This window comes from Cucurbita pepo, chromosome 9, assembly GCF_057944985.1.
Source record: "Cucurbita pepo subsp. pepo isolate OVF chromosome 9, ASM5794498v1, whole genome shotgun sequence".
NCBI classification, from domain to species: domain Eukaryota; kingdom Viridiplantae; phylum Streptophyta; class Magnoliopsida; order Cucurbitales; family Cucurbitaceae; genus Cucurbita; species Cucurbita pepo.
The window spans coordinates 3879425-3947625 of NC_141806.1; the positions used below are offsets into that span (position 1 = coordinate 3879425).

The 68201-nt window shown below is 37.5% G+C and overlaps 11 protein-coding genes across 23 annotated transcripts in view; 4 read left to right on the forward strand and 7 right to left on the reverse strand.

Moving 5' to 3' along the window:
- The first annotated feature begins 569 nt into the window (after positions 1-569).
- LOC111802208 (uncharacterized) lies at positions 570-1606 on the forward strand. The gene has a single exon (XM_023686490.2). It carries the CDS (start codon positions 696-698, stop codon positions 1455-1457), a length of 762 nt encoding a protein of 253 aa, XP_023542258.2. The 5' UTR covers positions 570-695; the 3' UTR covers positions 1458-1606.
- Positions 1607-1970: 364 nt separating this feature from the next.
- Positions 1971-8851, reverse strand: LOC111802206 (very-long-chain 3-oxoacyl-CoA reductase-like protein At1g24470). 5 transcript variants are annotated; one of them, XM_087127015.1, is made up of 9 exons: positions 8546-8851; positions 7674-7734; positions 7485-7569; positions 7100-7225; positions 6247-6417; positions 6088-6174; positions 4069-5654; positions 2518-2587; positions 1971-2444 (listed from the first exon to the last, which is right to left on the reverse strand). In XM_087127015.1, the coding sequence occupies exons 7-9, from the start codon at positions 4707-4709 to the stop codon at positions 2166-2168; spliced, it is 990 nt and encodes a 329-aa protein (XP_086983141.1). In that variant the 5' UTR covers positions 4710-5654; positions 6088-6174; positions 6247-6417; positions 7100-7225; positions 7485-7569; positions 7674-7734; positions 8546-8851; the 3' UTR covers positions 1971-2165. The 5 variants fall into 5 exon arrangements, with proteins under 5 accessions (XP_086983141.1, XP_023542253.2, XP_086983142.1 ...); XM_023686485.2 differs by having other exon boundaries at positions 4069-4870; positions 5610-5654; positions 6088-6417; XM_087127016.1 differs by having other exon boundaries at positions 6088-6417; positions 8556-8851.
- Positions 8852-9900: 1049 nt separating this feature from the next.
- LOC147791028 (uncharacterized) lies at positions 9901-11123 on the reverse strand. Its single transcript, XM_087126897.1, has 3 exons — positions 11066-11123; positions 10692-10922; positions 9901-10198 (listed from the first exon to the last, which is right to left on the reverse strand). Exons 1-3 carry the CDS (start codon positions 11072-11074, stop codon positions 10166-10168), a joined length of 273 nt encoding a protein of 90 aa, XP_086983023.1. The 5' UTR covers positions 11075-11123; the 3' UTR covers positions 9901-10165.
- Positions 11066-19650, reverse strand: LOC111802205 (trans-Golgi network-localized SYP41-interacting protein 1). Of its 7 annotated transcripts, none has more exons than XR_015422440.1 (10): positions 19444-19649; positions 18969-19205; positions 18515-18841; positions 15250-18435; positions 13964-14825; positions 13225-13865; positions 12825-12981; positions 12673-12754; positions 12276-12439; positions 11066-11189 (listed from the first exon to the last, which is right to left on the reverse strand). XR_015422440.1 is itself a non-coding variant. In XM_087126896.1 (10 exons), the coding sequence occupies exons 2-10, from the start codon at positions 19179-19181 to the stop codon at positions 12337-12339; spliced, it is 5487 nt and encodes a 1828-aa protein (XP_086983022.1). In that variant the 5' UTR covers positions 19182-19205; positions 19444-19650; the 3' UTR covers positions 12069-12336. The 7 variants fall into 7 exon arrangements, 4 of the variants coding, with proteins under 4 accessions (XP_086983022.1, XP_023542252.2, XP_023542250.2 ...); XR_015422441.1 differs by having other exon boundaries at positions 11153-11292; XR_015422442.1 differs by having other exon boundaries at positions 11173-11288.
- A 2088-nt stretch (positions 19651-21738) lies between these two features.
- On the reverse strand, positions 21739-23427 carry LOC111802419 (RING/U-box superfamily protein). Its single transcript, XM_023686770.2, has 5 exons — positions 23014-23427; positions 22736-22898; positions 22583-22655; positions 22261-22495; positions 21739-22159 (listed from the first exon to the last, which is right to left on the reverse strand). The coding sequence occupies exons 1-5, from the start codon at positions 23091-23093 to the stop codon at positions 21949-21951; spliced, it is 762 nt and encodes a 253-aa protein (XP_023542538.2). The 5' UTR covers positions 23094-23427; the 3' UTR covers positions 21739-21948.
- A 1239-nt stretch (positions 23428-24666) lies between these two features.
- Positions 24667-32933, reverse strand: LOC111801759 (putative LRR receptor-like serine/threonine-protein kinase At1g67720). 3 transcript variants are annotated; one of them, XM_023685903.2, is made up of 16 exons: positions 32716-32933; positions 31994-32531; positions 30104-30615; positions 29014-29143; positions 28848-28919; positions 28694-28762; positions 28525-28596; positions 28347-28415; positions 27109-27275; positions 26783-27024; positions 26575-26701; positions 26445-26510; positions 26169-26355; positions 25956-26088; positions 25530-25873; positions 24667-25044 (listed from the first exon to the last, which is right to left on the reverse strand). In XM_023685903.2, exons 1-15 carry the CDS (start codon positions 32834-32836, stop codon positions 25559-25561), a joined length of 2820 nt encoding a protein of 939 aa, XP_023541671.2. In that variant the 5' UTR covers positions 32837-32933; the 3' UTR covers positions 24667-25044; positions 25530-25558. The 3 variants fall into 3 exon arrangements, with proteins under 3 accessions (XP_023541671.2, XP_023541670.2, XP_023541669.2); XM_023685902.2 differs by having other exon boundaries at positions 25039-25178; XM_023685901.2 differs by lacking the exon at positions 24667-25044 and having other exon boundaries at positions 25234-25873; positions 32716-32932.
- Positions 32934-39286: 6353 nt separating this feature from the next.
- LOC111801902 (uncharacterized) lies at positions 39287-42970 on the forward strand. Its single transcript, XM_087127022.1, has 2 exons — positions 39287-42145; positions 42221-42970. Exons 1-2 carry the CDS (start codon positions 39953-39955, stop codon positions 42719-42721), a joined length of 2694 nt encoding a protein of 897 aa, XP_086983148.1. The 5' UTR covers positions 39287-39952; the 3' UTR covers positions 42722-42970.
- Positions 42971-43810: 840 nt separating this feature from the next.
- On the reverse strand, positions 43811-44637 carry LOC147791029 (uncharacterized). Its single transcript, XM_087127023.1, has one exon. The coding sequence runs from the start codon at positions 44634-44636 to the stop codon at positions 44409-44411; it is 228 nt and encodes a 75-aa protein (XP_086983149.1). The 5' UTR covers position 44637; the 3' UTR covers positions 43811-44408.
- LOC111802177 (mitotic spindle checkpoint protein MAD2) lies at positions 44554-47187 on the reverse strand. The gene is made up of 7 exons (XM_023686443.2): positions 46980-47187; positions 46844-46859; positions 46612-46742; positions 46371-46491; positions 46189-46292; positions 45284-45405; positions 44554-45202 (listed from the first exon to the last, which is right to left on the reverse strand). Exons 1-7 carry the CDS (start codon positions 47050-47052, stop codon positions 45146-45148), a joined length of 624 nt encoding a protein of 207 aa, XP_023542211.2. The 5' UTR covers positions 47053-47187; the 3' UTR covers positions 44554-45145.
- A 10331-nt stretch (positions 47188-57518) lies between these two features.
- On the forward strand, positions 57519-65018 carry LOC111801725 (putative ABC transporter C family member 15). The gene is made up of 10 exons (XM_023685843.2): positions 57519-58676; positions 58752-60178; positions 60269-60355; positions 61002-61589; positions 61687-61851; positions 62567-62861; positions 62948-63468; positions 63538-63601; positions 63687-63926; positions 64711-65018. Exons 1-10 carry the CDS (start codon positions 57863-57865, stop codon positions 64839-64841), a joined length of 4332 nt encoding a protein of 1443 aa, XP_023541611.2. The 5' UTR covers positions 57519-57862; the 3' UTR covers positions 64842-65018.
- A 1462-nt stretch (positions 65019-66480) lies between these two features.
- Positions 66481-68201, forward strand: part of LOC111801727 (pentatricopeptide repeat-containing protein At3g04130, mitochondrial) — a 2915-nt gene continuing 1194 nt past the window's right edge. Inside the window, exon 1 of the mRNA XM_087126692.1 lies at positions 66481-68201. This exon is cut by the window's right edge and continues 1194 nt beyond it. Within this exon, the coding sequence (XP_086982818.1) occupies positions 67006-68201 (1196 nt within the window). The 5' untranslated portion in view covers positions 66481-67005.

Here is a 68201-nt window from a genome sequence, read left to right on the forward strand (position 1 = left end):
TAGAAGGAACAAGGATAATTTTTTCTTTGTTGGCTAAATGGGACGGGTTTGGGATTTATAATCTCCATTTTCTACTAGAGAAAAGTTTCTACACTCTTATATAAGTTAAGTTTCTTTTCCCTCTTCGACCGAGGCAGGATCTTACGATCCACCCCCTTCTTGGGGGTCACCACCTGGTATCTCTTGTAGCATTTGTAAAGCTCAAATTCACTGTCAGTAAATATTGTCCACTTTGACTCATTATGTATCGTCATCAATCTCACAGTTTTTAAATGCGTTTGCTAATGAGAGATTTTCACATCCTTATAAGAAATGTCTCATTTCCCTTTCCAACTGATACCCGATATCACAAAAAGTATGTTACTATCACTACATCGTTCGAGATATGCATTGGATGTCAACAATATTTTAGTTAAATATTGAGAATTATCAAATATTAGTAGTGGAATAATCATAATTAATATCCTACAAACCAACCGTACCCCATTCATTATTTTATTTTTATAAGGTATGAAATCAAAACATGTGAAGACATTATTTGTCAAAAATTCCCATGCAAAATGTCTAACAAAAAAAACGACCAAATTTAAGCTCCTTTGAAGAACAGAGCAAGAACAGAGACAAGAACAGAGATAAGAACAGAGCAAGAACAGAGACAAGCTCTGTTTTAGAGAGAGAGAAAAAGACAGAGAGAAATGAAAGGAACTCAAACAAAACCTCTTGTGATATCCAAATACTTCGTCTTATCTCTGTTTTTCTCTCTCCCTTTCCTTCTTCTCTTATCTCTCCGCCCTCACTACCACCGTCTCTCCACGGCGGCGACGGACAATCCCCAGCCGGAATCGGGCGATTTAAAGATCCGACCTGGGTACACCTCCTACGACCGGTACATAAAGAAGCAGCTAAACAAAACCCTCGACCCGAAGCTCCGAAAGATCTGGACGACCCGAGATTGGGACCGGAAAATCCAGGTTTTTTCCAGATTCTTCGAGGGGTTGAAAGGGGAAGGGCTAATCTCGCCGGAATCGAAAGCTCTGTGCATCGGAGCTCGGGTCGGGCAGGAAGTGGAGGCATTGAGGCGGGTCGGAGTTTTGGATTCGATCGGAATGGATCTGGTTCCGTATCCGCCGTTGGTGATTCACGGCGATTTTCATAATCAGCCGTTTGGGAATGAGACTTTCGATTTTGAATTCTCGAATGTGTTCGATCATGCTCTGTTTCCGGAGCGGTTCGCGGCGGAGATCGAACGGACGTTGAAGTCCGGCGGGGTCTGTGTTTTACACGTGGCGTTATCGCGACAGACGGATAAGTACTCCGCTAATGATCTGTATAGTGTGACGGCGTTGGAGGCTCTGTTTCGGAGATCGGCGGTGGTACGCGTCGGGAAGATCGACGGCTTTGGATTGGACACGGAGGTTGTCTTCCGGAAAACGACGAACAGGATCCGACGGTCCTGATTCGGTAATTTTTTTGTGTTTGTTTTAATTAAATTGAATTAAGAATTTTAAAAAGGAAATAAAATTGTAGAAAGGAAAAAGGAATACAGCTTGGATTGAATGAATCCAATGGGAATTATTGAATTATATTTTGGTTTAATTATTGCTGATTGGACCTCAAATTTCTGACGTGGCGTGGTTCGGACACGGTTTTGAATATCTGACGTGGCGTGGATCATTGGGTCCTTACATGCCCACATGGATTCGTACCAACTTGATTGATTTAGGTTGGATCAAGTCGGTAGCCCGAGCTAGGTTTATATGTTGTTCGATTTTAGTTGCCTTCTGTCCTATTGGGTTTGGCAGCGGACTTTGCAATTGTACAGTACTCACCTCAACAAGTGAGTCAAGTCAAATTGTATTGACATCGTCTATGATTAAACAGCGTATGCTGAAGCCTCTGATCCTGTTTGAGAAGAAGATTTTAGAAAATCGAGGTAGAGAGATGTTTAAAAACGAGTTTGAAAGTAAGAATGAGAGAAGATTTAAAAGCATCGTTATATAACTATAAGCAAAAGACAACACAACAGCTTAAATAAAGTAACTTTTCCAAGTTGAACAAACCATATCCTATCACCTTATTGAACAATTCATCACATCATGGATGAGTAAGATAGTTTAATATTTCACCATATCATATGCTTTTATCTCCAAGTCTAAGCCCGCCCTTCATTCTTGTTTGCAACCTTCAATCCCTTTCATGGCGTCCGATTCCTTCCTCCTCCGCTGCAACCCGATGGACAGTCGCCAGGCGTCGAGAACTGCCTCCGGGAGCAGACAAGCAAAGCACCATTGAAGAGAGTGAGACCAGTAAGGGGTGCACCGTGGCTCATATCCAATTCTGCGAATTGCAGCTCTTACATAGTCATAGGACGATGGGATGAACAGCGATGCTCTGCTCACTGATGCCACTCTTGATGCCATTTCAGTTGCTACATACAATGGCACCTGGTTTTTTGAATTCACACAAAAATTTCAGCTCTAAACATAGTTGTAAGAAGAGGGGGTGAGCTTTACTAACCTGACACTGAACATCAATTCCCCTGTCTTTGTATTCCACATGGAGAGATCTTGAGAATTGGTCCACGTACCTGCAAAACAACCACAGATTCTGTCATCAACAAGGTCAAATGGAAGATTTCGTTTCAGCTTTTCAATTATCTCACAAATAGAAAAGTTAAGGCTTTTACTGAACAGCCCGAGCCCGAGCACACCGCTACTTTGGACTTTTCATTTCGGGCTTCCCCTCAATACTATTAAAACGCGTCTACTAGGAAGAGGTTTCCACACCCTTTTAAAGAATGTTTTGTTCTCCTCCCCAATTGATGCGAGATCTTATAATCCACTCCCTTTCAGCGCCCAACGTCCTCGCTAGCACTCATTCTCTTTTCCAATCGATGTGGGACCCCCTATCCACCCCTTTGAGACCCAGTGTTGTTGCTGGCACACCCCCTCGTGTCCACCCCCTACGAAGCTCAATCTCCTCGCCGGCACATCGCCCGATGTTTAACGCTGATACCATTTGTAGCAACCCAAACCCACAGCTAGCAGATATTGTCCTCTTTAGACTTTCTCTTTCGAGCTTTCCAAGTTTTTAAAACGTGTCTGCTAGGGAGAGGTTTCCACATTCTTATAAAGAATGATTTGTTGTCCTCCCCATTCGACGTGGGATCTCAAACATGTGCCAACAAGGAGACGTGGTAGTTGCCAAGTAACTGTACTCTTTCATCTGCCATTACCTGTAACAGTACTCTTTCATCTCAAAATCAGGGAAGAATTTAATAGTTTCTCAAAAGTTGGTTAAGGCGAAACAAGAAGACATGGCCATTTCTGAAGCAATTGGGTGGTGAGGGAGGCTCATGCCAGTAACAGTTCTTCACACAGGAAGAGAGAGAAAGAGATGAAGTTTTCTTCTTCATTCTCTTGATTTTCTTTTCCATTTTCTTCGCTCCATGATCACGAATTCCTGATAACATATTGTGAAATCCTACATCGAGAGGAGAACGAAACATTCCTTATAAGGGTATGAAAACCTCTCCCTAGTAGACCCGCCCAAAGAGGACAATATTTGCTAGCAGTGGGCTTGGGCTGTTACAAATGATATTAGAGTCAGGCACCGAGCGGTGCGCTAGCGAGGACGTTAGGCTCCAAAGGGGGTGGATTGTGAAATCCCACATTGATCGGAGAGGAGAAAGAAACATTTCTTATAAGGGTATGGAAACCTCTCCCTAGTAGAAGCATTTTAAAAACCTTAAGGGGAAGTCTAAAGAGGACAATATCGGCTAACAGTGGGCTTGAGTTGTTACAAATGGTATTGGAGCCAGACACCGAGCGGTGTGCCAGCGAGGACGATGGGCCCCTAAGGGAGGTGGATTGTGAGATCCCACATCAGTCGAAGAGGAGAACAAAACATTTATTACAAGGGTATGAAAACCTCTCTTTAGTAGACGCGTTTTAAAAACCTTGAGGGAAGCCCAGAAGGGAAAGCCCAAAGAAGACAATATCGGCTACCAATGGACTTGGCAATTACCAAAATAAATTGAAGAAGAAAGTTGGGTAGTTGATTACATACGCTTTTGTAGCAGCATAGATAGCGTAGAGAGGATGAGAAGGTACAATAACAGCAGCGCCGGAGCCAATATTCACAATAGCTCCTCTGTTCTTCTTAATCATCTTTGGCAAAACAGCTTTGGTAACCCAAGTAGTGCCTTTCACGTTCACTTTAAAAACATCCATCCAAACTTTCTCATCCACTTCATGGAAAAAGTTAGCGTTTGGATATGTAATTCCCACGTTGTTTATCAGAATCCCCACGTCCAAATCTTCAATCATCTCCTTAATCTCAGCAATACCAGCACCAATATCATCTTCTGTGAAGTCCAATTCAATGATCTTTATGTTTGTATCAGGAAACTGAGATTGGATATCCTTGGAAACTGCCTTCAGCTTGGCTGAGCTTCTGCTAATGAGTATAAGGTTAAGACCTGCACTGGCCAGCTGATAGGCAAAGGACTTTCCGATGCCGTCAGTGGCGCCAGTGACTATGCCCCAAGAGCCATAGCGTCCTAGATCCTTGGGGGGTCTGAGAAAAGCTCGGTAAACCCATCGGACCACGGTGGTGGAGCGTTGGAGAATGATTAAGAAGCCAAGCAAGGAGAGGGCAAGAAGCCAAATTGGCTGAGAGGAAACTAACAGAGAGCATGTTACAATCATGGTGTGAATAATCTGTTACATTAACTGGTTCCTTAATAAGGAGGGCGAGAGAGAGTAGAGACAAAGTAGAGAGAGAGTAGAGAGAGGAAACTCTGTTTTATTACCTACTTCATGTGAATGGTCATTTTCATCCATTCGTTATTGGAAGCTCATGCATGTCCCTTCAACCAAAACAAGGCATGAAGTGGGAGTTACAAATGTCAAATAAAAACCAAGTGTTTTCACTATGGCTGTGAGTATGCCTCCAAAGATTAAATGAAACTCAGAAGATGAATATGGCCACCAACCATACGACATTAATGGAGAAATCAGAGAGACAACTGACACAGAGCTTCATTCCTTTAAGGAAAACAATTGAAATATACTGTACTGTTATAGTAACTTCAGTGGAGGGCAGTAAGAAAAGGAATTACAAGACAACTCTATGAAATTTTGCCTCCAATGTTTTACCGAGAAGTTGGATGGTTCTTGAAAAACGGAGAGTGTGAGATCCCACATCGATTGGGTAGGAGAACGAAGGATTCTTTATAAGGGTGTGGAAATCTCTCCCTAGCAGACGCATTTAAATGAGTCAAAGCGGACAATATCGGTTAGCGGTGGGCTTGAGCTATTATGAATGGTATCAGAGCCAGACAATAGGCAATGTGTCATCGAGGAGGCTGAACCCCGAAGGGAGGTAGACACGATGCGGCGTGCTAGTCAGGATAGTGGACCCCAAAGGGAGGTGGATTGTGAGATCCCACATCGGTTGGGGGGGAGAACGAAGCATTCTTATAAGGGTGTGGAAACCTATCCTAGCAAACGCGTTTTAAAAACCATGAAGGGAAGCCCGAAAGGGAAAGTCCAAAGAGGACAATATCTGCTAGCAGTGGACTCTAGTTTGTGATTTAGACCGCTCACCGGTCCAATTTTAGTACTTTAATTCATCAAAAGCTACCATCTCTCCTGCAAGATGAAAGCACCGATGCAATTACTCCTTACAGGAAGGACCATTAGATTATTGAGCAAAAGATGATAACTCTGCTACTTCCAAGACATTAATTGCTAAAAGTGCATCCCCACAGTACCGTTGAAATCATGGATGCTCAAAACAAGACAAACTTTCGTTTTAGATCTTTAAAAGATGAAGACAATCACATGATCTATTTGCACCTTCACTCTGCCTTCAACTTTGAACTTGCCTTGCTGTTGACGTTGAGAGATTAATGACTTTTAGTTCTCCGTCAACTTCATTCCCTTTCTTTTTCTTTGAACCCATTTGAGTGAGGCTAAAAGAAAGAAATAATTTGCTCGCTAGGGGCAACCTGGAGGAGTCCCCCCCTACTCCACCCCCCCACACTACCCCCGCCCGCAATAATAAGCAGCACACACGTCATACCTTGAGTAATAACAGAAATCTAGAAGCAACCTGGAGTCCTAGATCTCTTCATGGATTTCATTCGTAGTAAAGGCAGAAGCCAAACTCCTGGAAGAACAAAGAACAAAAAAATTAATGAGGTTTGTAGTATATCACTTCAGATTAGGGAAAAGAAGAGACCTTTCTCGCTCGGTGCCTAAAGCGCACTATGCTTCCCTTCAACAAATGAGAGTTTTCAGTGGAACCGGTGAACGACACGAGCAGGTTAGATCTATGGGACAGAGGGCTTGTGGTACCTGCTAGCGCAGCTATGTAGTGGAAGGGAGGAGCCTAAATCGACCCCCTTTTTTCCTTGATTAAAAAAAAAAAAACAGTACTAAGAGATTAGACTCTCGGATGAGAGTAAGCAGCCACCGACCGTTCCGACGCACCCCTGACCTATCTTGAGCTTTACCAGTTAGTGAAATAGACAAGTTCATTTTTCTTTCCATTAATTAGCTTTTGATGATAAAAGGACAGAGATATTGAGAAAATACAAGGTAAATATGAACATAATGCCACTAAAAAATTCAAAGATGTAGCAAAAGCCCTTTTAAAATGCGAGACAGAAAGAAACAATCCTCTTGATCCAGAGCTAATCTGCAACTTTTTTGTTAAAAAAGAAAAGGGAAGTATTTTTAGGTGCACAATTAAAACATGAAACGAATAGTATTATGATAATAACATACTGAATTTTACTTTTTTGTAAGATATCGTTTTAAAAAATGATTTCAATTCAATCTCGTCGCAGCAAATAGTCATGTTACCTTGACCAAAGACCTTAGTTTCAAGCTTCAGCATGATACTCATTTATTGGATACTTTTTGTTTGAAAATTATTGAATTGCCAAAACCATGAAGTATTTGAAAAAAATACTCACTTTGATCCTATTTTACTGTCACCTTCGTATTCCATTAACCGAGGTATGGGATACAATCAATTTATCAGCATCATAAACTATGCTAATCAAAGAAAAAAATCAGAGGCCCCATACCAATTGAAGATGCTGAGACAATTATCCCTTTCCACAGCCGATATAGGATATGCAGAGACATGATTGGAACAATCCACTGCGGCCTCATGTGGCACCTGTTATTCAGAAGCATCCTGACATTGATAACTGCGGCCAGAAATAAAATATTATTGTTTAGAACAAGTCTCTGAAACTCTCTCATCAGGATTTAAACGGCCCAAACCCACTACTAGCAGATATTGTCCTATTTAGGCTTTCCCTTTTGGGCTTTCCCTCAAGGTTTTTAAAACGCGTCTACTAGGGGAAGGTTTCCATACTCTTATAAAGAATGGTTCGTTCTCCTCCTTAAACGATGTAGGATCTCGCATACATCATATACAAAATAAACTATTGGTTTACTACTAACCTTACAAAAATGTCATATAGTTGGAAGGTCTGTGTTTTGCGAGTACTCAACGGCAAACCAAATCCGAGGGGACCTTCAGCCCACACTGAAGCAAGAAACGGAAAATAAAATTTGGGAAGGAAAGTAATGAGAAATATTTAAAACTCTATCTGATAGGAAGTTAATAATGATGAAAAAAAGTATTGAAACCTGCCCAAATATAGCAAGGCCGCCTCCTTTGCCTCTTGAATTTGAGGAAACTAACAGATATCTGAACAGAGATACAGTAAAGTGGGATAAATTGCACCTCGAACCATAAAATGAGAAAAAGAACGAAGAGTGATAGTGTAACTGCTCAAGCCTACCGCTAGCAGATATTGCTCGTTTTGGCCATTACATATCGGGCCAAATTGGACAATACCCGTTAGCGGTGGGCTTGAGCTATTATAAATGGTGTTAGAGCTAGACGCTAGGCGGTGTGCCAGCGAGGACAGTGGACCCCAAAAAAGGTGAATTGTGATATCCCACATCTATTGGAGAGGAAAACGAAACATTCTTTGTAAGGGTGCAGATACATCTCCTTGAAGATGCATTTTAAAAACCGTGAGACAGACGGCGATACATAACAAGCCAAAGCGAACAATATTCCCTAGCGGTGTTCCATGGCAAACCACAATTGATAGCAGGAGATTGAGGTTAACAAAAACTTGAATTACTAGAATCCAAAGCGGCTGAAAGCAAGAAAGAGGGATGACTTAATCCCCCATTTGAACATACAAATCAGCCATAAATCAACAGGAGAAAATGTGAGAAGAGCTTAACCTTCAAGAGCAACTAGCTCAATTCGAAAGGATAATACTGAAAAAGAAAATGCAGATAGTTCCATGTAAATGAATTAAAAATAAATTGATTCAAGAAAACAAAGAAGTTGATACAATGTGCGAAATGGTTGGATCGTTTCAAGCTAAAGAAGACCAGCAAACAAAATTTGCGCATTAGGGCAAAGAATCTACAAGTAATCACTTCGAAAAGGCACAAACGCGAATAAAGAATCAATCAAAGAACAGAAGAAAGAAACTCACAAAGCCATACAATGTGCAGCAAAATCTATCGCAATGTAATCGCTGGGGTAGCCACCGTCGACGGCACAGAGCGCCATTTTGCATCCGTTAAGATGTGTATCTTTCTTCCTTTGATTCGACGAAGCAATAGCTTGAAGAAATCGCCTGATTCGTCGGAAAATTTTGACATAATCAGATGATTTTGATTCCATTGTTCTCCCTGCAATAATCGATTGATTATTGTTCGATTCTTATTCAGTGTCAAAAAGTTAAATCATATGGTCCATTGGTAGGACATATATTAGAGGTGCTTCCTTTCCCTCCTCTCATAGGAAAAGATCCTCTCAATACTCTGAGATCCAAATCGGACATCGATTTAATGTTTTCACGACGTTCTTAAACTAGCTCATGTATCATTTTAATGTACAATCCAACCCTTAAAACATACTTTTTTAGGTGGCGAAGAGATAACTTCGAGATTTCAAACTTTCTTGTCGATGTGTGTTCTTGGGAAGATCGGTCTGTTATCCCTAGAATAACTTTTATCGGTTAAGCGACGAACTTTCGACTCAGTATGTAAAAGCCTAAGTCCACTACTAGCAGATATTGTCCGCTTTAGCCCATTACATATTGCCGTCAGTCTCACGATTTTGAAACATGTTTGTTAGAGAGAGGTTTCCACACCCTTATAAGGAATGTTTCATTCCCCTCTCCAACCGACGTGGGATCTCAAAATTCACCCTCTTTGGAGTCTCAACGTCCTCGCGGATAGCTCTAATACCATTTGTAATAGACCAAGCCCACCGTTAGTAGATATTGTCCGCTTTTGCCTGTTACGTATCGTCGTTAACTTCAAAGTTTTAAAATGCGTCTCAATTTGGGTGACGATAATTTGGAGTTATATATTTCATTAATGTTTTTCTTAAGACTTTATATTTATTTTGAAGTTACACTTACATAATGACCACATATACATCGTGACTAATTATGATTATAAAAGATAAATTATGATTATAAAAGATAAAAATTACATTTTTTGAAATGTCAGTCATGTATGTTGTTTTTCTAAAGTAGATTTGAAAAATGTAGTAAAACGAGCATTCCTGCTTTTTTTTTTTAGTCAATGACTAAGTTTGTGCTGTTCAGATATAAACATAATTTAGATAGTTAAACATGCAAAATCACACATCACAAGTTTAAATCTTCACTCCATTCGTGATATAATATTCAAAGTAAAATACAGTATCCCGACAACTTTACACGGCTTTACGAAACTCTAGAAGCCAAATTGACGAGTTGTAAAGATAGGTTAGATGATCAAAATATGACCCTTTCAAGCTAATTAGTCCTAATCTAGCTGATCAAATAAGACCATGTCAAAAGAATCATGTATTAGCATTGACAAAAGAAGCTCCAAATTCAAAACTTATTTCACAATAAAATAATATAACTCAACTTTTTCTTTCTATAAACAATGGATTAAGTACAGAAGGAGGTAACCCAAGAAGCCTAATGTAATGAACTGAAAGAAAACCCCATGAAAATTTACCAAAAATAAGACACCAAAAGGAAAACTGTATACACAACCAATTGAATCAACAAAGCATCAATCTCTGCAGTTAAAAACCCACCACAAGAAGCCTACCAGAAGCACAAGCAGCTATGCGATGCTTTCTGCAAGAAAGAAACAAAATGGTTTGGCAAAATGTAAGAACACAGCTGCAATGAGGCATACTTACTTGACATACCACAACACAACAAAACATAACCAAACTAGGGAAAATTTCAGGTAATAAGGTGATAGGAGAGTATGAATACTCCCTCCATTTAATGTCCGTCTCAATTTGTATTTAAATGTAACAGCCCAAGTTCACCGTTAGAAGATATTGTCCTTTTTGGACTTTTCTTTGCGGGCTTCCCCTCACGATTTTTAAAACGCGTCTATTAGGGAAAGGTTTTCATACCCGTTATAAAGAATGTTTGGTTGAAGTTCTAAAATTATTTATGTAATAGTCCAAGCCCAACGCTATTGGGCTTTTCCTTGGGCTTCCCCTCAAGGTTTTAATGCCCTTATAAGGAATGTTTTGGGATCTCACACAAAATCATACTAAAAACAAAGGAAGTATGATAATTCCAAGTAGTACTAGAAATTTATGACATAACATACCTCCTTTCTTGGATACTTTTGCTTGTGATTCTTCTTAGCAGCTTCATGATTTTTACTTCGGTATTGGTTTTGGTTTTGGTTTTGGTTTTCCTGTGGTATCACATTATTTGGAGTTCCTCCGTTCTTCTTAGTGTCTCGAGCCCTATCGAAAATCACTGTGAACCCTTCAGCTGCAGCAGGATCTTTTTCATCCCACTCACCAAACTTGGGCAGAGATGAACCCCTATGAGCCTGCAAGAAAGAACAACTCAGAAATGGAAAGCAATGGCAGCTTCAACACCAACTTCATCCCACCAAGAAACCAGCAAAAGCAATGAAGAAAACAAGGCAACCAAGCATTAGAAAGCACAGAAATGGACGAAACAGAATCTTACTGATGTCATATCTGAAGATTGCAGATTGTTTTGAGCAAATGGAAAATGGCAAGAAGAGGAAGAGCTGTGGTTGAAGAAGAAGAGGAAGTATGGGTTTCTTCTTATAGAGTATTTGGTTTGGTGGCTGACAAAAAGTTCAATTTATCAAACGCGTAAGAGAGTTTTACCATTGAGATGAAGAAAAGAAGACTTTGAGAGGCTCAAAATAGGCGGCTCACTGCAACTGCCTAGTAAAGATGGCCCAATGTGAACAGAATTTATAAATGCAACAAGCAAGAGAATGTATTAACTAATGACAACTATACTATAAACAATCATATGGTTGCTCTTTTTCTAATAATGTAAAAGGTTAATGCCTATATAACCATAATGCACTAGAAAATTTTAAATTTAATTTGAGTCTGTATTAATCTTTGGCCAATAACAAAATTGATAGGGTTGTTTTATTTATTAAATGAGATTATATTTTTGTTTAATAACAAATTGTCGGTCAAGAAAAATAATATTCAAAGAATTGACAGAATTAGAAAAAGTAAACTGAAAAAGCTATAAAAGTATACCATATATTGCCTTGACTTGACTATTATATGGCTGCGTTAAGTCATAAATGGAATTTCCAACATTAACAAAATTGAAGTTTTTTTTTTTATATAATCATTAATACAAAAAGTATCATCTTATTTTAAAAGAAAAAAACTGTATTTAAAATAACTAGCAAAAGCTAATATTATAGGATATGTTAAAATCACTAAAAATATATATTATAAGTTGAAACTACCACCAACAATTTCAGAAGAAGCATCTATAAGAAAAACGAGAAAAAAACAAAGTAGTTCAAACATATTTTTGTTATAAAAAATGGAAAATATTTTTAAAATAGTGCCCAAACAACACGTTGAACTTGAGTCTATATATATTTAAACAGCAAGCTACTAGAAATGAGGTGGAGCATTGGTAACAATTAGGAAGTTACGTAATAGACCATATCAACAAAAGAAAAGACTGAATGAAAAAGAAAATATGAAGGCCTATGTTCCACTAATGATATATAACTCAATCTATCATCTAACAAGTACAAAAGAAGATATGGGTTCTCCGAACTCCTAAAAGTTGAGTCCCGAGAATCAATATAGGCATGACAACAGGCATAATCTAATGTAATTAATAAATGAACCAAGAAAAAACAGAGAAAAGGATGGTTGTTATATACATGATACAATTTACCGACACATGAAGGAAATCCCTTTGTTGGTGGAGGATCATATATTTGGTCACAAAATGGCTCCCAGTAACCATATGTGTATCAAGAACCAGTAGGTAATGAGACCAAGCCTTGCGCCTGGACGACTCATTAGAATTCGACCGCCGGAGACCCTGCAAAGGGTTTAGGATCAGGGATACTTGTATCGTATCAAAATGTAGAAATTTGAGTATATGGTGTCGTTTGACAGTTCAGTGAAAATGGATGTGTAACCAAATAGAGTTGCCATTGTCTTGTAATCATTTTTCCTATATGGCCATATTATGATAATTCAAACAGGAGTTTGGGTGAAGCAAGCGTTTCTGTCAAAAAAATTAGTGTGGCCTCATGAAAAATTAGAACTTACCAAACTCCATCAATTCGATCTGCAACAAGTTTTCCATGTCTTGGGATGAGACCTGATGAATTGAGAGATTTGAACGCATGACCTGAAAAAGGACGTGTAAGTTCTTTAGGTTTTGAAACTAATCAAACAAGTAGGCAAAACTTATAACAAACCTTTGTCTTTATCAATTTCCATGGCATTTCCTATTAAACGATCGGATTCTGTTTCTACGTCAATCGCAAGATGATCAGTTGAACCTTTTCGCAACATTCGAGCATGGGCAGCTGAGACTGGTGGAACAGGCGGTATTGTACTTTTCCCGACTGGTCCCTGCAAAATACCAAACAGTAGAAGATGTGATCCATGGAATTTCCTGCCAAGAGACCATTTATATGAAATGCACATCTAACAAAACAGATCCTACTTGTACTTCTTACGGATAATATAGTAGGTACCTATCTCGACAGACCCAAGCAAGCAATTTATATTCCATATCTTAAAATTCAAGTTTTTTTTTTTTTCTCTGTTGTAATTTGTGACAACTAAATTCAAACTTAGTATATGGATATGTACCGCTTCTTCAATTTCTGATATCTCTGATCCAGAAGGAAATGGTGCTTCAAAGATGCCCCTTTCTTTTATGATCTCTGATTGAGATGTCCGGCCATGAAGTGACTCTTCAAGTAGCTTATTCTTGGTAGTTAGTTCATCCACAACCTTTTGGCTACCTATTAACTTCTTACTCAGTTCCTCAACTTTGGTTTTTGAATTTTCAGACTCTGAAAGCAAATCCAGGATCTGCCTTCCTATGGTTCTTACTAGTTCCTTCAACCCATCGGACTCAGAATCTCCACTATATTTACTACCCAACAAACTATTTTGTTGTTCCAAAGAATAAGAAAGCTCTGAGAGATCTTTCTTCAACTCCTCTAAATCGAGATGATCCCTCAATGCTCTATCAACCTCCTCTTTTAGCTGTTCAATTGCAAGTGTTTGTGTAGTCACTGTAGACTGCAGCTTTTGATTGTCATGAGATAATAACTTTAGCTGATTTTGTAACTCAAAAACATAATCAGGTAGGTAAAAGAGCTTCTTTACATCAGGTGAATCATATTGTTCCAGATCTTGATATTCTGATTCTTGAAAAAGGAACTCGATTCTTCCAACTTTCTCAAAGAGGGCTTTCATTTGCATTGCTGACAAAACGCAGTCTTCTGCGACAACGAAAAATATAAATAAAGAATCAAAATATATTAAAAAGGTCGTGGAAAACTTCTCCAAATATTTGAAGGAAGAAGAAAAAAGGGTTTACCTTGTTCTTTCACCAAACTACTATACAATGATGAAACTTCAGCCTCTCTTTCTTTCAACTCTTCTTTATTTGCCTGACAGACCTCCAGTTGACGCTTCAGATCATCACAGGAATTCTGTAATAGTTGTAAATCAGCCTCCAACTTAACTATCATATTTTTGTTCAAGTCCCTTTCCTCTCTAACTTTCTCAGTAGTTACCTCAGTTATTTCTAATATATGCTGCGTATCTTGAATTCTAGCAGCTGCACCCTTAATGACGCTCTCAAACTGTTTAACCATAGATTGAACGTTTCTACTTGCAGCCAATAATTTTTCTGCAGCAGCAGCTGACTTGCTTCTAGTAGAATTTGCTGGAGACTCTGCAGCTGAAGCTCCATTAGTTTCACTACTTTCCATGGGTATGCTATCCTTCAAGTCATCAAGTTCGGGAATAGAGTCGAGTAAAAGTAGATGGTTGGTCATTTCAAACTGAAGTTCTTTTGTTGCTTCAACACAGGCAGACAATAAAAGTGAAACATCATCTTCCAGCATCACTTTGGTATTTTCTTGTTCCTGTTTATACATTTCAAGATTCTTCACCATCTCTTTCAAGGATTCAACGTGCCCACACACAAAAACTACTTCCTCCCTTGTTGCTTCTACTCTTTTTAACAGATCAGCCATAAACCCGTCCATTGAAGAGGAGAAACCTTCAAAATGATCTGTGAATCTTTTGTTCTTTAACCAGATTCCTTCCATAATCTTTCTAAAAGATGAAGAAATGTTGCCAGCATCACCTTCAACAACCACCTTACCACTTTCAATTTCAGCAGCAAAATCAAGGAGCTTTTCATGAGAGAGGGACTCCATAGCATGCGGATCCTGGATTAAATTAGAAAAAAAAACATAATCATTAAAATGAAACCACATGGAATATTTGAAAATAGTTAATTAAATACTTCACATATTTCTACTGTTAATAGGTTCAAAAGAGCATCAAATGGCTGGCATTCAGAAAGCAAAAAGAAAAGAAGTAAAATGCAGAATTTTTTCCAATGAGAAAGCTGCATTTTATAAAGAAGAATAAAATTACAATAGAAAAACAGGCCATAAAAAGCTCGGCCAAAGGAGGCACCAAAACACACAAACATTAAAGACACAGACCGGCATAAACGGATCAGCATGCTGAATAATTTCTGTATGGACTTGTCGAAAGCTATAAAAGTGAGTCATTTACCGATCTTTGATATCCAGAAAAAAAAAAAAAAAAAAAAAAAAAAAAAAAAAAAAAGAGAGAGAGAAATACCTTAACAGCATGATGGTTATGAGAACCTATTAGACCGCTGTTAACAAAACAATCACTAGTGTTCTTCAGAACGATATCCATCTCTCTTAGTCTCTCAAATTTCTTCTCAAAGCATCCTGTCACCACAGTCAACAATGTCTCATCTGCAATAAACTTATGAAGATCATTGAGGTAGCCCGCAAACTCTATAGATCTGCTCTCTAAGCTGCCACTAGTCCCGGCCAACTCTTCCATGCATGCATTTAATTTGGAATTTAGAGCAAATATTTCATTTTCAGAATCTTTCCTCTCACCTTCAATTATAGAAATTTTACTTTCTGCCTTACGTAATGCATTTTCCAAAGATGTTATTGATTCAACTGCCTCAACAACTTTGCTCTCTTGAGATCTGACTTCCTCTTGCAATATCTTTCGCTCAATTTCTAGCTTCTCTATAGCACTTTGTGCTTCAGCATTCCGTTCATTCAGCAAAGCAACATTTGTCTCAAGCTCGATTAATGTCTTTTCTAACGTGTTTATAGTTCTCTGGGCCTCTGCCAATTTATCTGTCTGAATAGCCACTTCCTCCTTTACTTTTTTAGACTCCATCTCTACAGTGACTTTACAAACTTCAGCTTCTTCTTTCTCTTTGACAAGCGCAAGTATTTTATTTTCTGCCTGTGATAACGATTCTTGAAGTAGGTTCATGGATGAATAAGTCTCTGCAGACTTGCTGGACTGTGAATAGGCTTCATCTAATGCTTTCTGTAATTCATGTTCAATGTGCATCTTACTAGATTCTATTTCCTTTTTCTCCTCAGAAAGTTGAAAAATGTTTTTCTCAGCAGATGATAATGCAATTTCCAATGAGTTCATAGCAGCTAAAGCATCTCTTAATTTACTTTCCATAGTACTTAATTCCTCTTTAATACTCTCCAATTCTTGTTCTTTACATATCTTAGCATCATGTGATTCCCTAATGTAGTCTGCAATCCACTTCACCTTAGCTATAGGCTCTTCAAAAACTATATTAATGGGAAGAACAATTCCATCAATTGATTCAATTACTTTCTGTAACATACTATTGCTCTCTAATAAGAACTGCTCATATTGATTGCATTTTCCCTTCAAGATATCAAGATCAGCCTCCAACTCTGGAATGCGCTGTGCATTAATAGACAACAAATTGATTTGATTTCTGCAATCATCAACTGTTGATTCTAGACTATCTAATTGCAATTTCAACTTCTCTATTTCTATGTTCTTTTCATCTAAGACACTTTTCATATTTTCCCTGTCCTGAACAAGTCCTTTGCCTTTCTTGACTGCCAAGGACAACTTTTCCCTTAGCATGGCGTATTTCTCCTCTGATCTTTGGATATCTCTCTGCAAAGAGTCATTTTCCTCTTTCACTTCTCTAAGTTCTTGAGATACTGATCTTAATCTAGTTGAGTAATTACTGATATTAGAAGACTCCTCTTCTAGGAGTATATCATGGAGCATCAAATCCTGATGACTAACATACAAAAGAGTTTGAACCTTTGCAAAAGATTCTACGTATTCACTAGAAACTTCAGCAGCAACACTGGCCTGCTCTTTTATCCTCTGAAAGCATCTGTAAGCAAGCAAGTTTAAGTCCAACGAAATTTCACTGACCCCTCCGTCATCTGTTATCATTCCAGATTCTTCTTGTAACATTTTTATGATTTGAGCCTTCTCCAACGAAGCCTGATGCTCTTTTATCATGACCTCTTCGTGTTTTCTTAACAGATCTTCGTGTTTTCTTAACAGATCATCCAACTCCTCCTGGATATAGTCCTTTTCCTGTAATTCAATTGAAAGTAATGCACTTATGCGGTCAATCTCTCCACATGCTGCTTCTTTTGTTTTAACAAGTTCATCTCGCAAGATCATTATTTCATCTTTAGCCTGAAAAAATGATTCCTTAAGCCAACTGACGGAAGATTTCAGGTCATAAGGTGCAATCAAATCTGGAAAATCAGATAAGTTTTGAGTATCTTTTAATTTATGAAACTCCAATAAAATAGCCTCCAGGACTTTCTTCTCATCCACAAGCCACTTGATTCTTTCTATACTATCCATTGACGTGAGTTCACGAGGAACTTCAACTTGAGATATGATATCCTCAAAAGTTTCAAGGACCGTATTCCTTTGCGACAAATTTTCCTGAAGTGATGCAACTAAATTTTCATTTTTAGCCAAGTCGACCTTAATTAGTTCTGCAGCCTCCAAGGCATTTGATTTCTCTTGTAATTCGATAGAATATTTTTCAAGCTCAAGACCTTTGTCAGCTAGAGACTGTTTTAATGCATCACGTTGCTGTACTAATGCCTTGCCTTTTGTCACAGCCATTTTTAGCTTCTCTTTGGTACTAGCACCCCTCATCATTTCCTGTTCCAGCTCACTTTTTGCTTTTTCGAGTTCTGCATTAACAGTCTCCACTGTCAATCTGTAATTGTCTAGCTCAACAGCCAATCTTCTATTTTCATCTTCCAGTTGATGCATTTTTGCAACATTGCTTACCTCTTTAGCCTTGAGCTCAATTAACTCATCACAAGCAGAGCCCAAAATTGTTTCCAATCCTGCAAAGACGGTGTCGGACTCGGCCCCAGATAAACATTTTTGGAGTTGATTGATTTCCAGAAGGATTTTTTTATAATTATCAACCAACAGAGAAGCGCTTCTTTCAACAAGAACTGTTTTCTCAGATGTAGAATCGCCAGGAAGATCTTGCTGATTCAATACCGAGTTGACAGAAGCTAGCACTCTGTCTAATGTGGCATTCATATCCCTCTCCTTCTCTAACGAAATTTTCATAGAATCTTCAATTGAATTTGCATAAGAGCGAACAACTTCATCAGTCACCGAAACTTCGACAACCTTTGCATTAAGATATTCAATCTCTTGATCCTTCATTAAGAGGCTATTATGCAGTTCTCCTATAGTAGCCTTGTACTGCAACCGTTCATCTAAAGTCCTATTAACCAATTGTGAGCATTCATTCATTAGGTCTTTCAACGTGGTATTAGTAACCAAAGTGTTCTCTTCAACCTGCTCGATTCCATACAAATGAACACTCTCGTTCAACTGACTGCCAGTAATATTGAACAATGACTGTTGATTAGTAGCAGTCTTTAATTGGCGACGAATGCTAAGAAGTTCTTGCACAAAAGCTTCTCTTTCTTCCTGCAAATCAAGCACCAAAAAAAAAGTTTAATGCCACAACAAAAGCGTTGTATCCACAACTGGAAGAGGGATTATGAACCTCAAAATCTTGTATGACATTTTCTTTCTCAAAAATGGTCTCATTCAGAGTGGCCCTCGTATTTTCGACCTCGTTAATCAAAGAAACTTTTTCTACCTCATACTGTAATTCCTGCGTATCAGAAGGCGCTTCCTCCGTCAAACTACCTTGAGTTTCAGAAGCTGCTACTGCTTCTCTGATATCAGCATTGCCAACCAACTCGTCCGGGCAGTCCACAAACATATCTTCTTTCCCAACATCTTCGACTATTACAATATCATCGGAGTCATCTTGTGGCGAGTCCTCTGCACCTTCGGTTCGAGGACTCTCTGGCAATATCGCCGATCCCTAAACTCCATGTTAAAAACCATATTATCTTCAAAGTATTAACTTCCATTTTCTTCTCAAATTAACAAGGAAAATTCATGCTAAGAAATTTCTGCAGCTTGTGCATGCAAATCAATGCTACACTAACCTGGTTCGGTTCGGACGGGACAAATCCACTGGATATCTCAGAGGACTGCAAAACAGAGTCATTCTCCGAAACAATGTCCGCGGACGTCTCAGAGGATGACTCCACAACACCATCATTGACCGTAATTTCCACAATTTCCACCCCATTATTTCCATCTTCAGCTCCAGTTCCTGAACTCAGCAGCGCCTGCTCTGGATCATGATTCTCAGACATGTCGATATCTCATAACCCACCGCCCTAACCTCAAGAAGAATTAGATCTCATACAAAACAAAATAACCCTAGCAAATCAATTACCTCAAAAGAATTCCAAAATGAGATCTAAATTGAATCAAATAACCATTAAACCCTCAAAATCCAAGATTCCACTCCCAATTCGTAGAATTACAAATTCAAAAAAGAGAAAAACAATAAATAAATCCAAATGGCGCGTAAAAGAAATGGAAACCAGCAAACTCACTATCGGAATTGCTTACAATGATGAAGGAAGCAACTGTCAGATATCGATACTGGATCAACGACTCGATAACCTTCTCCACATGAATCTGTAGAGAGTTGAAGCAATTAATTTCGCAAATCAATTGACCTGATTTAGCGTCACCGTTGGTCTGAATCGCAGGCTCAACTTCATCAACGGGCCTCTACCAAAATGTCGGTTCAGGCCCATCCTCTTCTCGATCTAAGTGTCCTAAAAGTCAAAATTTATCAATTTGATCTAAATTTGATCTAAAGCCAATCCATTCCTTAGTTAAATTGGAAACAAATCGGTCTTTTACAGAGCATACTAACTTTGAGTTAAATGTTGAGTTAAATGTTGTTCAGATATCATCATTTACCGTGCTACGTAGGACCCGTTCTAGATATGGTAGAGAATACATGTCCTAGATAGGATAGAGAGATAGGGTAGAGAATACCCGTCCTACATACAAATAAGGTAGAGAATTTCTGTTTAAACAGGGAAGTATCCCGCTTTTTCAATTTAAAAATAAATGTATATTTTTTTCTATTACAAACTAAAAAAAAATAATTATGTTTTCTTTGTTTTGATCGTTTTATTGTTTTTTATAATAGTCAAACAATGAATTTTATGTTTCTTTTAAATATTATTAATTATATATAACAATATCTAACGTTTTCTAAATTATTATAAGTTAAAAACTTTTTTCGTGTGGAAGGATGATGTAATATCAAATTTTGATTTTTTAGAAATTATGTTGGTAAAATATTATATTATATTTCTCAATCCTCGTCGTAGATACGACGTTTCTTCATATTTGATTCCACCTTGTGAGGTTATAAAAATACCACTAAATTTTGTATTTTGTCTGAAAAACACCTATTGTTTCAAAAATATTCTAGATACATTATTTGGGTTGGTTCAAAATACTTTTCCAACCCAACCTGCATTACCCTATATGACACATTAACTTGGGTCGAGAAAGCAACATATCTCTCGAAGAACAAACGATATACGAAAAGAAAAGAACCAAACCACCAAGCAAAGGAGAAGAAACTTTTGTATTGAAGTCCAAATTCACCTTCCATATGCGTTTCAATGCAAATTATCAATTCCCCACACGATCTCTTTAAACACTTGTAAAAGAGACGTCATAATAAAACTATGTTCATTATACAAAACTTCTTCAAAGGCCTCTCTTTTGTGAATGTAACGGCCCAAGTTCAAGCCCACCGCTTGCGGATATTGTCTTCTTTGGACTCTCCCTTCCAATCTTCCCCTGCATCAACTAAATAGAGGTTTCCATACAATAATGTTTCGTTCCCCTCTCTAACCGACCCTTATAAATACCATTTGTAACAACTCAAGCCCACCGCTCGCAGATAGTGTCCTTTTTGGGCTTTCGCTTCTAGACTTCCCGATAAGAAATCAGCCCAAGGGCTCTGATACCAAATGATATAAAATCATTACAAGGGGAGTAAGATTCAAATATCTCGGCAAGAACACATGTTGGAGATTCGAATCACTCCATCTGATCATATTTAACCTGAATGATTCTAAACATGCCATCTAAACTTAGCCCTAATGATAGGGAAAGTAAAATTCAAATTACCTTATTGATCAAATATCTCAAAACAAGAACACTTATTTGGAATTCGAATCACGCCACAAGCAAAATTGATCATGACGACCTTGAATGATTCTACATGCAACCTAAACTCCATAAAATTGCAAAGAAACTTAGTCATTGGCTAAATAAAAGCACGAATGCTTCTTTTATTTATATTTTCACAGTCTCCTTACAATGATAACATACATAGTTTTGTATAGCCTCAAAATAAAACCCTTAACCTTCCCGGAGTCATTTCAAGAGTTAGTAACATAAACTATAATTATCCACCAGGTAAATTAGCCTTAAAATACATTAAAGAAACATAACTCTAAATTCCTATAAATTAGGATCCACCCAAAATTCATAACAATGAAGAATATTCTTCTTGAATGGAAATATCTTTCGATAATTTCAACAACGTTTTCTTCGCATCTTCATTGAAGTATATTGTATGATTGATGTCTTTTGGTTCATATCACTTCCTCTCAATGTTTTAAAACGCGCCCACGAAGGAGAGGTTTCCACACTCTTATAAAAAATGCTTCGTTCCCCTCTCAAACCGACGTGGGATCTCACAATACCTTTAATCTATGTCTTAAATGACTCAAATGCTCTATTTTTTTCGTCGTCTCGGCAGGACAGAAACCCAAAGTCGAAAAACACGTACGAGCAAACCTTACTATCATACGATACACTCCATCAGAGACCAAATTCATCTTTATTGACAATTAGTGCATTAGAAATGAAATGGCACTTTCAAGTTCATAAGATACACTAGTAATGACATGAGCCCAAATGCGTTATTAGTTCTAACTAAGCATGCCATTTGATCAATTATTATTCTATATAAAGCAGAGAGGACAGACCTTTACATGTCGAGTCGGGATTTCCCTCTATACACTTTACTCGAACCTAGAATAGATATTCAGAATATACTATGAACAGCGCGTCCGGATAGTCTTTTGGCAAGCTGTTTATATAGCGATGGAAGCGCAACGTGTCCTCCTTCGAAACGGTTTCGGCATCAACCACATCATCACTACAAGTGAGCACCCATAAGTCCTCCGAGTTGACTCTCTTCAAGCTGCCACGACAAAACGGGCAGGACTCCGACCTCGTGTTCCTGTAATGTAGGAGACGAACAAGCATGTGAACACACACAAACAACACACTTCAAAATGCTTCATACACAACGAAGATGCATGATAAGACTCGTTTTTTTACCAATTTCGATAGCATTTGATGCACATTGCATGACAACAATTCGGTAAAACCATCTTCGTGCACGGCTCCAAGCAAATACCACATTCGTCTTCTCGCTTCGTATCGACGTTCGTGAGTCTAACATCTTTATCGCCTCTCTTCTTGCTAGGCATCTCAATCCAATGGCACTCTTCCTTACAATCATCCAGCTTATCCAAGCTACCGTGGATTCGCTGAAGCGATGGCAATATTATAGCTGATATTCGAAACAAGATCAGAACACTCAGAACTACTCACAATTGAAAGAACAGCAGCTAATTAGCTAAACTAAACAATTCAGTACCATAGAATTCCCTAATGGTTGCCTTCCTTCCATGTCTAGATATACTTCGTTTTTGTTTTCCCTCTGGATATACCTGAATTAGATAGCAAGCTCAAGAACAAGATAGCTTCCTATAATCATCTAATGGCTAACAATTACAAGAACCCTACAAACCTTGTACACAAGTATGTGGAAGAGGCTTAAATATCTGGGAAACAAGCATGAGCAAGAACAATCCATCCATTGAAGCAAGAACAAAACAATGGGAGCTAAATGATTATAAACCAATTTCATTTGAAGATAGGCGCCTTCTTTAGCCATGGGGATCGCCGCCGCCCTAAAAACCCAAAAATCAAACGAAGAACAGAATCAAAAACCTAAAAATCCGTAAACCCTTTTATAAGAAATCGTCGATCATCATGATTCAAAGTTAAAAAATGAACAAATCTTACAGAGAATTTGCATATTGAATATCGGCTTCCAAAACTTGTAAAGAATCGTGATGAGAGAATTTCTCGAGCTGATAATACATAATCCGAGAAATTCCGTTTCGTCTTCTACAAGAAACCGATGAAAACAGGGGAAAAACCAGAGCGTAAAGCTCTTGTTCTTCGTGGCTATGGCGGAAGAACAACAATCTCTCGTTTAGAAATCGATCACCCAAAATCCCCAATCAAAAAAGAATCAAGGAAAACCCCAACAAACCCAGTTTCGAAACCCTAAAAGAAGCTTTTAGGGCGCTTTGTCCTCCTTTAGTCAATGGCGGGTGGAAGTGAAATGACCTTTACTCTCCACCTCTGTGGACAGAGAAGCTTTCATAAACGATGAAGATGAAGATTGAATGGTTGGATCAATTAAGGGTTTGCTGGAAATATATAAATATATATTATATATTTCTAATTAAAGCTTGAATTTTCGTTCTTATCCATCCAAAACAGAATCCTTTCAAGCTGTTTGCTTTGAATATTTAATTTTGTGAAAATCATAATTAATTATTTTTTTTATTAATATTATATATTTTCTACCTTCCATTATTGGAAATAGAATTATTATTTTAATTTTGATGTAAATGACGTATGCCACTTAATTAATTTGGGATTATTTGGGCTAATTAATTATGCTTTACTAATAATTTCATGGCCTATATTGGTTATTAATAAATAAATAAAAACCTAATTGTATAATTTAAATCTTATTTAATAATTATTTAATTTTAAAAAATATATATTTAAAAGTTCATATATTTTCTTTAAAATAAAAAATAAAAACTAGAAAGTGATTTTGATAGAAACTTAAATGATAATCGTGTTCGTGGATTGAGTTGGGTCGAGTCGAGTTGAGACATTAACGGTAAATTTTTTTACCCTTATAAAAAAATGAGTCCAGCTTAACCCAACAGTAATTTTTTTTTTTTATTGGATTGGTTTGAGTTGTTCGGGTCATTTATTCATAAAATATTAATTATTAAAATAAAAAATTTGTTTGTATGAACAACGAATAATTATGAAATTAAATATAAATAAATAATTGTCATAACAATAAATTTGGATCGATTTAGTTCAACTCGAGCAGTTTTAAGGGAGCCTATGAACCAACTCAATACATTTGTGCATAATCTAATCCAAACAGTACAAATTAGCTTGATCGAGTTTTTCGGGTCATCAAATTTTTTTAAACCGTTACATTTCTCACTTTCCTATTCATTGTCAAACTGTCTGCTCAATTTATTTTAAAATATCATATTAACACGTGTTCAATAACGGGAAACACTAAACACTAAATCGTTTAAAACCAATGAAATTTTAACTTTTAATTTATATTGGAATAATCTTTAATTAATAATATAATAATCTCCGCTCTTTTATTATTATTTTAAAATATTATTATTAAACTTTATTACAAAAATACAAAATTTAGAACATATTTTTTTTTATGATCATAAAAAAATATGTATATATAATTAAGCAATCAATATGATTATTATTTTTATAATCATTTAATTTATTTTAATATTGATTGATTTAGAAGACATAAAGATTCCTTTATAGCCATTGAAATCTTTTAAGAGAATCTTTGGAGAGAGACAAAATTAAAAGTCCACTAAATTCTAAAAATCTTATAATATTATTTTAATGAAAGTTTTAAACCATGGTTAAAAAGTTGACTTATTCAACGGTCAAACTATCAAGTCACACATCTTGAATCAGCCTCACACGTAGTTTAACCGTACTGTTCCGAAGTGGAAAAAGATGTGGAAGCTTCGTAGACACTGTGCAAGCTGTTATCTTATCTGCCTAAGAGGCTACCATTTTGTTTTTCCAGGGTTGTCGGGGTGGTTTTCTAAGTCTCTAGGGTGGTCTGATGGAGCTGACACGTATAGGGGTAGCACCTCCAACCTTGAGCGACTACACAACCTTAGAATGAGTTCGCTAGCTACATCCCATGGATGACACGCAGGTTAGCACTCACCATGATGTCCTCACCTGTTTAAGAGAGTTCGTTGAGATAGTACCACTACATCAGACACAAGTGATTGCTGTGTAGCCTAAGCTAGCTACTCAAGACTGTGAACTGCAAGAGCAATACACCCAGAGCCTCGAGTAAAGTTCGTGATCTTCTGCGAGGTCAAGGATGGAATGAGAGACTAACCAATGTATTAAAAAGTACATCAATTCAAGAAATGGATATCATTCATAAACCAATGTATATCTATAATAATGTCGATAACTGATTAAGACGTATATCTTCAACCAAAGGATGGAAGTTCAACTCTTCACCTCCACGTGTTGAACGAAGAACGTATATCTATAATTCTATGTTGAACGAAGAACGTATTTCTGTCATTGTGTTTTCTATGTCATGTTTAGACTGAACAATAAAGGAATAGTGAAAGGTAAAGATTGTGTTTGTCAGTGATCCTACCAACCAACATTTAGTCAAGGTATCTACTTGTTTTATCGTACATTACCCGAAAATCGTAGCGGAATTGTCGAGGCCTTATCTTGCAGACGGAAGGAGCGAACCGTCGGGGCTCTCGATCTCGAGAAACGTCGTCAGCAATGTTTTTCGACACGATTGTGTTCTTGAACTGCTTGAAGATAGTTTCTGGTTTCCTTCTATGCCTTGTTCAATCTTGATTGCATCTTGTATAGCCACAATGACTTCCTGCATCCTTGGCCTGGAAACTCCATGCTGCTGCACACACTGAATGGCGACTTCGGCGATTCTCCATACCGATTCTATTTTGACTTTTCCGTTTAGAAACGGATCGATGATGCTCGTCACATCCCCTTTATGGACCAACGACCTCGCCTGTAGAAACCGATCAATCGTGTAAAGACTCGAGAATTACAATGATGCAGTGAAAGCGAAGATGAGCGAAGATCTTACATACCCAATGAACGATATTCAATTCACTGCCATAGTCCTCCGGTGAGACGGGTTTCTTCCCGGAGATCAGTTCGAGCAAAACGACTCCAAAACTATACACGTCGCTCTTTTCGGTCAGTTGTTGACTAGCGTAGTACCTGTTAGATTCACGTGTTCAGTTTCACCAATGGTTTAGGGAGGAGTGATATGTCTAGGAAAAACAATAAACGACGCATACTCAGGATCCAGGTAGCCTACTGTTCCTCGAGCGACGCTCGAGACATGGGTCAAGTCTTCCTCGGCTTGCCTCGAGAGGCCAAAGTCGGAAACTTTCGCTCTCATATTGATGTCGAGGAGGATGTTGCTCGTTTTTACATCTCGATGGATGATACTTGGACTGCATCCCGTGTGCAAATACTCGAGCCCTGAAAAGAATCGATTCGAATACAAAAAGGATTGATGATGGAAACTTGAAATTCAGTGGCAAATATCATAGTTTCTAACTAGGATGAACCTTTAGCTGCATCTTCAGCAATGCGCAGACGAGGCAGCCAGTCCAAGTGCTTCGGTTCGGTACTACCTGTCGATAAATGATTAGCGGAGAAACACGGGAAAATAAACTTAAGCCTAGCAGAAGAACCGACCATATAAGTGATCTCGTAACGTTCCATTATGCATATATTCATAAACGAGAATCCGTTGATGCTCTTCTTCACAGTACCCGATCAAAGGGACCAAATTTCGGTGATGAATTCGTGATAATAAGGCAACCTGTCAATACTCGACACGGTCAGCAAATCGAGCTTAATTTCGTCATGATGAGATCGATCCAATAACAGGTTGATGACCTACCTCGGTCGTAAACTGCTGATTCCCATGTGCCGATGACTCGGCCATGATTTTAACCGCTACTTCTTTTCCATCCGCCATCTTCCCATAATAGACTGATCCGAAGCTGCCTTTACCGACTTTCTTAGAAAAGTTATTAGTTGCTTCTTCCAGCTCGGCGAGAGATAAGTAGTAGGCAATGCCTTCGTCCCCCTTGCCGATCGAGTAGCCAGAAGAGCGTTTTGTGCTGGCTTTCAGAGAACCACCTAAGATCCACACGACACGATGAGATACGTCGGAAGAAAGTGGTGCTATACGAGAAGTATTAAGCAGGTTTGTCGAGTAGAGACCTTTTTTATGATAAGGCGTCGTCCGTCTTCGAAGCTTGTGGAGTAATAGAAAACTTCCTACAAGTAGAAGTATCAGAAGTACAAGCACTCCCAATGAAACTCCTATTATAACTTTAGAATGCATGTTGTATCGTTTACTTGCATGCAGCCCGAGGTTACCGTCGTACCTGCACGATAAGATTATAACAATAAAATAGATGGGAACACCTGGTAGCGTTGAGTTTGGGCTGTTACAAATGGTATTAGAGCCAGACACTAGGCAGTGTGTCAGTGAGGACGCTGGGCCCTAAGGGGGTGGATTTCGGTTGGAGAGGAGAACGAAACATTCCTTATAAGGGTGTGGAAATCTCTCCCTAGCAAACCCATTTTAAAACCTCGAGGGGAAACCTGAAAGAGAAAGCCCAAAGAGGATAATATCTACTAGTGGTGGGCTTGAGCTATTACAAATGGTATCAGAGCTAGACACCGAGCGGTGTGCCAGCGAGGACACTGAGCCCCTAAGGAGGGTGGATTGTGAGATCCGACATCGGTTGAAGAAGAGAACGAAACATTCCTTATAAGGGTATAGAAATCTCTCCCTAGCAAACCCGTTTTAAAACCTCGAGGGGAAACCTGAAAGAGAAAGCCCAAAGAGGACAATATCTACTAGCGGTGGGCTTGAGCTATTACAAATGGTATCAGAGCCAGACACCGAGCGGTGTGCCAGCGAGGACACTGAGCCCTTAAGGGTGTGGAAATCTCTCCCTAGCAAACACGTTTTAAAACCTCGAGGGGAAACCTGAAAGGGAAAGCCCAAAGAGAACAATATCTACTAACGGTGGACTTGAGCTATTACAAATGGTATCAGAGCCAGACACCGAGCGGTGTGCTACCGAGGACACTAAGCCCCTAAGGGGGTGGATTGTGAGATCCCACATCGGTTGAAGAGGAGAACGAAACATTGCTTTGAAAATCTCTCCCTGTAGACGCGTTTACAGGAAAGCCTGAAAGGGAAACCCCAAAGAGGACAATATCTACTAGCGGTGGGCTTGGGCTATTACAAATAAGGACTAGTCGATTTCATTTCTAACCAGACAAACATGTTCATGCATCGAGCCAGGACTCCCTCGAGACGAGTCCTACCTCTTAAGGTCGAAACTCGTTTACAACGTTTGTCATTTTGATGATTTATCCCTAGAAAGCCACATTCTCAAAGACAGTTCAAACCACGTGGTAAAATAACAGTTTCGAGTACTTACTTAAACACGAGTTTCTTTGCCAATAACTCCGACGGTATTTCGCCCGAGAAAGCGTTGTTTTGAATATATCTGCCACATACGATTCACAGTCGATCAATATAACAAAAACGTTCTCTACTAAAACTTCGACCAAACCCGTTCGATACAAAACGCTTAAGAGTTAGAAAGTGCTACATACAGTTCCTGTAAGTTGGGCAAAGTACCCAAGTAGGAAGGCAATGTCCCTGTCAATTTGTTGTTCTCTAGATGTCTGCATATTCACCAAAAAAGATCACACAATTAAATCACAACGACGTACGCTCATTCGGTTCGAGAACGGAAAGTTGTAGATAACCTCGAGAGCTTACAAAATCTTCAAATTTACTAGATTACTCATGTCGGGCAGTGATCCTGCAAGGAAATTACCATCTAACCACCTGAAGATCGAAACGAGGACATGATAGTGAATTGCATAGGGATAACTTACGAAAACCGAGCTTCTTTACAGCAAGTTGAACTTACAATTCCGTTAATCCGTCCATAGTATTGATCTCGGGAGGAATATCGCCCTTGACATTCTTTCTAGAGAGCTCACTGCAAGAAAAGCGGACGGATAGATAGATATATATGTCGAGGTAAAATGCTTATTTTCCTTGAATGTAGATTCAGAAGAGTTGAAGAACGTTACATTTTCGATATTCTCGGCGGTTTCGTGGCAGTACATGTCACCCATTCCCAGCTCGTTGGAACACAGGGATCGCCTTGATTTGTCTGAACGCTCTCCGCTGACATGGTACGTAAGGCATTTACAACAGCCTCTACAAATTGGAACAGAAAACACTAGTCAATCCATTTCAGTAGAGAATTTATGATCGATCACAGACAAAACACAAAAGTGTAACAGCCCAAGCCCCCCGCTAGCAGATATTGTCCGCTTTGGCTCGTTACGTATCGTCGTCGGCCTTACGGTTTTAAAACGCGTCTACTAGGGAGAGGTTTCCACACCCTTATAAGGAATGTTTCGTTTTCCTCCCCAACCGATGTGGGATCTCACAATCTGGGGTGCTAGTGTCCTTGCTGACACACCGCCCAGTGTTTGGCTTTGGTACCATTTGTAACAGCCTAAGCCCACTAGCAAATAGTGTCCGCTTTGGTCCGTTACGTATCGTCGTCAGCCTCACGGTTTTAAAACACGTCTGCTAGGGAGAGGTTTCCACACCCTTATAAGGAATGTTTCGTTCCCCTCTCCAACCAACGTGGGATCTTACAATCCACCCCCTTGGGGGCCAGTGTTCTCGCTGACACATCGCCCAGTGTCTGGCTCTAGTACCATTTGTAACTGCCCAAGCCCCACTAGCAGATATTGTCCGCTTTGGCCCATTACGTATCGCCGTCAGTCTCACGGTTTTAAAATGCAACTGCTAGGGAGAGGTTTCCACACCCTTATAAGGAATGGAATGTTTCGTTTCCCTCTCCAACCGATATGGGATCTCACAATCCACCCCCCTTGGGGGCCAGTGTCCTCGCTGGCACACAACCTAGTATCTGGCTTTGGTACCATTTGTAACAGCCCAAGCCCCACTAGAAGATATTATCCGCTTTGGCCCGTTACATATCGCCATCAGCCTCACGGTTTTAAAACGTGTCTGCTAGGGAGAGGTTTCTACACCCTTATAAAGAATGCTTCGTTCCCCTCTCCAACCGATATGGGATCTCACAAAAAAGTTTCAGGATATCACTAATCTTCATAAGAAGATATGGTGATGAAGAGAACCTACCATCTCGCCCATCGGTCTTGGCATTAATCTCGACATATCTGCTAATTTCCAATGCATTCAAAAGCGGTCCTCGTGTTGAATCTCGAGTCTTGACGAAGGAGAACGAAAGCACAAAACTCAGAGAGACATTCATATAACTCGGTTCATAAAGAGTATAGGTCCCATTGGCATTCTCAGCAATATTCACCACTGCATTACTCGAGTCGGGAATGTTCGGTTCCTCCAATTTGAACTTCCGAGTCTCGTTCCGACCCAATTCTTCAATTTCAGCAAAATATGCATAAGCTCTGGCATTGGCAGGAAAATCATCCAAGTTCAACCTGTAGCTGAGCACTCCCTTTGTGCCAAGAACTGCTGTTTGCATCACCTTAACAGGCGGATATTCTCTTGTCATTACATTGATGTTGTTCATAGTACTGATTCTCTCTGTCCCAGGAGCTACTCCCACAAGATAATTTTGCCTCTTCTCAAGATCTGAATCCCAAATTCTGTCATATGGATCATCTGGGTACCTATAAAAACAAACTACGTATCAAAAAAGCAGTTCCCCGAGTCCCGTTCGAAAACCATTACGTTTTTCGTTTTTGTTTTTTTGAAAACTAAGCTGTGAGATCCCACATCGGTTGAAGAGGGTAACGAAACATTCTTTATAAGGGTGTGGAAACCTCTCCCTAACAGACACGTTTTAAAATCGTGAGGCTGACAACAATACGTAACGGTCCAAAGCGGACAATATCTACTAGTGGTGGGTTTAAGTTGTTACAAATGGTATTAGAGCCAGACACTGAGCGGTGTGACAGCGAGGACGTTGAGCTCTCAAGGGGGGTGGATTGTGAGATCCTACGTCGGTTGGAGAGGGGAATGAAGCATTCCTTTTAAGGGTGTGAAAACCTCTCCCTAGTAGACGTGTTTTAAAACCATGAGGCTGATGGCGATACGTAACTGGTCAATACGGACAATATCTGCTAGCGGTGGGTTTAGGTTGTTATAAATGGTATCAGAGCTAGACACCGAGCGGTGTGGTAGCGAGGACGTTGAGCTCTCAAGGGGGGTGGATTGTGAGATCCTACATCGGTTGGAGAGGAGAACGAAGCATTCCATAACTTATAAGGGTATGGAAACTTCTCCCTAGCAGATGCGTTATAAAACCGTGAGGCTGATGACGATACGTAACTGGTCAATACGGACAATATCTGCTAGGGGTGGGTTTGAGTTGTTACAAATAGTATCAGAGCCAGACACCAGTCAGTATGCCAACGAGGACTCTGGGCTCCCAATGGGGGGTGGATTGTGAGATCCCACATCGATGGGAGAAGAGAACGAAGCATTCCATAACTTATAAGGGTGTGGAAACTTCTCCCTAGCAGACGCATTTTAAAACCATGAGGCTAACGACAATACGTAACTAGCTAAAGAGGACAATATCTAACTAGCGGTGGGTTTGGTTGTAACAAATGGTATCAGAGCCAGACACCAGGAGGTGTACCAGCAAGGACACTGGGCTCCCAATAGGGAGTGGATTGTGAGATCCCACATCAGTTGGAGAGGAAAACGAAGCATTCCATTCCTTACAAGAATGTGGAAACTTCTCCCTAGCAGACACGTTTTAAAACCATGATGCTAACGACAATATCTACTAGCAGTGGGTCTAGGTTGTTACAAATGGTATCAAAGCCAAACACCAGGCGGTATACCAGCAAAGACGCTAAGCTCTCAAGGAGAGTGGATTGTGAGATCCCACATCAATCAAAGAGGGGGAGAACGAAACATTCTATTCCTTATAAGGGTGTGGAAACCTCTCCCTAGCAAACACGTTTGAGGCTAACAACAATATGTAACAGGTCAAAGCAGACAATATCAACCCATCAAACCCTCATCAAAGAAGCTTACCTAATCACATCCTTGCTCAAAGCACCAAAATTCACTCTAGCAGCAACTTCCAAGAAGAAATCATCTTCAAAATCAGTAGCATACATCGAAAGGTTAAAAGGGCGTAGCTCAAGAGTTGATATGAACGGATAGCCAGTAGTAGCACAGCATATGCACACATCAAATGAACTTGAAGGTGCTCTAATGATCATCTCCTTCACATAAACCCTCGAAGCATCAAAAATAGTAACAGTCGACCACTTAGTTGCATCCAAATAAAGCTCAAATTTAGGGTAAGTTTCTTCATTCTTCAAACTCCCATACTGAAAAGTTGCTCGAACCAAATACCTTCTCCGTTCCTCTGTTTCCAAAGTGTAGCAGTATTTCTTGTCGTCGATCGGAAAATCCCGCCGTGTTCCATATTGCATCAAGTTCCCATGTGGGTTTTCCACCGGCGATGAGCCACCGGCAGCCATGACTCCGGCGTCGGATATCCATGCTAGACCTGTAACTGGGTCGGTGTAGTTCTTGGAGCCACCACAGTCTATACTGATGAACTCTGTTTATGAGTTTGGTATTACACAAATCAGCGATGTGGGTATCATTTTAAATGAAATGGGTATGCATTTCTAAGCGTGAATTGATTTGAAAGTGAGAAAAACAAAGATTCATTTGGAAAATTCGTTGTTTGCTTCAAATAAAACAAGAACAGCACCAGAAAGCAAGAAGGAAAGAACACATACCTTTAACCTGACAATCGACTGAAGAAACGACGAGAAGAATCAAAACCAAAAAACGAGGAAAACCCATTTGAAGATCAAAGAAAATGAACAAAACCCACTGATTTTTATCACTGATTTGCATTACAGTGATAGCTATCACGACATAAACAGTGTTCTAAGCTCCACTGTCACATGGCGGTCCACCTTTGTCCTTTGTCTATTCCATGTTGACAATAGTTGGAGAGGAGCTCACGTTAATGCAATTGGAGAAAATGAAAAGCATGTCATAAAGAGTTTTATGTTCGAAATGTGGATCATACAATTCTAAAGAGTCGTGGTTCCTTACAAATTGTATACACCGGATGTACCAGTGAGAAGGCTGAACATCGAGCGGTGCGCCAAAAAAGACGTTGAACCTCAAAGGGGGTGAACACTAGGAGTTTTCCAACGAGGACGCTAGGCTACAAATAGGGATGCTGAACTCCAAAGGAGGTGAACATTGGGGTGGGACAACGAAGACACTACCCACGAAGGTAGGTACTAAACCCTGAAGAGGGTGAACACCGGGGTGTGACAACGAGGATGCTGGGACACGAAGGGAGGTACTAAACCTCGAAGAGGGTGAACACCGGGCGGTGTGTCAACAAGGATGCTAGGGCACGAAGAGCGGTATTGAATCCTGAAGGGGGGTGTGCCAACAAGGACGTTGGCCCACGAAGGGAGATACTAAACCCCGAAGAGGGTGAACACCGAGCGGTGTGTCAACAAGGATGCTAGGGCACGAAGAGTGGTGTTGAACCCTGAAGGGGGGGTGTGCCAACAAGGACGTTGGCCCACGAAGGGAGATACTAAACCCCGACGAGGGTGAACACCGGGCGGTGTGTCAACAAGGATGCTAGGGCACGAAGAGCGGTGTTGAACCCTGAAGGGGGGGTGTGCCAACAAGGACGTTGGCCCACGAAGGGAGATACTAAACCCCGAAGAGGGTGAACACCGGGCGGTGTGTCAACAAGGATGCTAGGGCACGAAGAGTGGTGTTGAACCCTGAAGGGGGGTGTGCCAACAAGGACGTTGGCCCACGAAGGGAGATACTAAACCCCGAAGAGGGTGAACACCGGGTGGTGTGTCAACAAGGATGCTAGGGCACGAAGAGTGATGCTAAACCCTAAAGGGGGGTGTGCCAACGAGGACGTTGGGCCACGAAGGGAGGTACTAAACCCCGAAAAAGGGAAACACCGAACAGTGTACCAGTGAGGACTCTAGGCCACGAAGGGGGGTGGATTGTGAAATCTCACTAGAAGAACAAAGCACCTCTCCCTAACAAACACATTTTAAAAACCTTAAGGGAAAGGACATCCAACCAAATCCTCAGCGTTGATTTCGGTACTCGGATAAGTCTTTTTCCAACCCGAAACCATATCACGGGCAACCCCGTTATCTTTTCTTTTTGGAAAGGAGTGCCATTCGAGCTCTAGCGTAATATTTATCGAAAAAGAACCAAATTTTAAGAAATCATTTTACTTTCATTACAAAATATCTCAAAATTCATTAAAATGTCTGAAAAAGCATATACTTTTATAAAGAAAAACGATAAAAAGAAGCGACAAATGCATTAATGAAGGTAGGCCATGCAAGAAGTTGAGAAAATAATTAAAAACAATAATAAAGCTATAAACTTTAGTCTTTGTGGTTCAATATATATTCTCTGGCTATGCTTTAAATCAACTTTTGCTTTTAGTTTTAAACAAAATGCTTCCTTTTTCTCCACTTGGGACAGCTTGTCTGCACCACTTTTTAAGCTTTGAAAAAAATTGCATACACGGATTTGTTATGGTCCCTCGTTGTTCGTGACGAAATCTTGTTCGTGTTCGCCTTTGAAATGGCCAACGAATCAAATCAAACACCGTGATTTTATGAGATTGAATTGTTTCAAGTTATGTTAGAAGTGTTCGTGGAATTTTGTATATCTATTTGTAAGATCCCACATTGTTTAGGGGAGAATGAAAAGTCGTTTATAAGGGTGTGGAAATTTCTTCCTAACATACGCATTTTAAAAATCTTGAGGGGAAGCTCGAAAGGGGAAGGCCAAAAAGAACAATATTTGTTAACGGTGGGCCTAGGCCACTACAAATGGTATCAGAGTTAAACACTAAGCGATGTGTTAGTGAGGAGGCTAAGCTTCGAAGAGAGTGGACTCGAGACGGTGTGCCAATAAGGACACTAGGCCCCAAAGGAGGTGGATTGCAGGGGTCCCACATCGATTGGAGAATGAAACGAGTGCCAGCAAGGACGTTGGGCCCCGAAGGGGGTGGATTGTAAGATCCCACATTGGTTGGGGGAGAACGAAACACACTTATAAGGGTGTGAAAACCTCTCCTAGCAGACGCGTTTTAAAAACCTATATCTACTAGCGGTGGGCCTAGGTCGTTACACTATTTAATCAAAGCATGGGTATGCAGATTATCAATCTCAATTGCACGATGTTCGTGGGCGAGGTCGAAGAATTTGCAGGATCAATTTTCCCGTGATTTTTTTTTTTTTTTTTTGTAACGATTCATACTCAGAGTTTCGATCAAGATTCACACCTAATGCCTTAGAATTCTCTTGAATCCCATGCCATAGTGTGCGACACTCATTCTAAACTGATAAACAAGTCAGTCATATGAAATTTGTGAGTTCTAGAGAATTTGAACGTATGATCGAACCTCGGTCATGTTTTAGAGAAAGTGTTTTAAAAGATGTGAGTAAGGAAATGCGTTAAAAACGATGTGTAAGAAAGCAATGTTATAGGCTAAAAGCAAATAAGTAACAACTACAGTTTTAAGAGCATATAACCGAGTATAAATAATTGACAGCTAGTCATATCTCCTACCGTATATTTTGGGGCATCTTAGCCCTGATGAGACATTTTAGAGCATCTTAACCATGATGGGACATTTTGGGGCATCTTAGCCTTAATGGGGGTAGACATGATTTTGGTAAACAGTCATACGCTCAGTGTGAACACAAAAATAGTAAAGACCTAAGCATATATGAAAGCAAGGGTTTGGAACAGGCATGTGGCTATGGACAAGCATGACTATGACATCTGACACACGGTCATAGGCAACACGCCTTGGACAAGCATGACCGTGACACCATGTGGTCACGTTACTTACTCCTCTATCCCCACATACCAACACAAGTTTTTTCAGTATGTTTTGTACTCACAAACGTGCTTTAACTTTAACATAGAATTGATCCAAACACGCTTAAGTTTGAAGTTCATATGACTGATCCACCAAAAACAAACATGCACCTTGTTACGCTTGCAGCACTCCTATGTTGGGTGATTGGTGGAATAGTCTTCACACGTGACCATTTGTCGCAAGGAATGTCAGAGCTATCAGCTGTCGAATCTGAATCCTACACCTGAGTCATTACATTTAATCTATATATATTCTTTCGAATAATTCTATTAAAAAACATAATAATAATAATAATAATAAATAAATAAATAAAACATTCGGATAAATCTAATAATATTTATATTTTTTTTATTTTATATTTATAAAATCGGGACTAGAATAAAGAATATAATCCTTCCTCGGCCCTGGTTAAAAAAAATAAATAAATTATATATAAACCCTTACCTTTATTTTTAAAAATAATGGAATAATTATAAATAAATTGTATATTCTCTTTCATTGTCTGTAATATTTATATAAATCCTATGAATCTTAATTTAAAGTAAATTGGTGGGCCTCTAAATAAAATGGGCTCGGGCTGACGAGTGACCCGGCCCAATTCCTACAGTGACCCGGCCCAATTCCTTCCATTTTTTTTCTTCCCACGCCAACTTACTATACAAAAATGACATTTTAATTACCAAAGATATTGTTATGTTATGTTATTTATTTTAATTTATTAGAAATAATTTTATTAATTATACATATTTCGTTCCCGTTAAAGTCCTAAGGTCGATAAACGAATCTAAAGAAGATCAATCGACTACAACGAGTGTCTACCAAGGTCGAGGCCCTTGAAAGCTGACCCTACGAGAGTTAACCGAGAGCTTTATTGAAGGGAATGAATTATTTACTCTCGGACGAAAGCTAGTGAGAACTTATTTGATTTTATTACGGGTCAAACTAAAAAAGTAAATAAATATTTTTTAAAAAAATACTGTTTCGATCGTGTAGAAATTCATCCGCAAGATCTTTTTCATTATGTGAGAGTTGGGTATTGAGAATTTGAGCCGGGTTTTATTAATTACGAGGCTTTAAAACATAAATTTCAACAAATTGTCACGTTCACTAAAGCTCGTATGACATATATTATCGAGCAAACTGAATACCCAATTGTAATCTCTAAATTAAAATAAAAAACCAGACAAAATCTCACAAATCACATATGAAAGCCTATTTCTCGATCCCGATCTTGCTCGTGCAATTCATATCAAGAAACCGCCTCTAGTAGCCAATATTTATATTTCTCGATCTCGATCTCGGTCTCACTTGAATATAAGTAATGTTTTAGTTTACGTTTGTTGGAAAAGATCGAGGGAAATAAGAAAACTGAGAAAAAGAAGTTCTCGTACTAATAGAATACAAATTTTTATTGATTGGTTACGATTATATAAAGACGAAAACAACGACGAATTAAAATTCTCTAAAGATTTTTTTCGAGTAAAATATGATGGTGAGGACTTTTGTTGGATTGTGAGACAAGAATTGGATAGAAGTTTCAGCTTTGACTTACTTGAACGAAGGAAACTTCCTAGCTTGCATGTGCACGAGATGCTTGTACGTGCACCGCAAGAAAGCTAAGATGACTTTTGACTTGGCGCCCAAGTTACGACCCCATATCGATTTAGTCCATCTAAACCTAATTTTAAAAAACTCGAACACTCGAATAGGTTAAGAATCTATTATCTGCAAAATTAAAAGTTTCAAAGACTAATTCGAGGGTATACCACGGTTTGGGTCGAAGAATTTTTTTGGACCAACCTGAAATTTCGGGATGGTTTGGTTGGTGACCCGAGTAACCCGAATAGAGTTCACAACTCAACCTAATCTAATCCTCTCTTTTTTTTTTTTTTTTTTTTATTGGATTAGGCTATCGTTTTTTTTTATAGTTATTTTTAAATAAAAATTCTACTTATTCACGGTACATTTTACATTAATAACTAAAATCTCACCAAACTCAAATATCAAACATTCACAAGTCACAAGTTACCGTAACAAATGTCAAATATTTTTAATTTTCGTAAAAATCTTAAATGAACGGTTGGATTGTAACCCTATTTTTGAGTTGGTTGAGTCAATATCAACCCGTGAACGAACTCAAATTTTTTATTTTTCAAAAATTCAACCTAATTCAAATCGAAAAAAAAAAATTATAACCCAACCTAAATTTTGTGGTTTGAGCTGAGTAATCCGAGTTGGTCAGATTATCATGTCGTATGAACACCCTTAATTGAGAGACTAAATTGATATAAATTTAAAGATCCCGAGAAAAAACTTGAAAGTCTAAAAATTAAATTTGTAATTTAATAATAATAATAATAATAATAGAAAAAAAAGACTAAATTGTCAAAATAAGGGACCATTTAGTTTATATTAATTGGAAATAATTGAACGCAGCTGTGAAATACCAATCTTAGCCTCCAAGTTCTGTAAATAATTATTTATAAAATAAAAAACTTTTCTTAACCAATCAAATTAGGTTGATTTTTTCAATTGTTTGATATTTTACATAACTACCCTTTTCACAAAACGTTTTTTCACGAATGCCTCACCAAAATGGAAGGTTAAAAAAGTAAATAAAAAATGAATTTTTTTATTTTAAAACTCAAATTAAATGAGGAAACTTCGTCATAATTTTAATTTTTTTTTTTAAATTGAGTTGCTGAGGTTATTCAAATTATTTATTAAATTTTTTATTTTTAATAAAAATAAAATATTAATTCCTAAAATATCTATTTATTTATTTTCAAAAACCCAATTAGATTATTTAAAATAGTGTAAAATTATCTTTTAAATTTTTTAAGAGTTGTAAATAATAAAAAAAATAATTATGAAATATAGCAAACACGTATTTTAGAATTATAAATAAATTCAAATTGGTTCGATTCAATTTAATTAAATACATTAAATAAATTCATAATCCAACGGCAAATCTCCAAAAATATTTATATATCATTTGAATTTAAAAAAATAATATATATTCAAATTTGTTCGGTTCAATGTAATCTAGTTTTAAGAAAATATAATCCAAAGGTAAATCTCGAAAAATATTTATATATCATTCGAATTAAAAAAATGATATATATATATATATATATATTTAAAAAATAATAATTTATTATTATTATGGGGGAGGGGAGAAACAAACGAGGGGATAAGCGCGTGGAATATGGCAGTTGGAATTTGAAACGGAGGCTAAATTAGAGGAGGGGATGGCCCACAATTCCTTCAACGCTGAAACCGCCCTCTCCCGCCATATTTGAGGGTCCCCCAACAGAAACCGACACGTGTCCTTCTCATCTTTTCCCCATTATTTTATTTTATTTTAAATAAAATCTTTTTTCTTCTCCTTAATCCCACCCTCTCTCTCTCTCTCTCTCTCTCTAAGAACTCGAACTCTCTCTCTCTCTCTCTCTCTCTCTCTGGTAGAATTCTCCCATTCCTGAAAGGAGCTTCCGGCAGTCACCGATTTCTTTGCAGTATTCCGATCCAGTAAGATACGGTTGTGGGGCATTCCATTCCGCCAGATTTTGCCGTTTTTCCTTCTCTCTCTCTCTCTCTCTAAATTTAGGGTTTCCTCTTCGTTTCTGGTAATCTCGTTTTGATTTCATTTGTTCTTCGATTTCTGTTGTGTTCTTGTATTTCTTCGTTCTTCGTTCGTTATTCTTTCTGTAATCCTTTATTTTTTGTTTTATTTGATCTCAAAAAACCTAAAAAAGAAGATAAATTGTCGTTGTTCTTTCCGGATATATTCGGTGCGAGTGCTTTCTTAGTAATTTCCCCTTTGTTCACTCGCCTGTGCTTCAATCTGGGTATACGTGCTCATCGAGAAACTCCCTGAAATTTTGGTGGGCTTTGTTTTTTGTTTGCTATCCGAAATTGGGAGTTTTTTGGTTCTCGCTTATTTTTTTTGTTGCGGGATCTTTTCCACTAGTTTTTTTTTTTTTTTTTTTTCCTCTTAATTTTGTCAATCCTTCTTTCCCTTGGCGCCGGAAATCAATAGAAAAATCTTGGGATAGGGTGTACCTGTAATGGCCTTGAATTTTTCATATCGACCCATCTTTCCCGCACATCTTTCGGAGGAAAATTCGGTTTCTCCGATGAACATTTCAGGTGCTCCCGAGAGAAATTCTGACGTTTATGGGATGTCCTGGCTGATTAATCGGGAGCTAGAGAATTGCCTTGATTTTTTAGAGGACACCTGTGAAGGGGGTGGGTCGCGAGATTGTGTCCCGGGGGATGTTCTGGATCTCTTGCCTTCAGATCCATTTGGAATGGATATAAGTACCACTTTTACAGCGATCACTGGCTGGCTGGACGATCTGAATGTAGACTATGGTGGTGGTGGTTGTGGTGGTGGTGGTTATGGAAGAGATGAGAGAGTTTTAGTTGATGAGAGTAATCAGCTTTTTGCTGGATTGAACTATATTTGGAACAATGCTTTTAGGCTCCAGTCGTTTCCCCATGGAAATGAAGGAATTGTTCATAGTTCTGGTGAGCGGGGTGGATTCAGTGAGTGGTCTGATGGGAGAAAAGTAGGTGGTTTGTCCTGCCATACTGATCCTCAATCATCACATGTTGTGGATACAATTCAGACCCTTGGTATTGAACCTGAAATTTCTGGAGGGGGATTTGGTTCGTGGTCCGATGAAAGAAATGCAGGTGGTTTATCCTGCCATAGTGATCTTGAATCACCATTTGTTCTGGATACAATTCAAACTCTTGGTACTGAACCTGAAATTTCTGGAGGGGGATTTGGTGCGTGGTCTGATGGGAGAACAGCGGGCTGTGTATCTTTCCATACCGATCTTGAGTCACCACGACATGTTGTGGATACGAATCAGACTTATAGTATTGAACCTGAAATTTCTGGAGGGGGATTTGGTGCGTGGTCTGATGGGAGAACAGCAGGCTGTGTATCTTTACGTACCGATCTTGAGTCGCCACGACATGTTATGGATACAATTCAGACTCTTGGTATTGAGCCTGAAATTTCAGAAGGGGGATTCGGTGCATGGTCCGATGGGAGAACAGCAGGCTGTGTATCTTTCCGTACTGATCTTGAGTCACCACGACACGTTGTGGATACAATTCAGACTCTTGGTATTGAGACTGAAATTTCAGGAGGGGGATTCAGTACGTGGTCTGATGGGAGAACAGCAGGCTGTGTATCTTTCTGTACTGATCTTGACTCACCACGATATGTTGTGGATACGATTCAGACTTATAGTATTGAACCTGAAATTTCTGGAAGGGGATTCGGTGCATGGTCTGATGGGAGAACAGCAGGCTGTGTATCTTTACGTACCGATCTTGAGTCACCACGACATGTTGTGGATACAATTCAGACTTTTAGTATTGCACCTGAAATTTCTGGAGGGGGATTTGGTGCGTGGTCCGATGGGAGAACAGCAGCCTGTGTATCTTTACGTACCGATCTTGAGTCACCACGACATGTTGTGGATACAATTCAGAATTTTAGTATTGAACCTGAAATTTCTGGAGGGGGATTTGGTGCGTGGTCCGATGGGAGAACAGCAGCCTGTGTATCTTTACGTACCGATCTTGAGTCACCACGACATGTTGTGGATACAATTCAGAATTTTAGTATTGAACCTGAAATTTCTGGAGGGGGATTTGGTGCGTGGTCCGATGGGAGAACAGCAGCCTGTGTATCTTTACGTACCGATCTTGAGTCACCACGACATGTTGTGGATACAATTCAGAATTTTAGTATTGAACCTGAAATTTCTGGAGGGGGATTTGGTGCATGGTCTGATGGGAGAAGAGCAGGTGGTGTATCTTGCCATACTGATCCTGAATCACCACCATATGCTCTGGATATAATTCGTACTCTTGATATCGAACCCGAAATTTCTGAGGTGCAAACTGTAGTTCTTGAAGAGGGAAATTGTGTCTCTTCCGATGCAGGCGAACCTCCTCACGCAGCTTTAAATTTTGTGCTCGGTTATCTGGGAACGCGGGAACTTCTCGTTATTGAATCGGTTTGCAAGTCCCTGCAGTCAACTGCAGAAGACGACCCTTTCTTTTGGAGAAACATTAACATATGTGGAAAGGTGGATGTGAAAATTACAGACGACATTCTCTTAAAATTGACTAGCAAGGCTCAAGGTGGTCTGGAAAGTCTGAGCCTTGTGAACTGTGTAATGATAAGTGATAATGGTCTCAACGAGGTTCTTCTCAATAATCCTAAGGTCACAAAGGTAGGGAATACAGATTATCTGCAAAGTTACCGTACAAATACTCGTTCGCTTCTAATTTTCACGTCGTTTCTGCAGTTATGTGTTCCGGGATGCACGAGGCTCACCATTGGAGGCATTGTAGATAGTTTGAAGGCCTTCAAGTCGAAAGGTAGACCGGGATTGAAACATTTAAGTATAGCAGGAATGTATGGAGTAACAGAAGCTCATTTTAAAGAGTTGGAGAAGCTGTTATTAGGAACTGACAACTTGACTCAGCTAAACACCCACGAGCCTCGATTCTATCGGGGTGGAATTCATTTTCCATCGTGCAACGATGGACGTGCCATCGACATAGAACAATGCCCGAAATGCATGAACATGAGGATTGTTTATGACTGCCCGGTGGTTGGGTGCAAGGGAATAAAAGAAGGCGACACCGACCCGAACACGAACGCACAGAGATGCAGGGGATGCACGCTTTGTATAGCTCGATGCAATTGGTGTGGACGTTGTATCGATGAGACAGTACACGAGGAGACGTTTTCTCTGGATTTGCGTTGCATTGATTGTGGGAAGAAGATATCCAAATGTGAATAGCTGCTGCTGGGTAATGAGTTGCTTATTATTATTTATTACTATTACTGAACAAGATTTTGATTTAATTTCCATTTTTGTTGTTCATCTCTATTCATTTGGTCCTGAAGGAGTTCTGTATTATTTTGAAATTTGTGTTACAGTGCTGCACCATTCATTCATCTATGTTCTTCCTTGTTACAACTTAGATGTCATGTTGTTGGGAAGTTTCAATAATGAAAATGAAATATATATGATGTTGGGAAGTTACAATTTGTTACAACTTTGTTCTTTTGAGTTCATGTGGAGGGTTGTCATTTGAATATCGAGGATCAAGGATAATGTGTGTGTTTTTAACTGACTTTAGTTCACGTACTCGAAAGTGCTCTGATTCGTACGTGTAACTAAGTTTTTAGAGATGTCCATTGATATGAACCAAGACATTTTAATCATATATTAAGTTTGTAAGATAAAATCTAGTTGTTTTGAAATTGAACTCAAGTTATGACCAATTTCACATTAACCGTCTCATTTATGCAGTAAGGGTTTCAACATACTGTAGGTAGATGCCGTTAATTTGTTATGAAGGTTACAAACTTTTGAAAAGAAAAGATTTTATAATGACATGATCGACCTTACTTGTGATATTTGAAGTTTTAATTTTCCTTGAGTGACCCTTACTTTTACCTTTCCAACCTCGAATATAATTTCTCTCGAATGATTTCTTGTCATTAGGGCGATTTCTTGTCATTAGGGCTAAGTGCTCTTACCATTTTTTAAATCATTCGAGCTAGAGATGATCTGCCTTGCTTGTAGAGTGATTCAAATCTTAAACAAGTGTTCTTGCCTGGCATATTCGTGCTTGTAGAGTGATTGCTTGTAGAGTGATTCAAATCTTAAACAAGTGTTCTTGCCTGACATATTCGATCAACAAAATAATCCGAATATTATCCTTTGTAGCTAGCTTTCCTTGTGTTGATTCTTTTTACCATCTATACTACCACCTATTTTATTCCTATTCCTGCAAAATTCTCATTTTATTCGAGACCCTTCTTATTTGGGGTCGGATTCCCAGGCATTTTATACGAGACCCTTCTTATTTGGGGTCGGATTCCCAGGTATCAGGTTCCCACGAGTAATTTTTTTCTTACTTATTATTCTTTTTAAAAAAATTATTTTTCATTTTTCAAAATAATCTTTTTATAAAAAAATCCTAATATATCAATATATTTAAAAAGAAAATAAAAGTTCAAATTTTAATATTTGAGCATAACTAAAAAATCTAAACATTCTTAGGATTTAATTCCCAAACTAATTTACTTTATATATATTTATATTAAATTGGAGAAGGGAATATAATAAACCTGTTCCTCACTCCCTCTTCCATTTTTGTTGAAGAGCCGTTCTGGTAAAATCGACCTTTGATTTAAAAATGAAGTTAGAAGTTATGGACATCGATGTCATTCCTTTATGTTCTAAATCTATTACGCATGAACAAAATACATAACAAACAAAATTAGAGAGAAACAGAGATTCAGAAGTATATTGCACAACACATCAGAGTTATATCTCAATTCAATTCAATGATAGTATTTTATCTTTCAAGAAGTTGAAGTTTTTCCCCTTCATATGAAAAAAAATAATAATAATAACAGAAGCAACGATGATGAGGAGAAGAAAGAAGAAACAAAGTAAAAAAAGCTCTGTTTTTTCAAGATTTCTCAGATTTCTTTCGCAATTCCTTTATCCACTTCAAGTTTGCCTTCTTAAATATGTTCTTCTCCGATGAGGAGGAGGAGGATCCCCCCTCCTCCTTCTCCTTCTTCTTCTTCTTAAATATGTTCTTCTTCTTCCCATTTTCCGCCGATGACGGTGGAGGGTTCGGGTCAGGGTTGTTATCCCATTGATCTGCCCATGACAGACCACTATCTAAACTCATAGCTCCTTCCTTTTCTTCCTTCTTTTTTTCTTCTTTTTCTTTTTCTTTCTCAACAACTTCTCTTGCCTTTCATCATCAAAGTTTTGGTGTTTTCAAGATAAAACTACTTGGGAAAGTTTCTAATTATGGATGACAAAGTTTTGGTGTTTTCAAGATAAAATGACTTGGGGAAGTTTCTAATTATGGATGGCCGGAGTTTTTTTACAAGAAATGGATTCATTGGTTTGGCCGATTAATTCTGTTCTTCTTGGCAAATTGTGTGGATGTTCATCACAAAGACTTGGTTGGTCGGTAGAAACATCTCTTTTCTTATAATGAAAAAGTCATACCAAACAAACAAACAAACAATCCAACCAACCAACCAACCGTCGTTCAAGGTGGAATTCTAATTGATATTACAATACAACATGTGAATAAAAGATTCACAATGCCACCTTGAAAGCGATCGGGTTGGAGGGATCCAGAAAACTAAAAACAAATTCAAGAAAAGGGAGGAGGAGTTGTTGTTCTTACTCGTCATCGCAATCATCGTTCTTGTAAGAAACAAGAGTGTCCACTTTGTGAATCTGCATCAACACCATTTATAATGTTTAAGTTGGTTGCTTGCAGGGGTGAGCTGAACAAAATAAGTTATGCCATTTGCTTACCTTTGTATCGAAAGAATGGAGCTTCACCATTTGTGGATTAGCAATCAGTTTGGGGTCACTCTCGATCCAAGTAAATGGAACTGCTAGATCTTTATCAGTGTATGCTAACACATCAAATACACCTGAGACAACAAAACATCAGAGAACACTTGATTGAGCATCGTGGTGATTATCATCAACAAGCAAAAGGGATCTCACGCATCTACATTTTCTTTTAAACTCATGAATCATTATCAACTAATGAATGCGTGTTAGAATATAAACAAGGAGGATCAGAATTCAAATCCCATAACCGGCCTTAGACATTGGGGATTTAGAACTGGCCATAATTAACACACTCCAAGCCCACCGCTAGCATATATTGTCCTCTTTGGACTTTCTCTTATAAAAAATGTTCCGTTCCCTTCTCCAACCGAGGGATCTTACACACACATACCTAATTATTCAAACTATAGAACTCAAATCTCATTGATTCAGATTGCGGCCTAACAATCGTCATGTTACGCCAATCCTCTGAAAATAACCAATGTAGGGTTCATCTCGGTTGGACAAGAATTGATGCTTGAAGCAACACTTGCATAATGATAATGACATCATGATGGAAACTGGGATTTAGAACTCAAATCCCTTAAAAAGAGACACATGGCTAACTATTCAAGTTATGTTCAGATTGACTATAAAAGTAATGTTTTAATGATGAAAAAATTCATATGACATCCTACCGATTCAGAATGTGGCCTAGAAATTGTCATTTAAACTCATGAATCATTATAACTAGCCATGGATCATGATGGAAATTACATGACATCCCATGGATTTAGAACTGGCCATAATTAACAATATCATGTCACATCAACCCCAAAAGTAATAAATGATACATAATTGTACAGCTTGCCAACACTTACAGGGTTCATCTAGGCAGGGCAAGTAAGTGATGCTTGAAGCAATCTGTCTCATAATAGCCTGGATCTCTCTCATTATTTCCTTATCACTCTTTTCCCTCGACACCCTGCAACAATATCATCTAATCAATTCAAAATCCAGAAATTTGTGAAAGGGAGGAGAAGTTTTTGGTTGAGATTATTACCCTTGATCTACAACCTCTCCATCAGTTTCAATTCTAAAGTTCCACCTCTCAAGGACCTCATTATTGGTTTTGCTCATTATAACGAGCACAACTCTTTGCAACTTCCCAGCTTCCAGCCATTCTAAAACCAATTTCATGATTCAAAACCACAATCTGATCGACTGAAAATAAATTTGAAGGAAAAAAACGATACTGAACTGTTGAATAGTGCAAATCCTTCATTCAGAGAAAGGGTACTTACCAGAAAGCTGAGCAGTTAGATTAGAAATGAAGGTCTTAACACCTTCATCTTGAGTAAGCAACATTGGAAGTCCATATTTCTTCACCCTTGCAAAACTTTCTTCCGGATAAAGTCCACGATTGTAGAGGATGCTACAAATTCAAAATCCACACCGCTTGTAAGTGATAAAATGCACATTTACATGATTCCAAAATGAAAATTAGGGCACAGAAAACGAAATCAATATTCATACCTATTTGCCGCATAACCTAAATGAGCAATTTCAAGAAAAACGAAAAACAACAAATCAGCCAAGGGAATTCATCGATAATCGAACAAACTAAACAGAAAATTGAAATCAGAAGGGTTTCAGAAGGCGCATAACTTACCGAAGAACTCGCTGACAATCGCTGCAGAACCGCGAAGAGTGATAATGTCTTTGGATGCTGTTTTTGAAGCCATTTCAAATTTTGTTTAACCTAAAGAAACAGTAAGATTTGTTCCTGAATCTTGGATTCTAAGACGAGGAGCGGATCTAGGGTTTTAATCGATGCAAGGGATAATCAAGATCATGAAGAAATCGAATCGATGAAAAGAAAAACAAGTGGATTTGAGAAGATTTGAGAGCTTCAACTTGCAGGAGGGGCGACTGAAAGCTGTGTAAAATGATGAGCAAAGGGTTCGTCTCGTAGAGACACTCTTGTGTGGATAGGCAACGGCTCTAACGGTAATATTTTTTAAAAACTTGCGCCGTTATATCCCGTTAACGCCTCTAACGGTACAAAGTGGGACCGGGAGCCCGCTCCCTTTCTTCCCAAATTGCCCTCGTTTTGAAACTGATGATGTATAAATAAAATATTTTTATTATATTAATTAATTTTAGATAATTATCCATTATTAAAATAAATTTTAGTTTTTTTTTTTGTCAAAATAGATTATATATATATATATATATATATATATATATATATATATATATATATATATATATATTGAAAAAAAATGATTGTTGATTAATTAAATAATTAATTGCAATAAATTTTTATTAAAGATCAATTAATTAATTAAGTTTATTCAAAATAAAATAAATTAAGTTATAAAATGTTATCAAAATTTTATATAAATAAATAATATTTTTTAATTCTAATTTTACAACGATGTTGTTGTTACGAGCGATAACAAGATCAAACTACTGCGATTTTTTTAACGGGTTCTTAATTAAACCACTTGCACAATCTCAATGTACACTCGTACCTTATTATAAATTTCAATATGAAGGAATTGAATCGAAATTCTCACGTACCAGCAAACCGTGGATCTCAATTCATTCATCGATTCTTTTTAACTTTTTCTCGTTTTCAAGACCTAGAATGTAATAAAATGTCCTTTCGATTAGGTTTTAGTTCTTCATTCATACAGTATTAGATTTGTTCGGGTTCTAAAATAGAGTAATATTATTTCTTTACTAATTCGTTCTTGGTTTTGTTGTATACGTTCTTATTTTCGATTGGAAGATGTTCCAAGAACGAACTGGAAAATGATCATCTGAAAGGTCGAAAAGTATGTTGTTCGAAAGGGAATATGATTTTGATCACCAAATATTGCCAATTACATTGCTTCATTTCCTCAAATAGAGTCGTATTATCTTTTTTTTGTTCAAAAAATAATATTTTCTGTTGTTTCATTCAACAGTATTTCAAGTTATCCTATCTAAAAATAGTATTATTTCATGTTATCGAACAGAATCTAATTTAAAAACTCTCCTCTCTTATTTTTCTCTTTTTTTGAAAAGTGCCTAATAACTAAAATCCCGTCAAAAGATTTAGTGGTAAACAGAAAGAATCAAGAACTCAATAGTAACTGAAATTCTGTCACAGATTTAGTGACAGATAGAAAGAACTCAAAACTCAATAATAACTAAAATCCTATCAAAGATTTAGTGGTAAACAGACCAAACCAAAAACTAACTGAAATTCTGTCACAAATTTAGTGACAAAGAACTAATAAAATCCTGTCAAAGATTTAGTGGTAAACAAACGGAACCAAGAACTCAATAGTAACTGAAATTATGTCACAGATTTAGTGACAGACAAGAAGAACTCAGAACTCAATAATAATTAAAAATTTGTCAAATATTTAGTGGTAGACAAAGATATTTAATGAACCGAGAGTCGTATCAATTCTATGATATGATAAGGGTTTTCTTGTAGCTAGGAAGTGATCGAAAGCATGTGAAAATCGTAAAGCTCGAGATTCAAGAATTTAACCTTATAATGATGTCCATCATTTATTATTTTTTTTATTTTTATATTTTAAAATTTAAAGATATTATTAGAATTTATAAAATTACGTGAAATATAAAGCGACAGAATTCCGTCATTTTAAAAAACGATTCCTTATATAAAGAACATGATCGCTAGGCACTTCGATAAACCCACTAGGTTTTTATCGCATTTGATTCAGTTTTCGCCATTTTTGTAAGATCTACTTTGAACTCTATGGATTTCGCTTTCTCAAGTTCCCTGCTCTGCTGCTCTTACTAAGATTGCTGTTACTGTGTTATATTTTGCATTGTCGATGTGTGGCTTGCTTGATTCTTGAGAAACAGAGCGTAATTCCATTTTGATGTTTATGACTTCTTGAATCGCTGAATCGTTTGTTAGGAATTGGCCTTATGAGTACTTGAAATCTATGGAAATCCCTAATTTTCTCCGTTGTCTTTGATAATCTGTTGTACTGCACTGACTGTTAATATTCCAAGAAACCTAATGATCTTAATAAGTTCTTGCTCCAAAACGAGAATGTTTGTTGTTCTTAAGATGATGGTTGTTTCATCAGTCCTGGATTCTCTGATGTTTTTGTTCGAAACCTTTATCAGGAATAACACATTAGCATCCTTCGGCACTCTTTGAAAGAGAAATGCTAATAAAACTGTGCCTACTATTAGATGGATTTTCATCATAACACAAGCATCAAAAGTGACTACTAACCAGGTGAAACTGAGAACACAACGGTTGTAATGAATCATCTATAGAGATATCTCTTTAACCGGCTTCTTTTGAATTCTCTAAGTTGCAAGATCTTCTTCAAAAATGTATGTTCTTTAACCGGATTCGAGTTGTTTAGAGTCTTTTAGGTTAATTTGATTTTAGAGTCCTTTGTATCCGTTATCTTTGAGTGTAGACTTTCTTGAACATTAGCTAAAGGTGTGTTGCTCTTGCTTCGTTTTTCAAATAGTTCTAGTAAAAATCTTTGAGTTATAATAGCTAGTAACCCACCTTTGGTCAATGTTCAAGGAAGTATACACCTCGAAGATAATGGATGTAAAAGACTTCAAGATCAAATTAACGTAAGAAACTCTAAAGAACTCGAGTCTTGAAATTGCATTCTTGAGAACATACATTTTTTTGAAGAGATACCTCTATAGATGATTCGTTACGGCATTTCTTTTCTCGGTTACACCAACTTTGTAGTCACTTTTAGTGGTTGTGTTGTGATGAAAATCCGTTTAATAGTAAGCACAGTTTGAGAACCGAAGGAGCTCTTGTTCCTTCCATTCTTGTATGTCAAGTTTTCTTTCAAGTTCTTCAAATGGACTTCTTGGGCAACAGAAGAAGAAGGCAAGGCATCTCATGCGTCGAAATTCTTACTTTTACTATAGTCGTTCATATCATTGGGATGTCTCATGTGTCGAAATTCTTACTTTTAATATTACATCTCTGTTCATAGCATCAGGACATCCCATGTATCGAAATTCTTACCTTTATGCTATAGCTCGTTCATATCATTGGGACATCCCATATGTCGAAATTCTTACTTTTATGTTATATTATCATTCATATCATTGGGACATCCCATGTATCGAAATTCTTACTTTTATGCTATAGCTCGTTCATATCATTGGGACATCCCATATGTCGAAATTGTTATTTTTATGTTATATTTCGTTCATATCATTGGGACATCCCATGTATCGAAATTCTTACTTTTATGCTATATCTCGTTCATATCAACGGAACATCCCATTTGGCAAAATTCTTACTTTTATGTTATATCTCATTCATATTTTCAGGACATCTCATGCGTCGAAATTCTTACTTTTATGCTATATCTTGTTCATATCATCGGAACATCCAATATGTCGAAATCCTTACTTTTATATTATATACCGTTCGTATCACTGGGACATCCCATGTGTCAAAATTCTTATTTTTATGATACATCTTGTTCATATCATCGGAACATTCCATGTGTCTAAATTTAAGAAAATCCATGAACCAACCCAACCCAAATAAGTTTATAACCCAACCCAAATCGTATAGGTTGGGTTGGATTGATTGGATTTTTTTAATTATTGAATTTTTTTCTACTATTCCTATTTTTTTTTTTTTCTAAAGGAATAATTTAATTAATACACATTAATATCAATGGATAATAAGTAGTAATAATCAAGTTGAAATTATAGAATAAAACCTCACATCATTTACGAAAAAAAAAAAAAAAAGATTATACGCATCGTATTCGGACGTTATTTCTAGAAAAGTGGAAAAGTCGATAGAATAATTCGAAGTAATCCAATGACTAATCTTTCGGGAGAAATGGAGAAAAGCTCGTGATTGTTATATAGAGGAAGATTTGTTTACGACACAGTGAAACTTCATTTATTTATTTACTAATTCTTTTAAATTCATCCACTTTAAGCTGATTCCGAAATTAATAAATGTGTTTTAGTTGAAAAAAAATTATGACCGAAACCGTTAGATTTGGTCTAAAAAATTGTCTCAATCTAGTATTATTTTGAACGAAACAACAACCGGGTTACGTCCAAAACTCGTATTTTTTAGACTTTTTTTTTAAAATTAAAATATTATTAAAAATTTTAAAAATTTAATAGTATTTTAAAGATAAATACAAACATTAAATGTATTTTTATTAAAAACGTTAATAACAGTTATCATATTCGATACAAAATAACCGTAATTCTATTTTTTCTTAGTCGAAATTTTAAAATTATTTTGTAAAAATACGAATTTTCATTCAAAATTTAATAAAAGAGTTTTCAATCAAAACTAACTATTTTATTTTATTTTATTATTATTTTAAGTGTATTTTTTAAAATTTTAAATTAAAACATATTTTTTTTAGTTATTAATTTGAAAATAATAAATATTTAAAAACGATTATTCCTAGGAAGGTAACGAAAAAGGTTGTCGGGGGATGGGACTTTGACTTTTATTGTCCACGTCAGAGTCAAATTTGGTCTACTAAAAACCCTATCTTTATGACTTCTGAGCTACCAGGAACCTGCCAAACTGGGCCCCACCCTTTTTTTTTAAAGCAAATTCCAAATTTTTCTCTGATTTAATCAAATTAAAATTATCCAACTCAATTTTAAAACTCATGATCAAATTAATTACACTATTAATTCAAATAAAAGTAAAAATAAAATCGTGAAAACACGATCCAATTTGTGCAAAGAGTGCGTTATGACTCGTGGCGGCTTGCCTAGTGGGCGCGGCTCCTCCGTTGTGGGTAAACGGGAAACCCGACTCTACGAACCCGAGGAAAGGCTGCACAGCAGTAGTCAGGGCGTTAAGACCGAAGCTTTTTGTAGTGCTGTAGTGGTACGTGGTACGATGTCTTTTTTATAAATAATTATTTAATATATTTTGAATTTAGAGATGTCCACGAAACCGGTGAAAATAGAGAATACCTATCCCTCTTATTATGCAACAGCTTCCTTGACCAATTGGGTAGATCAAGAAAACAGCAGTAGGAGTTGCAACAGGAGCTGAATATGCAACAGCAATCCAAGGACGCATACCTAGACGAAAACTAAGCTTCCACTCTCGACCCATGTAACATGCTACACCAAGTAAGAAGTGTAGAACAATTAGCTCATAAGGACCACCAGTGTATAACCATTCATCAACGGAAGCTGCTTCCCAAATTGGGTAAAAGTGCAACTCGATAGCTGCAGAAGTATGGATAATGGCACCAGAAATAATATTGTACAGAAACAGGTTCATGAATGCCATCAATATATACGGGAGGAGCAGCAATAAAGGCAATAATAAAAATCTTTTATTATTGTAAAAATCAAGAAACAGGGATTTAGGCAGGATCAAGGGTAAAAGCGGAAACGAAAAATATAATTTTCGTCTTCTCCAACCCCATTTAGATAACGAATAAAAATCTTTTCCGCTCTATCTCGGTTTAAACCAAAGCTTTTAACTTTTGCAAATTAATTTAATTGAAGTTCGTTAAAATTAGGTAATTTCCAAAGATAATAGACTTTGTAGATGAGAAGTAAAAGAGGGATTGAAGTCAACGGTGGTGGTTTTTCTTGACTACACGTGGTGGAAATTTTAGCAGCGCCCGACAACGACGACGGCGGCGGCGGCGGCGGCAAACGACGATGGAAATTTCAAGGGTCATAGTGACGTGTCAAGTATTATGTCTGTTCCAATGTCTGCCACGTTGTTCATTGGATCCTTCCCAACTTTTCCATTTCAACTTTATAAACAAATATTTTCCTAAGCTTAGATATACATTACACCTACCATTAAAATATATTTCAAAATTAAACTTTATAAAAATGTTTAATATACTTTTAATCATTTAATTTCGTATCTAATAAACTTTTTATACGAGGGTTGTCACATTAACTTAGTTATTTATATTTAGAAGAGAAAATACCAAATCTACCCTTTGAACGGTAACAAAATTCAGTCGTATAATCCAAACTATGACCTCAAATTATAAAAATTGGGTTGGGTTAGTTTTTTTTTTTTTTTTTTCGATTTGAGTTGAGTTGGGTTTTTGAGAAAATAAAAAAAATTGGTTCGGTTTGAGGATTGACATTTTTTTGTCAGGTCAATCCGACGAACCTGGTCAACTCAAAAATAGGGTTACAATTCAACTTAATACTTCTAAAAAATATTGAATATTTAACGCTTGAAATTGATGGGTTGTAATTTGTAAATTTTTTATATTTGAACCTTATGAGATTTTAATTATTAACGTATAACATGTATCGTAAATAAATATAATTTTTTTAAATAATTAAAAATAAAGAACAAACTAATAACCTAACTCAACTCGTAAATAGAGGATTGCGTTTAATTCCAACGTCCCTTTGAAAATAAATGAATAACTTTTAAAATGGAGCAATGGAAGGTAAAAAAATTAAGTTTTTTTTTATTTCTTTTTATTTTTTTATTTTTTAAATAAAGCACTATAAAAAAGAAAAGAAATATGACGTGGAATAAAATGGTTGGAGTGAGTGTGAAACAGGTGGCTGACATGGCTGAAGTGGTAGGAAGGTGACTAAGAATCTGACAAAATGGCATACACGTTGTCACTGTCTTTGTCTTTTGTCGTTTTCATTTTCATCCTCAAGCCTTAAATAAAAGAAATAATAATAAAACCCAATTTTAAACTTTTTCCATTCAACTAATTTTTTTTTTAATATAAAAATAATCAACCCAACTCAACTCGGTGAACCCATGTGAAATTTCACAATCTGCACTGCTGATATCGAGCTCTAATACTCAACATCCTCGTTGACACACTGTCTGGTGTCGAGCTCTTATACCATTTGTAACAACCCAAACTCACCACTAGCAGATATTATCTAGTTTGTCTCGTTAAGTATCATCGTCAGCCTCACGATTCTTAAAACGTGTCTGTTAGGGAGAGATTTTCACACCCTTATAAGGAATACTTCATTCCCCTCTCCAATCGATGAGGAAGCTCACAAATCTCGTTCATCTTATCATTTATTCGATTCTGGTCCAACTCATACTGTTTGGATTGGATTGGTTTCTAATGAGAAATTATCCCGAAAAAAAAAATATATAATTGCATCAATATTAAAATATGGAGAATTTATTCTTTATCTCCCGAGTTGTTTGTTTGTATGTATTTTAGCGAGATTTGTATTCACACTCCTGTAAAGATTATTCTATATATATATATATAGAGAGAGAGAGAGATTTTAAATTCGAGTACGAATGCTTCTAATATTCTCCTGCATCTACTGCAACATAATCATGTTATGGGCTTGTTTTAAATTTCTTCTAAGAGTGAAGATTATGCTCGTAAACTAATACGAGTCATTGCAGCATGTTTTGTCCTTACACGTACATCTTTTTAAAAAAAAATTATAAGAGGAAGCACGTTTCACTTCAAAGTTCATATAATCGAGCCGTCGAAAAGAAAGTGTATCTTATTAGTACAAGTAGTGAATATCAATTCTATGAAGCGTTTTTTAGCTCTCGTATCATCAGGATTACTCTCATTCAAATGTGATCTCGATTATATTTAAATTGTTAATTTCAAAATTATGATTTAAAAAGTTATTAAAAAAATTTACACATAAAAAAAATTATAAAAGTTACTCTAAAATATAAATTATTTTTAGTTTTTTTTTTTTAAATAAAAAATAAAAGGCAACAACTCATCCATGAAGGATGTTGGATTTATTGGAATTGGTACACGTGTAATATAGCTTTTTAAAAAGTTATTTTAATAATTAAATATTTAAATAACCCAATATATTCAATAAAAATTAAAAAAAGGAAATGTCCAAGTTCAAATAGCCTGTCAACTTTGAACCCAACAAAACGTCCCATCATACATTATACTTTTTTTTTTTTTTTTATAAAAACAACTTCCATGTGCAATATATTTTAAATTTTTGTATTTAATATATTAATTTATTAGGACCTTATCCGAACCCATCCAACCGAACTATAAGAATTGAGTTGGGTTAGGTAGAATTTCGAGTGGGTTGGATTTATTTTTTAGGATATGATCGGTTTGGGTTGGGTATGAGTTCAGTGTGTAAAGTATCGAGTCAACGCACAGTACCTACTTGTACTCTTCTTCCTAGCACAACGTAGTGAGTCAGTGAAGCACTGTTGACTATCCACATCAGACGTCAGAAAGTACTTCTTCACAATCGGCGTCGGTACGACAATTCCTACTTCCTTCTTGAGTACTTGCTATCACCGTTCGCCTCGTGTCGCCATTTGTCGGTCACACTCCTTCTGGCTTCTGCATCTTTTCCTCTTTCTGCACATTGATCATCTTTTCCCTACTCGCACAGTGATCCTCTTCCTTTCAACTTTTATTTTTTTAACAACTTAACTCAAATCCAACCGAAAATAGAGGGTGGAGTTAGATTGGGTTACCAGTTCAACCAGCATGACCTAACCGATCTATGTAAAACCCTATTTGAAATATATTCATTTGTAAATAAAAGAAGATGACTGTCATGTCCACATTCAACTATAAATTATTCTTCCATTAGTGTCACGTCATCTAGCTCGTATGAGCTTATCTCAAGCATTGGTGCTAGTTCATCTAGCTCCTCTAAGCTTATCTCAATAATGCACATAAAGTGAAACATGACCTCGTAACGGTTGCATCTCTAGATCTTAAAAAAAAAAAAAAAAAAAAAAAAAAAAAAAATAATAATAATAATATATATATATATATATATATATATATATATATAATATTTATTCGGAAAGATTCATGAATTTAAAAAATTAAGCTTAAATTAGCATTTAATTTTGTGTAAAACCTGATATAATTAAAAATTTAAAAAATTAACATATTAGATATAAAATTAAATTTATGTTTAATATAATTCAAAACTTTCTAATTAAAAAAAAATTGTGAAATAAGTTAAATATTTAATAGACATAAAATTTAAAATTCAGAAACTTATTAAACAAAAAATTTATTATAAATTTTTTAAAATTTAAGAATTAGGTAGTCTTTTAAAATTCTCAACAATGGTTAAATTTGTAATTTAATTAATTAAATTATAAATTTAGAAAATATATTTTTAATTTGAATGATTTGAAATAATAAATTTAATTTCTAAAATTGGATAAAATTCTTAAAAAAAAAATAGATATTACTTATGAAAATTTTAGGAAATTAAAAAATTAAAAAAAATCCAAAAATAAAAAACGATTTAGAGCGTCAGTGAGGCTTACGCTTGCAGCCCACGTCAGCCGGTCTTCGGTCAAGCACCGGACCCCCTTTGAGGAGGTTGGCGACCCGAAGCCACCCGCTTGGCACAGAACTTAACGTTACGTCATCAGTCTCCGGTAATCCACGTGGCACATTCTCATTGGAGCACGGGATTCTATAAAATTAACGTGGCTGTAACTAAAACCTTTTGCGAATAAAGTTTTTCTAATTCCATTAACCAAAAAAACTTTTTTCTTCTTTTTATTTATTTATTTATTTATTAAACCTTTTTCATAAATTAACTTTAATTTTGAAATTTATTTATTTTTATTATTTTTATGGATCATTAATGAATTTTTTTTTACTATTTTTTAATTTTATTTTTGAGAAAGTATACAAGAATATTTACGGAGTTGGGTTCGAAATTTGTTTTACACTTTTATTCGATTGGTAACTCGAACAACTTAACCCAACACAAAAACAGAGGTTGGATCGAGTTATCACGTTCTTTTTTTTTTTTTAATTATTTTAAAAAAATCATACTTAATCACAGTACATATTATATTAATAATTAAATTCTTACGCAACATATCACTAACATCTGTTACAAATGTTAAATATTCTTAATCTTGCTAATAATCATAAAAGTAAAATAGGGTCAGGTTTGATTGTAGCCATGGAAGGATCGAGTTGACCCGACAAAAAAATGTCAATCGCGAGTCAACTTGAATTCAACTCAATCGAAACCAACAAAACATGACCTAACCTAACATTTATGATTTGGATCGAGTAGTTCAGATTGGTCTGTGATCCGATGAACATGTTATAAAACTTTTTTTAGTATGATAATAATAATAATTTATTTGGAATTGGAAGAATAATTTAAAATTGGAATATTATTAAATTTAAATAATTTAAAGAAAATTTTACCACAATTAATTCGCAAAATGGAGCCATAATGAGGAGATCATTGGAGTTGCAGGTTGGGCTGGAATGTTTCCACAGTCGAGAGCGATATGAACTGGGGACGACAAAGATTAGTCCAAAAAGCTACAGAGTTCCGCCATTTTTAAATGCGATTCTTCTTTATATAAAGAACATGCTCCTTGGCTACTGCGATAAATCCATTCCGATTCTTTATATTTGATTCAGTTTTCGCCATTTTCGTAACATCCACGTGCTTTTCTCAAATTACTCTGTTCTTCTGCTGCTCTTACTGAAACCGTCATTCCTTGTTGTTCATGTTCTTCTCAATGCTTGGCGATCTTTAATCTCTGTTTTCATGGATTTTGCTTCTGTAATCGTAAATGCTGTGTTTATTTTTGCATTTTCGATATGGGTTTTGGTTCATTTTCGATGTGGAAACCCTCGATTGAGAAACACAGCGGCTCGAGGATCTAAATGGCTGATCAGAATCACGATCTTTTCTAATGCTGTTCTTCCGTTCTTGTATTGTGGTTTTGCTGTTTATGAATATTTGAATAGCAAATTTGTTTGTTGGGAATTGGCCGTTTCTGCTTTAACTTGGAGTTTGGCTGCTGCTATTGCTATCTACTGGAGAAATGATGTGTATCATGAAGGCAAACCATGGCCTATGATTCTAATTGTTTGGTGGGTTTTCTCTTGTTTCTATGGTTTAGGTTGTTTGATTCTTTTCCTGCTTACCCACTTGAAATCCATGGAAATCCCTCGTTTTCTTCCAAAACCCACCATTGTAGACTGTGCTTCCTTCACTTTGTGTTTGATAATCTGTTGTACTGCACTGACTGTTAGCTATTCCAAGAACCACAATGATCTTGAGAAGCTATTGCTTCAAACAGAGAATGTTTGTTCCTCTGAAGATCATGGTGGTTTTGTGAGTCCTGGATTGTGGAGTCAAATTACATTCCAATGGATGAATCCTCTGTTCAAAAAGGGAAGGATTCAAAAACTTGAATTAGCCCATGTTCCTTGTGTTCCTCAATCTGAAACAGCCGAGTATGCTTCCATGTTGCTCGAAGAATCGATTGAGAGAACGAAAATCGAATCGTCTTCCTTGCCTAAAGCTATTGTTCTAGCTACATGGAAGCCCCTGGTCTTAACAGCAATCTTTGCAGGTACCCTATTGATCTTCCTTACACGTTGAATTCGTCTCGATATACTCTAATTTCTTTGTTCAAAACTTTTCTCAGGTGTCAACACATTAGCATCGTTTATGGGGCCTGTTCTAATCACCAATTTTGTGAACTATCTATTGCGAAAGGACGATGACTCGAGCAACCGTGACGGGTTGATTCTTGCGTTCTTCTTCTTTTTCGCCAAGACATTGGAGTCTCTTACTCAAAGACAGTGCTATTTCGGCACTCACCGTCTCGGTATACAGATAAGAGCAGCTCTTACAGTGATGATTTACAAGAAATGTGTTTCTATAAATGCTGCTGGTCCAAGTAATGGTAAAATAACAAATTTGATTAATGTAGATGTTGAAAGAATTGGGGACTTCTCTTGGTATATTCACAAAATTTGGTTGCTTCCTGTTCAAGTAGTTCTAGCTCTTGTTATCCTTTATATGAATCTTGGACTTGCTCCTTCAATTACTGCTCTCTTAGCCATAGTATTCATAATGGTGGGCAATACGCCTTTGGCGAGTATTCAAGAAAGTCTACACTCGAAGATAATGGATGCGAAAGATTCCCGGATCAAATTGACCTCAGAGACTCTAAGAAACATGAGAGTCTTGAAACTGCATTCTTGGGAACAGACGTTTTTGAAGAAGATCTTGAAACTTAGAGACGTTGAGAGAGGCTGGTTGAAGAGATACCTCTATACATGCTCGGTTATAGCAGTTCTCTTTTGGGTGTCACCAACTTTAGTTTCAGTAGTCACTTTTGGTGCTTGTGTTTTGATGAATGTCTCTCTAACAGCAGGCACAGTGTTATCAGCCATAGCTACTTTTCGGATCTTACAAGAACCGATTTATAATCTACCCGAGCTAGTTTCCATGATTGCTCAAACGAAAGTTTCCCTCGACCGTATTGACGAGTTCATTCGAGAAGAAGATCAAAGGAAACAGATTTATTATCCTCCATCTAGTTCATCAGACATTATGGTTGAAATAGAGGTGGGAGAGTATTCATGGGATGCCAGTGATCGAAACGTTAAACCGACGATAACCGTTGCAGAGAAGATGCAAATACCAAAGGGTTACAAGGTTGCAGTTTGTGGATCGGTCGGTTCAGGAAAATCGAGCTTACTTTGTAGCCTACTAGGCGAGATTCCACAGATTTCAGGAACACAAATGAAGGTACATGGAACTAAAGCTTATGTTCCCCAAACTGCTTGGATTCAATCAGGCACGGTTCGAGAGAATGTGCTCTTTGGGAAGGAAATTGATGAACGTTTTTATGGGGATGTGTTAGAAGGCTGTGCTTTGGACCAGGATATCAAGCTGTGGCTGGATGGAGATTGTACTTTATTGGGAGAGAGGGGGCTGAACTTAAGTGGAGGCCAAAAGCAGAGAGTTCAATTGGCAAGGGCTGTCTATAGTGATGCTGATGTTTACTTCCTGGACGATCCGTTTAGCGCCGTGGACGCTTGTACTGGAACACATTTGTTCGAGGCAAGCGCCATCTTTCTGTGTTTTCTTGTTGTTTCTTTCTTTTTATGCTCTCTATAAATGATTTACATAAGAAACTTTGATGATATGCAGAGATGTCTTTTGCAACTTTTGTCTGATAAGACTGTCTTGTATGCTACTCATCACTTGGAATTCATAGAAGCCGCCGACCTCGTTCTGGTAAGCAGTGTTAGAAATAACGACTCTCTACATTGGTATGATATTGTCCACTTTGAGCATAAGCTCTCATGACTTTGCTTTGGGTTTCCCCAAAAGGCCTCCTACCAATGGAGATAGTATTCCTTATTTATAAACCCATGATTCCTCCCAACAATCCTCAACGATCCTCCCCTCGAACAAAGTACACTACAGAGCCTCCCCTGAGGCCTATGGAGTCCTCGAACAACCTTCCTTTAATCGAGGCTCAACTCCTTCTCTAGAGTCCTCGAACAAAGTACACCCTTTGTTCGACACTTGAGTCAGTTTTGACTACACATTCGAGGCTCACAACTTCTTTGTTCAACGGTGGAGAATTCTATTGACATGGCTAAGTTAAGGGCATGACTCTGATACCATGTTAGGAATAACGACTCTCCACAATGGTATGATAGTGTCCATTTTGAGCATAAGCTCTCATGACTTTGCTTTGGGCTTCCCCAAAAGATCTCATACCAATGGAGATGTGTTTCCTTACTTATAAACCCACGATCATTCCCTAAATTAGCCAATATTGGACTCCTTCCCGACAATCCTCAACAAGCGGCTGGGTTTTTTTTTGTTGCTTTCCATGGAACATCACTTGTAATTCAAATGCTTTTGCTTGCAGGTGATGAAGAATGGTCATGTTGTTCAATCAGGAAAGTATGCAGAATTGATATCAGACTCAAATGGTGAGCTTGCTAGGCACATTGCAGCACACAGAAAGTCATTGAATGGAGTTGAACCATTCAAAGAGGATAAACCTCATCTTAAACCAAGTCAGATGGAAGCTCAAGATGAAAATTCTTCCCTGACCCTTGGAAATGGAGACCTTATGAGGACTCAAGAAGAGGAATCTCAAACAGGTCGTGTAAAGTGGAGCGTATACTCGACCTTCATTACATCGGCTTATAAAGGAACTCTTGTTCCTGTTGTCCTTCTATGTCAAGTTTTCTTTCAAATTCTTCAGATGGGTAGCAATTACTGGATTTCTTGGGCAACAGAAGAAGAAGGCAAGGTTAGCAGAGAGCAACTGATAGGGATCTTCATTTTGATGTCGGGCGTGAGCTCCGTCTTTATATTAGGCCGGGCCATCGTGATGGCAACCATTGCTATTGAGACTGCACAACGGATGTTTCTTGGAATGGTGACATCAATTTTTGCTGCACCTATTTCTTTCTTTGATGTCAAACCTTCAAGCCAAATCCTTAACAGAGTTAATACCTTCTCAATGTGTTTGCTATCAACTACTCTATTCAGTTTTTCACTGAATCGATCATTTTAACCCCCTTTTCATGTTCTTTGTGATGCAGTCATCTAATGATCAAAGCACTTTGGATACAGATATCCCTTATAGATTAGGAGGATTGGCCTTTGCACTAATTCAGCTGTTGAGTATCATTATCTTGATGTCCAAGGTTGCATGGCATGTTTTCCCCCTCTTCCTTGTCGTCCTCGCTATTTCTATATGGTATCAGGTAAGAACATAATCCCTCTTTTAGCTTACAATATTGTCCAAACCACCGCTAGCAGATATTGTGAGATCCCACCTCAGTTGGAGAGGGGAACGAAACATTCTTTATAAGGGTGTGGAAACCTCTCCCTACCATAAGGCTAATGACGATACGTAACAGACCAAAACGGACAATATTTGCTAGCGATGGGCTTGAGTTGTTACAAATGGTATCAGAGCCAGTCACCGGACGGTGTGATGCACTGGTTGGAGTAGGACTAGACTCTCCCTAGCAGACGCGTTTCAAAATCTTGAGGGAAAGCCCGGAAGGGAAAGCCTAAAGAGAACAATATTTGTTAGCGGTGAGTTTGGGCTGTTATAAATGATATCATAGTCAGACACCGAGCGGTGTGTCAGCGAGGACGCTAGACCCCCAAGGGGGGTAGATTGTGAGATCCCACATCGGTTGGAGAGGGAAACGAAACATTTCTTATAAGGGTGTGGAAACATCTCCCTAGCAGACGAGTTTTAAAACCGTGAGGCTGACAGTAATACATAACGGGCCAAAGCAGACAATATCTGCTAGCAGTGGACTTGGACCGTTAGAAATATGCTATTTCACTATTGAACAAACAGTAAAAAGCTATTGTTCCTTGAATTTGCATACTCTGCAGCATCCGTCAATGTGAGATGCTTTGAATATTATGCTGAATGCTTTGTTCTTTCAATTTCCTTAACAGGGATACTACATCAGTACAGCTAGAGAATTAGCTAGAATGGTTGGGATTCGAAAAGCTCCAATTCTTCATCACTTTTCTGAAACAGTTGTAGGTGCAACTATCATTCGTTGTTTCAATCAAGAAGTTCGTTTCTTAACGAAAATACTCGAACTAGTTGATGATCATTCTCGTATCGTTTTCCACAACTCAACTTCAATGGAATGGTTATGCCTCCGAATCAATTTTCTTTTCGACGCAGTCTTCGTTCTTGTCCTCGTCATCTTAGTAACCCTTCCTAGATCTGCTATCAACCCAAGTAACCTTTCCAAACTTCAGCTATCTCCATTGATGCCACTGCTATCCATTCGCTCACCTAACCATTGGTTTATTATGTCACTACAGGTTTAGCAGGATTAGCAGCCACATACGGTTTAAACTTAAACGTTCTTCAATCTTGGGTCATATGGAATCTATGCAATGTTGAGAACAAAATGATATCTGTTGAGAGAGTTCTTCAGTTCACAAACATAGCTTCTGAGGAGCCAGCGGTCGTTCATGATTGTAGGCCAATGCCAGAATGGCCAAAGGAGGGGAACATAGAACTTGAGGACCTTCATGTTCAATACCGTCCTAATCTTCCAATGGTTTTGAAAGGAATCACTTGTACCTTCCCTAAAAGGAAGAAGATTGGTGTTGTTGGCAGGACAGGAAGTGGCAAGTCCACGTTAATCCAAGCACTTTTTAGGATGGTTGAGCCCTTTGCAGGAAGAATACTCATTGATGGAGTTGATATTGCTAAAATGGGTCTGCATGATCTGAGGTCTAGGCTGGGTATCATTCCACAAGACCCAACATTGTTCAAAGGAACCATGAGAACAAATCTTGACCCTTTGCAGCAACATACTGATCAAGAAATATGGGAGGTGAGATTCCAAATGCCTTTTTAGAGAATGAAAAGTTAACGTGATCGTTAAACTGACTCGATGTTTCAGGTCCTTCGGAAGTGTCGGTTCGCCGAGATCTTCAAAACGGATCAAACGGTTCTTGAAGCACCAGGTGGGTTACTTTTTTTTGAAGTTCTTGTTCAGTTTATGTTATCTTTTACTCATGAGTACTGTTTTGGTGTTGGGAAATGGTGCAGTTGCTGAAGGTGGAGAGAATTGGAGTGTTGGACAGCGGCAGCTTGTTTGCTTAGCTAGAGTTCTTCTTAAGAAGCGTAGGATTCTTGTTTTGGATGAGGCAACAGCTTCCATTGATACTGCGACAGAGAATATAATCCAAGAAACGATACGGGAGGAGACGAAAGGATGTACTGTTATCACCGTAGCTCATCGTATACCGACTGTTATCGACAATGATTTGGTTTTGGTTCTTGATGAAGGTAAGCTAAGTTCTTGTGTAGTTTAGTAATTGTGAGATCCCACGTCGGTTGGAGAGGAGAACGAAACATTCTTTATAAGGATGGAAACCTCTCTCTAGGAGACGCATGTTAAAAACCTTGAGGGGAAGCCCGAAAGGGAAAGCTCAAAGAGGACAATATCTACTAGCGGTGGGCTTGAGCTGTTATGAATGGTACACGAAACATTTTTTATAAGAGTGTGAAAACCTATTCCTAGCAGACGCGTTTTAAAAACCTTGAGGGGAAGCCCGAAAGGGAAGTCCAAAGTGGACAATATCTACTAACAGTGAGATTTGGGCTGTTACAAATGGTAAACGAAACATTCTTTACAAGGGTGTGGAAACCTCTCTCTAGTAGATGTGTTTTCAAAGGCTTTAGGGGAAGCTTGAAAGGGAGAGCCCAAAGAGGATAACATCTGCTCGTAATGTGCTTGGACTGTTACAAATGGTAAACGAAGCATTCTTTATAAGGGTGTGGAAACCTCTCCCTAGAAAACGCATTTTAAAAACCTTAAGGGAAAACCCGAAAGGAAAAACCCAAAGAGGACAATATAGGCTAGCGGTAGGCTTCGGCTGTTAAAATGGTAAACGAAATATTCTTTACAAGAGTGTGGAAACCTGTCCCTAACAAATGCGTTTTAAAAACCTTGAGGGGAAGCCCGAAAGGGAAAAAGCCCAGAGAGGACATTATCTGCTATCAGTGGGTTTGAGCCGTTAAAATACTACTTTCCTTGCAATTCTAATGCACAAGAGTTTCGTTTTTACAGGGAAGGTCATTGAGTACGACAAGCCATCTCGACTACTCGAGAACAGTTCTTCTTCGTTTTCAAAGTTGGTGGCGGAATTCTTGAGAAGATCATCATCCAATAGTCACTCTCAAACAGTGGAGGGTAGCTGAAGTTCATGAGTTTGATATCATCCAGTAAGAACTGGTACTAACTGCATAGGATGAAGATCCTATGAGCAATACCAAAATCCTAGCAAATACCACTAACAAGCTTTTTAACAACAGTTGATGAGATAGATTAGGCGTTAACCATAGCTTTTTTCTTTTCTTTTCTTTTCTTTTTTTTTTTTTTTTTTTTTTAATGTAATTGAAATTGGCTTACTAAAGTTTGGTGTCACACATCAATTAAAGATACTTATCTTTCTGAATCTCGACCATTTTGAAACAGGAAGCCTCAAGGAAAGCGTGTAGAGATGTCTATGGACAGGGTGGAGACGGGACGTCCCTAAAAAACAATAATAATTCATTATAACTACATAATTTATAAGAAATTTTAATAATCCTATCTCATTTATCCGAAAGGGAAGAAGATTCTCTCCGCCCTCTCTCTATTCCCTCATAAACGAGAATTTTCTACTCTATTTGGGATGACCCATGCTAGAGATGTCCGTAGAGTTGGACGGGGACATGGAAACCTTCTTTGTCCTTATCCCGACGCGAAATTTTTCATTTATTTTGATTGGGATCAAGGAATTCTCCACCACTGAATATGTGGAGATCAGGTTCGTTTGCTTCTCTCCTCTAAAAGTCGAGTAACTTCACGACTCTCGATCAATTCCGATTCGAAGAAATAGAAAAAAAAAGAGAAGGAAACGAAAAGTGAAGAGAAACTTGAACTTCGGTTGATCTTACCTCATTCACCCTTGTCAAATCATTAATTGAAACTGTATGGGTAAATAAGTGTTTGGTAATTTCACGAGGTAAATGGGTTCCGAAGCCGTGATTAGGGTAGCATCGCCAAGGAAGGTCAGGGAATAGAGTCAAAGTTGAGAAGGAGAAAACGAAGACAGAATCAACTCAGTAAATAAGTTAAATGTTTTTTTTGAAGTAAATAAGTTAAAGGTTTTTTTTTGAAGACAGAATCAACTCAGGTTTTTTTTTTTTTTTTTTTTTTATCTCGTAAAGGGGAATAGAGTCAAAGGAAGAAGACGAAGACAGAATCAACTTAGTAAATAAGTTAAAGGTTTTTTTTTATCTCGAAAAGGAAGGTCAGGGAATAGAGTCAAAGGAAGAAGACGAAGAGAGAATCAACTCACTAACTAAGTTAAAGGTTTTTTTTTTTTTTTTAATCTCGAACCTGATTGAACAAGGTAAAACATATTATCCTCTTCCCTCTTCCTTCTCGAACTCTAAAGCAATTATAATCCTTCACCTTCAAACACTCGGCAAAGCAGTGAAAAACAAATAAAATTTGGAGTCGAGTCAATTCAATCCTCTCCTTCACCTTGGTTCACTCGGTAAAGCTATTGAGTAGAATTTTCTCCATTCTTTATATATTATAAAATATTTATATTATTTTTAAATATTTTTTAATTTTTTAATATAATTTATAAAATATTCTAATAAATTTAAAAATATTTTATAAAAGAAAAATATATTATAATGTTAATTAAAAAATTAATATTATAATATAGTTTTTCAACCCTTAAAAAAATATTTACTTATTTAGTTTTAGTTTTAGTTTTGAATTTTGATATTATATATATATATATATCAAACGACATGTCGGTTCTAAATACGTTAAAGAACCGATGCTGCTCAGTTCATCTTTCTCGGAGTTCGGCCGCAATTTTATCTGAAACCTCGAGTCCAAGTTGTTTTTCTGGATTGGAAACCCTAGTTTGTGAATTCCATATTTTGAAGGAATTCATTTACTTTCTGACTGATTGACCGCATTTCTCCTCACTGCCACTCTTGTTTTCGTTCATTGTGAGTTCTTAATTCGCTGTTCTATCGTTTCAATTTGGCGAAGAATTGCAGATCAGATACCTGCACTACGTTCCTTGAAACTGGACTACGACTTCCACAGATGCGTGGATTTTACTGTATCAATTGTGGTTATTGCTGATTTTCGACCCTAAGGCTTTTTCTCTGGACTGTGAAATTCTTCCTGAATTGCATACTCCGTAGTTCGAAATTTCTCTCGTCACTCAATCAAGAATAAGAGAAACTTTTCCATTCTGAAGTTTTCTGTGTTATATTAGTTGCGGAAGAATAAATCCAAGTTTGTTTGTTTGTTTGTTTGTTACTTTGGATTTTCTTCCTGGTGTGCTTCATGTCATTACGTTTTCAGAAGAATCTTAAGAGCATTTGTGGTGTTCTTGATCGTTGTAAACTATTTGCTTATTTTCATGTATCCTCTGCAAATTTTTCGTCTCCGCTGGAACCTTCCATTTCTATAAGAGCTAGAGATTTGCAGCAAATAATTCAATCTGAATGTCAGACAAAACTTTCTGATATTGATTTGATCATTTCCAAAGTTCGGGTTGGTAGCAGCGAGGATGAAGTTTTTCAGTCTCTCTTGCACGATCAAGCGTGTACCCGCGTACAATTCTCCCATGAACTTGTTTACAAATTGCTCCAACGATTCAAAGATGATTGGAAGTCTGCATTGGGTGTTTTTAGATGGGCAGAGTCACTCTCTGGATTCAAGCACACACCGGATTTGTATGACGTTATTATAGATACATTGGGGAAAACAAAGCAAATGGTCAAGATGAAAGGTATGCTAGAAGAAATGAAGGAAGCTCAGCTCGTAACGCTTAATACTCTAGCTAAGGCTATGCGAAGGTTTGCCGGTGCTGGACAATGGGAAGATGCTGTGAGAATATTTGATGATTTGGGAACGTTTGGGTTGGAGAAGAACACTGAATCCATGAATGTGCTGCTTGATACTCTGTGCAAAGAGAAGAGGGTTGAACAAGCTCGACGGATATATTTGGATCTTAAGTCCCATATATCCCCAAATGCCAACACGTTCAACACGTTTATTCATGGTTGGTGTAAAGTCAATAGAGTTGACGAGGCACACTGGACGTTACAAGAAATGAAGGGACATGGTTATCGTCCTTGCGTCATTAGTTATTCAACGATTATCCTATTTTATTGTCGTCGTTGCAAGTTTAGTAAGGTTTATGAGTTGCTTGATGAAATGGATGCTCAAGGATGCCCTGCAAATGTCATCACTTACACTACTATCATGTGTTCACTAACAAAGTCGGAAGAATTTGAGGAAGCCTTGCAAATTGCTGAGAGAATGAAATCTGCTGGATGTGAACCCGATACGCTGTTTTATAATTGTTTGATCCATACATTAGGGAGAGCGGGTAAAGTACAGGAAGCTATTCATGTATTCGAAGTAGAAATGCCGAGCAAGAGTGTTTTGCCGAATACATCGACTTACAATTCTATGATTTCCATGTACTGTCATCGTGCACAAGAACAGAAGGCTATGAAATTGCTTGAGGAGAT

Coding starts and splice junctions, on each gene's coding strand:
- LOC111802177 (XM_023686443.2), bottom strand. CDS start 47,052: ATGGCTTCAAAAACAGCATCCAAAGACATTATCACTCTTCGCGGTTCT. Junction 45,406..46,188: donor GCCCTGCCTAGATGAACCCT/GTAAGTGTTGGC, acceptor TTGTTGTCTCAG/GTGTATTTGATGTGTTAGCA. Junction 45,203..45,283: donor TCCATTCTTTCGATACAAAG/GTAAGCAAATGG, acceptor GTGTTGATGCAG/ATTCACAAAGTGGACACTCT.
- LOC111802206 (XM_087127016.1), bottom strand. CDS start 4,709: ATGATTGTAACATGCTCTCTGTTAGTTTCCTCTCAGCCAATTTGGCTT. Junction 2,588..4,068: donor ATCTATGCTGCTACAAAAGC/GTATGTAATCAA, acceptor GTTGTTTTGCAG/GTACGTGGACCAATTCTCAA. Junction 2,445..2,517: donor GAATTGATGTTCAGTGTCAG/GTTAGTAAAGCT, acceptor TCAAAAAACCAG/GTGCCATTGTATGTAGCAAC.
- LOC111802419 (XM_023686770.2), bottom strand. CDS start 23,093: ATGTATTATCAGCTCGAGAAATTCTCTCATCACGATTCTTTACAAGTT. Junction 22,656..22,735: donor TCCACATACTTGTGTACAAG/GTTTGTAGGGTT, acceptor TATCTAATTCAG/GTATATCCAGAGGGAAAACA. Junction 22,160..22,260: donor ATCAAATGCTATCGAAATTG/GTAAAAAAACGA, acceptor CCTACATTACAG/GAACACGAGGTCGGAGTCCT.
- LOC111802208 (XM_023686490.2), top strand. CDS start 696: ATGAAAGGAACTCAAACAAAACCTCTTGTGATATCCAAATACTTCGTC.
- LOC147791029 (XM_087127023.1), bottom strand. CDS start 44,636: ATGAGTTTAGATAGTGGTCTGTCATGGGCAGATCAATGGGATAACAAC.
- LOC111801902 (XM_087127022.1), top strand. CDS start 39,953: ATGGCCTTGAATTTTTCATATCGACCCATCTTTCCCGCACATCTTTCG. Junction 42,146..42,220: donor ATAATCCTAAGGTCACAAAG/GTAGGGAATACA, acceptor TCGTTTCTGCAG/TTATGTGTTCCGGGATGCAC.
- LOC111801725 (XM_023685843.2), top strand. CDS start 57,863: ATGGATTTTGCTTCTGTAATCGTAAATGCTGTGTTTATTTTTGCATTT. Junction 61,590..61,686: donor CAAGCCAAATCCTTAACAGA/GTTAATACCTTC, acceptor TTTGTGATGCAG/TCATCTAATGATCAAAGCAC. Junction 63,602..63,686: donor AACGGTTCTTGAAGCACCAG/GTGGGTTACTTT, acceptor GAAATGGTGCAG/TTGCTGAAGGTGGAGAGAAT.
- LOC147791028 (XM_087126897.1), bottom strand. Junction 10,199..10,691: donor AAAAGTATCCAAGAAAGGAG/GTATGTTATGTC, acceptor TCTTTCTTGCAG/AAAGCATCGCATAGCTGCTT.
- LOC111802205 (XM_023686482.2), bottom strand. CDS start 19,181: ATGTCTGAGAATCATGATCCAGAGCAGGCGCTGCTGAGTTCAGGAACT. Junction 18,436..18,514: donor ATGTCATACAAGATTTTGAG/GTTCATAATCCC, acceptor CTTGATTTGCAG/GAAGAAAGAGAAGCTTTTGT. Junction 14,826..15,249: donor ATAACCATCATGCTGTTAAG/GTATTTCTCTCT, acceptor AATTTAATCCAG/GATCCGCATGCTATGGAGTC.
- LOC111801759 (XM_023685903.2), bottom strand. CDS start 32,836: ATGCAAATCAGTGATAAAAATCAGTGGGTTTTGTTCATTTTCTTTGAT. Junction 32,532..32,715: donor AGTCGATTGTCAGGTTAAAG/GTATGTGTTCTT, acceptor ACTCATAAACAG/AGTTCATCAGTATAGACTGT. Junction 28,597..28,693: donor CTAGTAAATTTGAAGATTTT/GTAAGCTCTCGA, acceptor GTGAATATGCAG/ACATCTAGAGAACAACAAAT.